Source organism: Monodelphis domestica, chromosome 1 (assembly GCF_027887165.1).
Source record: "Monodelphis domestica isolate mMonDom1 chromosome 1, mMonDom1.pri, whole genome shotgun sequence".
NCBI lineage: Eukaryota > Metazoa > Chordata > Mammalia > Didelphimorphia > Didelphidae > Monodelphis > Monodelphis domestica.
The window spans coordinates 238,544,502-238,616,590 of NC_077227.1; positions in this window are offsets into that span (position 1 = coordinate 238,544,502).

The window sequence follows — 72,089 nt, forward strand, 5'->3', positions numbered from 1 at the left end:
TATGGATTGTACTATAAGACATCTTACCTTCTTTCCATCTCTGGGATTCTAGTAAATATTTGCTAAACTTTAAATTGTTGATGGACACTCAAACTATGATGACAAAAATTCAGATTTGCAAGTGACCCAAGCAATCATACAATCTAAATTGTGTCACTAGAAGAATCTCTTAATCAATAGTCCGTTCGCTAAGAATCTGATCTCATATTTCAGGAAAAAAAGTTGAAGCCATTCATCTAGAGCTCTCTCTTTTCCCCTATTTCTCATATCACATGACTCATATATTCTATCCTTTTCTCCTCCTTCATCCTGTTTCAAATGAAAAGGTTAACCATTTTCTTGCCAAGGAAAATTCCTTTTCTACACTATGATTCCATTATATCCTGACTTCTCCAGAAGATTTATTTCTTTATCATCTCTGCTCTGCTCAGCTCAATTACTCCCTGTCTACTGGCTCCTTCCTTGAGATTTATAAATATACCCATGTCTCCCTATCCTCAAAAATGCCTCACTTGATCTATTCAACCAAATTTCTGTTGTGAGAGATGAAGTTCAATAAGATGGTGTACTCCTTTCAATGAATCACTAAGATGGAGTCAGGGAGCCCTTCCATCCAAAAAAGTTAAATTTTGTGTTCCCAATTCAGATGGAGAGGATTGAAACAGTTCTTGTTTTGATTGATTAAAACTGGCTTGAATAATTAGATTAATTGGTTTTATAAATTGCCCACATGGATTAGCTAGCTTTGGAGATATGATTGTAACCTACAAGTGACTAGCCAATGGTGAACAAGGAGAAGGACCATCTTTGTGTTAGGGCAGTGATAGGCAACCTTTTGAGCTTGGTGTGTCAAAATTCATCAAAAAAACAAGCATAACTTGGGTGGTATGTCACTTTGATAAAAAAATAATTTTGCAATATTTATAGTTAAAATAACAAAAATGTATTATTGTAATATATAACTGTATTTAATAAACCCAAAATTAATTATTTAATTTACCTGCTTAATGATTTAATGCTTTGTTCATCTGTCAGTTGTTTCTTTTGTTTGTCTTGATATTATTTAACTTGTGTGGGGTGCCATGAACTAAGATATGTGAGGGGGAGGGGGAATTCTTTAACTAAGCTACCTATTAGTGACTTTTTTGTTGCTGAATTTCATTGGCTAAATCTTCAATTGAAGGTTGGTGTTTTGTACACTTCAAGTCCAAGTAAGCACTACTAACTTCATCTGTCAATCTGTTTCTTTTGTTGGTTTTGATATTATTTAATGCTGAGAATAAGGACTCACAAAAGTATATATAGAGAAAAATTATTAGTAAGCCATTGCTACATTTTTCAGGGTGCTAAAAGTGTCCGGTAATTAGTTCCAGGCACTCCTCCCTTACATATGGGCTGGTGGCCCACCCACTCGCCCTCTGGACCCAGCCCTACCCCAACCTGCCCCTCCCCAGCAGACTGGTCCAGGGGTGAGGCTAGCCTGCCTGCTTGATAGCATTCCTTCCACAAGTGTGCTCCTCCTCCCTGCCCCCGTTGGAGCCACACACACCCCAGCTGCTGCTGCCCCCCCCCACAGCACGTGGAACAACCTTCCCTTCCCCCACTTCCTTCACCACCACCACCACTCCTGCCACACCAGGGCATGACCACAGCCACAGCTGCGGGCATGCAGCTCTCTGGGCAGCTCCTGGACCCTGAGGTGCACTGAGCCTGCATGCAACAGCATATGTCATCTAAAATGGCTAAGCATGTCAGTGATGACACATGTGTCATATGTTTGCCATCACAGTGTTAGGGTCTAGGATTAAAAGGAGTCGGCACCCTTGCATTCTTTGTACTTGCTTGCTGGCTGTAACACTTGCAGCAGGCTCATGAGTACCCATTCTCACCAGACCAAAATAAAAGAACCTTTGACACACTGATGATAAGTTCAAAATTCTTTTGAGTAGGTGGTCATTCCTCTCATCTACCATCCTGAATCTTTCCTTTCTTTTCCTTCTAAACTCCTTGAGAATGGCCTCTATAACTGATATTTTACTTACTTTCCCACATTCTTTACTCATCTCTCTGTGGTCTAGTTTATGACCTCTTCATTCAATTGTTATTTCTCTCTCTAATCTTTGACTGAGTTGATCACTCATATTCTGGACACTCTCTTCTCTCTGGTACTCCTTCCTGTCTGATTGTTCTTTCTCAAATTCCTTGGCTAGATCTTCATCCCAGTCATGCACACTAACCACGGGTGTCACCCCACAGGGCTCTGTGCTGGATCTTCTTTTTTCCTTCCCTCTGAGTATTTTGTTTGGTGATCTTATCAGCTCCCGTGGATTCATTTAACATTCCACTTATTTGAACAAATGATCTCTTTATTGTATACATTCTGGTACTTTTAAAAGTATATATGAGTATTGAGTATTGTACTTTGGCAAATGGTATAATTATGTGATTTTAATGATTTTGTTATCAATATAGTCTGTAATTTTTACAGTTTTCCCATGCTAAAACATTCCTGCCTTCCTTTATATATCTAACAGTACTGTTGAATAATTTTTAAATATGATAACGAGCCATATTTGTTAAGATTTTACTTAATATTTGAATATGAAATATTGATTAGAAATACTGGACTATAGTATATATACTATTATAGTTTTCTCTTCTCATTTTTGGTCATGAGACTATATTTGTTTTTATTGAAGACATTTGATAGAATGATTTTTCTATTTTTTCAAATTATTCATATACTAAAGTAGTTCATTTATTTTTTAATGTTCACATATATATGTTTCTAAATATTTTTTTCTTCAGGAGAGCATTTATGACTTCAAAATTTTTTTTCTGAGATTGGTTCGTTTAAATGATTCCTATGGTGGCAATTCGTTTTATATTTTATAAATATTCATTTATTTCTCTTTATTTTGAATGCATATAATTGGCAAAACAATTTCTCACAATTTCCTTTATTCATTTATGATTTTTACCCTCATTAACACTGATGTTCCTGTTTTTCCTTTCTTTTTTAAAAATTAAATTAACTAATGATTTACCCATTTTATTCTTTTCTCCAAAAACATAACTAGTTTTATTTATTAATTCAATAGATTTTTTCAATTTGTTTTTATCTTCCTTTATTTTTTTGAACTTACATTTTGCACGTATTGGGAGTTTTTGATTTGTTACATTTTTATGTTTTTTTTTTTAATCTTGTGGTTGTCTCTTTTGTTATTGAAGCTGTTTAAAGACAAAATTTCCCCTAAAGACTGTTTAATAACACCTGAAACACACTGTATTTATAACCCAGAATCCAATGGATTGAAACTCTCTCAAATACTCTGTGATTCCATTATGTAAATTATCATCTCTGTGTATATGATTCCAAAATCTATATATCCAGCAATCATTTCTCATCTGAAATTAATTCTTTTTTTCAAAACCATTATTAATATTTTATTTTTTCCAGTGACATGCCAAAACAATTTTTGGCATTTACTTTCTAACATTTTGAGTTCCCCATTATTTCTCTTCTTCCCTCACTTTTCCCCTTCCTGAGATGGTAATAATGTTACTATAAGTTGTGCATGTATTGTGATACAAAACAAATTTTTATATTTTTCATATAAAAATTCTTGAAAAAATGAAGTGAACAATGCTCTGCTTTGATCTGCATATAGACTCCATCAATTCTTTTCCTGGAGGTGGATAGCATTTTTCATCATAAGCCCTTTGTGATTGCCTTGGATTGCATTTCTTAGAGTAGCAAAATTTTTCACAATTTTTCATCATGTATTATTGTTTTGCTGGGCATAATGCTCTTCCGGTTATGCTTTTGCTTTTAGTACTCTGTATCAGTTCATTGAAGTCTTTCCAGGTTTCCCTAAAATCCTTTTCATTTTCTAGCACAATAGTATTCTATTAAAATGACATATAACTTGTTTAGCCATTCTTTATTTAACTGACATTCCTTCAGTTTCCAATTCTTTACCATCACAAAAACTGCTATAAATATTTTTGAACCAATAGGGTTTTTTTCACCTTTCTTTGATCCCTTTGAGATATAGAACTCTTAATTTACTTTGACAATTATGTTTTATAGATAGTAGACATTGAAGCATATAAAGATTAAGTGACTTGTGCAGTCATAAAATTACTATATATCTACGGTAGTTTTTAAGAATTCCAAACAATTCTTTATCCTGGGCTGCCTATGTTTTAAAAAAAAAGCTACAACAATTAGTGGTCTGTTTTTTTTTTTTTAATTTTAAAACCTGTACCTTCCATCTCAGAATCAATACTGTGTATTGGTTCTAAGCAGAAGAATGATAAAGGCTGAGCAATGTAGGTCAAGTGACTTGCCCAGGGTCACAGATCTAGGAAGTGTCTGAATAAAGATTTGAACTCCTGTCATTAGTCTTGACTCCCAATCTACTGAGTTACCAAACTGTTCCCTAATATGGTTTTCTAATAAAGCAGTAACCATGCTCAATTCAATTTTGTTTTCCAGAAAAGGTGAAATTGAGTACACTCAGGGTAATATGGCCATAGTCCATACTATATAGGTTCTCATTGAATCTGGCTCTCTGCGCATTGGTTCATTAATAAATAAATCTAAAGAATTTATACTCTAAGTTTTTTCTTTTGAGTTAGCAAAAATGGAATTCTAATTCATGTTATAAATTGTAATTTGTACTTGAATCTCAGTCCTTGAAAATCACTGAAACTGAATTCAGGACCCATGTTCTTATGAAATTTGGTGATTTTGTATAAGTCTTGATTAGTAGTGAGATAACCTAAAACAGATATCTGTATTTCATTGAGCAATCTCTCATATATGTCTTAAGAGAATTTCTGGGAAAGCCACAAAGCATAGAAATGAATGGAAATTGGAACCTGGCTTCAGCTTGTATAAAGAGTGTGTGGTATCTATTTCAAGAGTTAGACCTTTGTGAATGAATGCAAATTGGAATAGGTCATCTGAGAAGTTCACTTGAAAAGAGGAAAACAATGTGTTATTGTCTCATTTATTTAGAACTATGAAGAGAGAGATATAAATTGAACATGGCATAACAATATTATTTAGGAAAGATTATAGAATGTAACAGAGAAGTTGATCTCATTAGATTTTCACCATGTCATTCTTCAGCTAATGGCTTTCTTCATTAAAGTAATACTCATAATTATATTATAGAGTCCATAATATGTTATCAGATGTTGGTCTCTACATACCCTCTATTCAGAAGCATGCTATGAGAGAAAATCCAAAAATTTATATTCGCTAGGATATATGTGGCCTTTCATAGCTGACCTCAAGCCTCTACTTTGAAAGTTCAAGGCTGCATTTGTTAATAATTTAATCAGATTTGAAACTCGTTTTTGGAAATATATTATGGAAAGCACTCTCCATAGAATATGAAAATTTTTTTAGAATAGAGAACTTTTAGTTCAGGAATTTCTCTCTAGTGAGTGTGCTCTGGTAGAGACGGAAGTCTGATAAGGCGATACCTTGAGAAGTTTGGGAATGTTTTTTTTTTCCAGTTTCACCAAATAAACCTTCCCCCCAACCCCAGACATGTCCCCTTCACTTTTAGGTGCCGTATTGAGTAACTCAGTTCCAATTAATTACTTAATACGAATTAGCTTTTTAAAAGGCAATTTCCCTCAAATATATAGCAATAAAAATGTACAAATATTTTCCCCAAAAATCTTCAAGTGAAGATTTATATTAAGGACCTAGCCTCAATCTCTAGAGAGAATGGGCTTAAACTTAGCTATTATATGAAGCCTTGTTTCCTCCAAGTTCATATCCAGATTTATGTTCTGGACACTGTGCCAAGCCGAGGGAATACAAAGAGAGGTAATAGACAATCCTTGCTTTTAAGGAGCTCACAGTATAGTAATGAAGACAACATGCTAAGAACAATATAAAATTCAGCTATATTTATGGGGAATATATATATGTACATATATATATATATATGTTATAATCAATTTGGAATAATTAACACAGGGAAAGTCCTTGAATTGAAAGGAAATTGGAAAAGTGTACTGAAGAAAGTGGAATTTTAGCTGGTACTTGAGAGAAACCAGTGAAGCTGGGAGGCAGAGAGGAGGGGACTGAACATTCCAGGCATGAAAAACAGCAGGTGAAAATTCTGTCTGGATATGAAATATCTTATTCTAGGGACAAGACAACAAAGAAGGCAGTAGGACAGGACATGAGGATGAGGCATAAGAATATAAGAAAGATAATGGTTGATGGAGGGTTTTGAACGATAACATTCACACCCAGAGCTTTTAGATGAATCTCTTTCACCTAAAGGAATAAATGCTAAGTCCTTCACTCAACTTCCACTAACGTCCACTCAAAGCTTTCCAAGTTAAAGCATTTTCTTGCAGTAGATGCCATCTTTGAGGAAGGGAAAGTAAGAGCAGTGATCAACCAAGATTGAGCAGCTGAGGCTGACTAAAGTCTTTTTAAAGCACTCCCAGTTCTGTTTCCACAATTGCAGCCAATCAAAGAGACTGCTATTCAGTACAAAGTTAGCAGTCTAGAACTAATTACAAAATGTCTGTGCATGTTCCAAAGTGTCTCCAAAGTATTTCAGTTATATTTCATGACTACTGTCTAGGAAGTAGACTCCCCAGCTTCTCATGGATGCTGAATAGCATCCAAAAAAAAAAAAAAACAACTCTCCTTTTGTGCAAGAACCTGTTAAACCTACAATGCAGATCAAAACATATATGGGGTTATCTAAAAAAATCATCATGGAACAATGGAAAGACAGCTAACTTTGGAACTCTGATTCTTGCTACTTAGGTGACCTTTGGCAAATCATTTAAACTTCTGGCCTTAAGTTTCCATATCTTTAAAATTAAAACCTTGAATTAGATGGCTTCTGAGATTTCTTCTCACCCTAAAATCCATGATCCTAGCAAGGGTCAATGATTTGAATGGTTTAGAGACAGAATGCCAGAGTTGGATGGGATTTCATAGGTCATCTAGTTGGAATCCAACTTTTTTTTTTTTTAAAGCCCTAACCTTCTGTAATAGAATCAATACTAAGTAGTGGTTCCAAAGCAGAAAGGTTAAGGGCTAGGCAGTGGGGGTTAAGTGACTTTCCTAGGGTCATGGCTAGGAAGGGTCTGAGGCCATATTTGAGCCCAGGAACTCCCATCTAGGTCTGGTTCTATATCCCATGAGCCACATAACTGCCCCCATTATATCTTTTTGTAGATGACAAAACCGAGTCTAAATTTTCCAAGTGAAAGTAAATCACTTTCTCTGGACCACATAGTTCATAGAGGAAGTTTTGGAACTCAGAAGTTTCATTCTCCAAGGCCAGTATTCTATACACTTTTCTACTTTGCTCCTCTTTGGAAAGTAACATTGCACATAAAAAAGAAGCAAAACAGAAATTTGCAGAATCTGCTGCATGAAAATTGTGTATCTGCTGTCATTCATGTTTTTTGCCTCCCAGCAGCTAGCTTTACAAACAGTAACTGCCAGAAGTGGCAAATGAGATACCTCACACCATGAAAACTGAAAGCCATTTAGTTGGAGATGCCCCTGAAGGTTTCCTTCCAGGAACTGACACATGGCATGTGTTTAGGAAAGAAAAGCACAACCAAAAGCAGACTGTGTGCTTCTGGAAGCCTTCCAAAGAAATTCAAGGAGGGATTCTCATTTCAGCTGCTCATTGTCAGATAAATATTTCATTTATTTTTGTACAGAAGATCAGAGAGGGGATTTTCAGAAGGAAGCATATATTGATGAAATAAATCACATGGAAGAGAAAAGTGTCAAAGAATCTTCATTTTTTAATATTAAAGGGATAAGAGAAATTCGTTCTTCTGTTGTTTTGTGATATTTTCAGGGATTAGTAGCTGTTCTTCAGAAACTCCAATGAGTCCATTTTGCTCATTTCCCCAACCAGTGGAAACCAGATAGAGACAGAGTTTTTTGTTTTTTGTTTTTTTTTTTGTATTTTGAATAAAGAAGAATAACTTTCTAAAGTTAGACAGAAGATCAGATTTTCTGAGAGTTGGAATGGAACTCAGAGATAAACTACTCCAACCAATATCCAAACACAAATCTCTCTAATTGGAGTTCTTCAATAATTGAATGGGTTTTCTAGGAAAGTGGTGAGCTATTCAAATGTTCAATGTGACACTGGCGGGTAAAATTTTAGTAAAATTTTAGTAAAATTGGCTGGTAAAGAAAAATTAAAAACCTATATATTCAGCATATCACTTGCAACTAAGATTCTATAATTCTTTCCCAGAAAAATTAACTGAACAAGTGCTGAATATAGAGAAAATAAATAGTCCTATCTTTGTCTCAGTTTCCTCATTTGTTAAAAAAAATTAGTTTTCTTTAAAAATCAGCTCATCCTACCTTCTGCATCTGAGGTGTCAAACACATAGCCAACCACTCCCTAGGGTGGTATGAACCACATTAAAATGTAATATAGAAATATTTAACAAAATAAATAAAAATATAAGAAAACAAATAATATGACATTTGCAAACTGATATGTAGCTCTTTTTGGAATTCTTATATATAATTTATTGCCTCTCCATTACTATTTGAATTAGATATCATTGTTATAGATGAAGCTTTTCTAGTTCTCTCCATATTATCTGTGCTCTTTCAGCCAAAACTAAATTGTCTTAATTTTGTATATTTTCTTCATTTATTTAGTTTATTATTATATTTTTCTCTTTCAGTTTTATTGATATGCTTGTTTTTGCATTATTTACACTTATAGATTGTTTCTACTTCATGAGAGGTCTTACATAACAAAAGTAAAATAGTTGTTTTCAAAAATTATATAGTGACATTCTGACAGCGCATGAAACATTTCATATCAGTATCCACCCCCTTCATTTTCTATTATAATGATTTTTCCCCTTTTCCAGATTATTATCCATATACTTTTTAATATTTATTTTCTGCTATTTTACAATCCATGTTTTTTCTCTACCTTTAAACCCTCCTTTCTCTCGAAGAAGGCAAGTAATATAGTATAGGTTGTAACTATGTTATCAAATACTATATATTTCCATGAACACCATGTTGTTAAATATCCTTCTGTTTTTTTAAGTGAACAGAAATGTTTCCTTTTTTCCTTCCAATGCACTCAAATAAAAAGAAAAGAAAAATTTACTTATTAATGAGTGTGCATAATCTAGCAAAATAAATTCTAGTAATGGTCATATGTGAATTATGTCTTATTCTACACTATAAATCCAATATATTTCTTTAATAGTGTGTTTCATTATCAGGTCTCTGGAATTATGAATGTTCATCATATTGATTATAATTCTTAGAGTTTTTGAATTTATTTATTTTTACAGTGTTGTTGGCATTGTATTAATTGTTTGTTTGGCATCTGCTCACTTCACTCTGCTTCAGTTCATATGTCTTTTCATGTCTTTTTTGAAATGATCTATTTTCTCATATTTTATAGCACAATACTACTCCATCATAATCACATACCACAACTTTTTTCAATCATTCATCAATTTACTGCACATCCTTTTGGATAAACCCTGATAATGGTATAGTTGAATAAAAGGCCACATATTTCATAACTTTTGGGTTGTTATTCATAATGTTTTCCATACAGACATATATCTCAGAGAAATTCTGAGTTCAGTTCCTGATCATAGCAATAAAGCAAATATCAAAATAAAGAGTCACACAAAGTTTTTTGGTTTTCTAATGCATATAAAGTTATATTTATCCTATACTATAGTCTGGTAAGTATGCAATAACATTGTCTTAAACATGTATGTAACTTAACTTAAAAAAGTTTATTGTTAAAAAATATTAAGCATCACCTGACCTTTAAGTGAGTCATAATCTTTTTTGCTAGTGGAGTGTCTTGCCTCAATGTTGTTGGCCTTTGATTGATAAGAGTGTTTGTTGCTAAAGTTGGGGGTGACTATGGTAATTTCTTAAAATAAGTCAACAATTAAGTTTTGTCCTATAAATTGACTCTTCCCTTTATTTGAACACAAAGAAGCCACTGTAGGGTTACTAATTTGGCTAATTTCAATTTTGTTGTGACTCAGGTATTAGAGAGCCCTAATGAGGAGGGGAGGGGGGAAGACTTTAGAACTATGGGTTGATGGATCAGTCAGAACATATCAAAATGTATCCATTAAATTTATAATCTTATTTGGGCATGGTCATTGGTTCCCTAAAACAATTACAATATTAATATCAAAGACCACTGTTAACAAAACACCAGAACAGATTTATTAATAATAATCATAAAGAAAAGGTTTGAAATATTATGAGAATTAATATGACGCAGAAAAACAATGTGAGAACATGTTGTTACAAAGGTGGTGTTAACATATTTGCTCAATACAGAGTATGACAATCTTTTAATTTGTAAAAAATAAAAAATACAGTATCTGTTAGGCATAATATAGTGAAGTGCTATAGAATGAAATATGTCTCTGAAGTGAAGTATGTCTCTACTATTCATAGCTTTATCAACAGTACATCTAAATGCTTATTTTCCAGCAACCCCTCCAGTGTTTGTAATTTTCCTCTTAAATCATCTTTTCCACTATTGTGAAAGGTGGTAGAACCTAAGAAATGTTTTGAATGGTATTTCTATAATTTGATTTGGAGCTTTTCTTCACATGATTATAACTAACCCTGGGTTTCTTCCTTTGAGAACTGTCTGCCTAATCATATCTTTAGACCATTCATCAATTAGAGAGAGACTTTTTTTCTTTTAAACAAAATCAATTCATTATATATCTTGGAATATACCTTGGAAATGTATATCCTTTATCAAAGTAACTCACTGCAAAGAATTTTTCTTGTTAAAATTGTCCCTTTTAGACTGCTTGTCCTTTGATCCAGCAATACCACTGCTGGATTTGTACCCCAAAGAGATAATAAGGAAAAATACATGTACAAAAATATTCATAGATGTGCTCTTTGTGGTGGCAAAAAAAAAAATGGAAAATGAAGGGATGCCCTTCAATTGGGTAATGGCTGAACAAATGTAGTGCCTTATGGTGGAAGGAATTATAAACTGGAGGAATTCCATGCAAATTGGAAAGACCTCCAGGAGTTGATGCAGAGCAAAATGAGCAAAACCAGGAGAACATTGTACACAGATACTGATACATTGTGGCACAACCAAATGTAATGGACTTCTCTATTAGTAGCAATGCAATGACCCAGGATAATCCAGAGGGATTTATAAGTAATAAAGCTGTCCACATGCAGAGAAAAAAACTGTGGGAGTAGAAATGCAGAAGAAAAAATATGATTGATCTTATGGTTCAATGGGTATATGATTGGGGATTTTTACTTCAAATGATCACTCAAATGCAAATACTAATAATATGGAAATAGGTTTTGAACAATGATACATATAAAACCCAGGGAAATTGCTCATCAGCTCCCAGATGGGGGAGGGAAGAGGGCAGGGAAATAGCATGAATCATGAAACCATGGAAACATAGTCTAAATTAATTAGTTAATAAAAAAAGAAAAAAGAAGAAATGAAAATCTTAAAGAAAAAAATTGTACCTTTTATTATTAGTTTTAATGAGTTTTATGTGTTTAGCACAGTGTCTGGCACATAGTAAGTTCTTAATAAATGTTTAATAATGCTTGATGATTATTATTCAAAAACTCATGCAATCATATCCATTAATTTTATCTGCAATGACCATCTCAATTTTTTGTTTTGTTATGGTAAATGTTTTCCTATCCAAAAATCTTATAAGTATTTCTTGTACCTCACCCTGCATATTTCTCTAATTTGCTTATGGTATGATGTTTTACGTTTAGATCATGTCTCCATTTGGAGATTTGTAGATTTAATGAAGTACTGATCTAAATCTAATTTCTTTCATACTGCTACCAATTTTCCCCCTAATATTTGTCAAATATTGAGCCATTTTTCTAGTAATTGGGGTCTTTTTGATGATAGAATATTAAATTTATACTTTTGAATGTACATTTGTCTGTCAATTTAGAATACAATCTCTATAAGGGTAAGGGCTTTGATTTTTTTTTCTTTATTGCCATAATATTTAGCACATGTCTAACACGGGTAGTACTTAAATAATGTTTCTTGATTAATCAGTTGCAAAAAGTAGAGGGTAATTATAGCATCTACTTCATAAGATTGTTGTAAAGATCAAATGAGATTTAATATATATATATCTATATATAGAGAGAATTCTCTCTATATATAATATATAACACTTCACAAACAAAAATAGTGTGCATAGATGTGTTATTATCTCAGAGATTATCCAATATCCAAAGATTTTATGAAATTTCTCATGAGTGGATTCTTTTTATGTATTATTACCATTGGTCTCAGTACATGGATTTGGTAGGGGAGATGATCATGTTTAGAAATTCCAAATGAGCAGATTTTCCACTTATAAGTGTTATTAGAGGTGCTCTTTGCCCAGGAGTTATTTGAAGTAGTAAAATGTTTGATTTTGTTTATTCCCAGTCATTCATGCTTTTGATATCATTGGCGTAGAAACTTACCTGAAAATTCAAATCACAACTGCATACTGGCAAGCTCAATGCAAATTAACATTAAAGAGAGCTACTTTGGCAAAGTATAAATTATTCATTTATGGCAATACAGACAGAGAGTTAAGTCTTGAACTCAGATCATCTGATTTCAACACCTATTTACAATGTTTCATGCTACCTCTCAAAAGTAGATTAAAATATTGAATTTGCTATAGCTTATAATGTTCTTAAAGATATGCTTCTCATTTCTATTATTTGCTAATTTTCTTACTCTTACATAATGTTTAGCATAATGGCTCAATAAATGTTTTGAGTAAAATGACAATAATGTTAAATGAGGCATTTTCACAAATTCCTTTCTTCATAAACCTGTGAATTATTTATGGAAAATACTATTTTAATTTTACATATGAATACATTGAGAATAAAGGTAATTAGGTGACTTTTCCACAATTACATGCCCAGTAGATTATAAAATCTGAAGTTAACACAGATCTGACTTCAAGTCATAGGGGATATAAAGAATTTTCTTTGTGTACTATAAAGTGATATAAAATGTGAAATATAATTTACTTTTTCAAAAATACTTGAGAAGTAGTGTGGCATAGTGAAGGAAAAGTGATAGATTCAGAATCAAGACACTTGTTTTCAAATCCATAGGATCCTAATTAAACAGGAAGTGACCTTAAAGGCTATGAAGTTCAAGTTCCTCATTTTGCAGGTGGGGAAGCTGAGACAAAGAGAAATTCAGTGATTTTCCCTGAGTCACTATTGAGTGTTTGATGTAGCATTTTAACCCAAGTCCTCCAGATTCCAGTGCCCTTTCCACAACGCAACTGGCTGTGCCACCATCAACAAGTTATTTAACTTCTTAAAATGCCAATTCCTTTATGGGTGAAATGAGGATTAAGTTATTTGCTCTCCCATGCTAAAAGGGATCCTTTGAGTGATATGCTTTGAAAGTCTTAGAACAATATGTAATTAAATCATTAATAATTATTGAATAAGTACAAGTATTAGTAGTAAAAATACTACTACTAGTAGTACTATAGTAATAGTATTGTAGTAGTAGAATATTAGAGTAGAGTTTTGATAAGTTTGATTTGTGTACTTCAATCTCTGGAAAAGTGATTTCTGAAAAAATTAGATATCTGTGATACTTGAAAAGATAAAATAATTAAAATATGCAAGACACATAAAGTACCTAAGATACTTAAGAATTTTATCATTATTAGAGCAATGAAAAAGAGTACACATAGAAAGAAGGAGGTAAACTAAATAAGACAGGCAGATATAAAAAGAGGGGGTGGTAAAGAGGAAAATATGGAGAGAAGAGAAAAGGAAAGATCAAAGGAAATAAACCACCGTTCATTAAGAGGCTCATAAAAGTGATAGTGGAAGAGAATATGGAATGGAGTTGACTATGAATGAACTCTATTCTCATGGGAATAACACCCACCCACAGTCAGCTATAAAAACCCTACATTATTCAGTAGGGAAGTGGCAGATTAAGAAGAATAAGGGAAGGAGGGATGTACAAAAAGGAGGGTGAATGGGAGAGGTGGACATCAAAAACAAAGATTCTATGAATAAGGAAAGACTAAAAAAAGAGGAAGAATAATAATCAAGGGAGAACTAAGATGGAGTAAAACACATAATTAGTCATCATAAATAGGAATGTGAATGTGATTAACTCACTCATAAAAGAAAAGGATATTAGAGTGAATTAAAAACCAGAACCCTACAATGTGCTATCTACAAGAAACATATTTTACAACAGGGAGACATACACAGAGGCTAGAGGAGAATCTACTCCGCAGTTAAAATTTTAAAAAGCAAGAATAGCAATCATGATCTCAGTAAAAGCAAAAGTAAAAATTGATCTAATCCAAAGTGATAAGGAAGGAAATTATATGATGATAAAAGCCACGTTAGATAATGAAATTATTAGTATTAAACACATATACACCAAGTGGCTTGGGCCATATTCTTAAAGGATAAGTTTCTTGAGTTATAGAAGAAAATAGAAAAATGTTACTACTGTGGAAATTCAACTTTCTCCTTTCAGAAGTAGATAAAACCAAGCAAAAATGATCAAGAAAGAAGTTAAGGGGGTAAATAGAACTTTAGAAAAATTATATTGTAAACTTTTGGGAAATACAGGGAATATAAAGAAATATGTTTTTTTTTTCTCAGTAGAACATCACATCTTCACTAAAACTGATCACATAATAAAGCATAAAAACCTCACATTCAAATGTAGGAAAGAAGAAATATTATATGTATAGTTTTCATTGTATTGTTTGGAATCTTGAACCCTGGGTACTACAATCCCCTTTTCCTTTTCTTATATGTGGGTCATTGATTAATTTGGTATTCAGTTTTGATATCCTCCATACTGGCCCTCTTCCCCCAGAAGCTCTCTCTGTCTTGGACCAGCTTGTAGGACATGAGTGGCCTTCTTTCTCTGGTGTTATTTTCTCTTTGATCTAAGTTGATTATAATAAATAGCATTAAAATCAGATATTAATTTTAATCTTTACACCATACCATAAGACAATTAAAATTATGTTCAACAAATGGCAGCAAAGAGACTAAAATTAATTGGAAACTAAATAATCTTATTTTAAAGTATGATTGGGTCAAAGAACAAATCACAGAAATAATCAACACCATTTAATACAATGATGATAAAGAGAAGACAACATATCAAAAATAATGGGATGGAGCAAAAGTGGTACTTACTTAGAGGAAAATTTGTATTTATAAAAGCTTATTATAATAAAATAGGGAAAGAGAAGGTCAAAGATTGTCTATGCAACTAAAAAATAAAACTAGAAAAAGAACAAAATCTCCAGCTAAACACCAACTTGGTAATGCTGAAAATTAAGTGAAAGATTAAAAATATTGGAAATAAGGAAATCATTGAATTAGCAATTTAGCCAAGGAGTTGGGTTCATGAAAAAATAAATAATATAGATAAGCCACTCATCAACTCTAAAAAAAATAAAAAGAAAGAAGAAAACCAAATTACTAGTATCAAAAAAGATGAAATAACTACAAATGAAGAACTTAAAACAATTATTGATTGCTATTTTGCACAAATATATGCCAATAAATTTGAAAATCTAAGGGAAGAAAATAAATATTTATAAAAACATAAATTAACCAGATTTATAAAAGAGGAAATGTAATACTTATACAATCCTATCAAGTAAAAATAATTTGAAGAAGCCATTAAATATCTCCCCAAGAAAAAGGCTCTAGGAACAGATAGATTCACAAAGAAATTCTACCAATAATTCAAAAAGAAGTAATTCTAATACTACATAGCCTATTTAGAAAAATAGGGGAAGAGAGAATCCTACCAAACTCTTTTTATGACCCAAAACCCTTCCCCACCTACTGTGCTGAGACTTGGGTTAGGACTCTGGTTGACTGTGGGATTCTAAGAAGAAGGCTACAACCCTGATGGAGTACCTTGTTACCACCATGTGAAGCTCAGGGCTCTAACTGGGGCTAGAAGGGAATTGGCTAGCAGAGAGAAGCAGAGCAGAGGGCCAGCTGGTTACTTTCAGCCTCTATACCTTCACCTTCAGTCTCTACTGGCAGCTGGGGAAGATTTGGCCTCAGAGCAGATTATCTCAGCAGGACAGCTCAACCAGTCTAATCCAGTATACCAGAAGAGCTGAGAAGCAGAGCAGAAAATCTTAAACTCAAAGATCCAGCAAACAAACAGAGAAGCATATATACAGCCCAGGAGGGGGAAAAAATATGAGTAAACAACAGAAGAAAAAAAGGAAATTATAATTGTAAATTTCTATTCAGATAAATAACAAAGAACAGATAGAACAAAGGAAGAACAAGGAACATCAATTAAAACCTCAAAAAAATTCAGTGAATTTGACTCATGTTCTAGAAAAGCTCAAAAAAGAATTAACAAAAAACAAATAAGACAGGCTAAAAGAAGATTGGGAAAAGGAGAACTTAAAAAGCAAAATAGGTCATCTGGGAAAAGAGGTACATGAACTAAAAAAAGAAAATGGTGTCCTAAAAGCCAAAATTGACCAGCTTGAAAATAAGACAAAAATATTCAAAGATGAAGAGAATGACTTAAAAAGGAAAAAAAAATAGATCAAAAGGAAAAGGACAATCAAAAAGTCCTGGATGAAATTCAGTATTTAAAAATTAGAATTTAACAATTAGAAGCAAATTACTTTATAATATATCAGGAATCTATAAAGCATCAAAAGAATGAAAGAATAGAAGAAAATATGAAATACCTTATTGAAAAAAATTACCTGGAAAATAGAACAAGGATAGATGACTTAAAAATTATTGGGATTTTTGGTCAAGATGGCGGCTTAGAGAAAGCTAAAGTTCAGATCTCCAGAAACCCTTCCCTACCGAACTCAAACTATATGCTCCTAGGGCACTGAAATTCAAAAGGAATAACAGCATAGACCCTGGGAATTCTCCTCCTGGACCTGGATCAAAAGGTACGGCCCCCCAAAATCCAGGACCTGAGATCACTTGGATCTAAGGGACAGGCCAAAGGAAGGTCCTAGAACCCATTCCCCCGCCCAACCCAGAGCTCTGAGTCTGAGGCAGCAGAGGGAACCTCAGAGCCTATGGGCCGACTATTCTGAAGGCCACTTCCTGAAAAGAACCTGACTCAGTCGAAGGGACACCCAACACAAACAACAGGGAAACAGAGAGAGATGGGGGGAGCCTATGACCCCCTGGCTAGATCCTTCCATCCGAGTCTCACAGACGGTCCCTGCCTCAAGGCATACTCAGTTCAACCCAGGGAAAGTTAATCCTATCAGCAGCCCTCTGAGCTCCAGGAAGCCGTGGCCCCTCCCTCCTCAGAGTGTTGGCTCTTCTGGCTGGCACTGAAACCAACACCTCATGGAAACAGCCAAGCAAGGCTCAGAGCGTGGAAGTAAGGCAAAACTATAGACCAATCTCCCTAATGAATATAGATGCAAAAATCTTAAATAGGATACTAGCAAAAAGACTCCAGCAAGTGATCAGAAGGATCATTCACCATGATCAAGTAGGATTCATACCAGGGATGCAGGGCTGGTTCAATATTAGGAAAACCATCCACATAATTGACCACATCAACAAGCAAACCAGCAAGAACCACATGATTATCTCAATAGATGCAGAAAAAGCATTTGATAAAATACAACACCCGTTCCTATTAAAAACACTAGAAAGCATAGGAATAGAAGGGTCATTCCTAAAAATAATAAACAGTATATATCTAAAACCATCAGCTAATATCATCTGCAATGGGGATAAACTAGACGCATTCCCAATAAGATCAAGAGTGAAACAAGGATGCCCATTATCACCTCTACTATTTGACATTGTACTAGAAACACTAGCAGTAGCAATTAGAGAAGATAAAGGAATTGAAGGCATCAAAATAGGCAAGGAGGAGACCAAGTTATCACTCTTTGCGGATGACATGATGGTCTACTTAAAGAATCCTAGAGATTCAACCAAAAAGCTAATTGAAATAATCAACAACTTTAGCAAAGTTGCAGAATACAAAATAAACCCACATAAGTCATCAGCTTTTCTATATATCTCCAACATAGCTCAGCAGCAAAAACTAGAAAGAGAAATCCCATTTAAAATCACCTTAGACAAAATAAAATACCTAGGAATCTATCTCCCGAGACAAACACGGAACTATATGAACATAACTACAAAACACTCGCCACACAACTAAAACTAGACTTGAACAATTGGAAAAACATTAACTGCTCATGGGTTGGACGAGCCAATATAATAAAAATGACCATCCTACCCAAACTTATTCATCTATTTAGTGCCATACCCATGGAACTCCCAAAAAATTTCTTTACTGATTTAGAAAAAAACATAACAAAGTTCATTTGGAATAACAAAAGATCAAGGATATCCAGGGAAATAATGAAAAAAAAAACACAAATGAGGGGGGCCTTGCAGTCCCAGACGTCAAACTATATTACAAATCAGCAGTCATCAAAACAATTTGGTACTGGCTAAGAGACAGAAAGGAAGATCAGTGGAATAGACTGGGGGAAAGTGACCTCAGCAAGACAGTATACGATAAACCCAATGATCCCAGGTTTTGGGACAAAAATCCAGTATTCGATAAAAACTGCTGGGAAAATTGGAAGACAGTGTGGGAGAGATTAGGAATTGATCAACATCTGACACCCTACACCAAGATAAATTCAAAATGGGTGAAAGACTTAAACATAAAGAAGGAAACCATAAGTAAATTGGGTAAACACAGAATAGTATACATGTCAGACCTTTGGGAGGGGAAAGACTTTAAAACCAAGCAAGACATAGAAAGAGTCACAAAATGTAAAATAAATAATTTTGACTACATTAAATTAAAAAGCTTTTGTACAAACAAAACCAATGTAACTAAAATCAGAAGGAAAACAACAAATTGGGAAAAAAAATCTTCATAAGAATCTCTGACGATGGTTTAACTACTCAAATTTATAAAGAGCTAAATCAATTGTACAAAAAATCAAGCCAATTGATAAATGGGCAAGGGACATGGATAGGCAGTTTTCAGATAAAGAAATCAAAACTATTAATAAGCACATGAAGAAGTGTTCTAAATCTCTTATAATCAGAGAGATGCAAATCAAAACAACTCTGAGGTATCACCTCATGCCTAGCAGATTGGCTAACATGACAGTTATGGAAAGTAATGAATGCTGGAGGGGATGTGGCAAAGTAGGGACATTAATTCATTGCTGGTGGAGTTGTGAACTGATCCAGCCATTCTGGAGGGCAATTTGGAACTATGCACAAAGGGCGATAAAAGAATGTCTACCCTTTGATCCAGCCATAGCACTGCTGGGTCTGTACCCCAAGGAGATAATGGACAAAAAGACTTGTACAAAAATATTCATAGCTGCGCTCTTTGTGGTGGCCAAAAATTGGAAAATGAGGGGATGCCCATCAATTGGGGAATGGCTGAACAAATTGTGGTATATGTTGGTGATGGAATATTATTGTGCAAAAAGGAATAATAAAGTGGAGGAATTCCATGGAGACTGGAACAACCTCCAGGAAGTGATGCAGAGCGAGAGGAGCAGAACCAGGAGAACATTGTACACAGAGACAAACACACTGTGGTATAATCGAACGTAATGGACTTCTCCATTAGTGGCAGTGTAATGTCCCTGAACAATCTGCAGGGATCTAGGAGAAAAAACACTATCCATAAGCAGAGGACAAACTGTGGGAGTAGAAACACCGAGGAAAAGCAACTGCCTGACTACAGCAGTTGAGGGGACATGACAGAGAGACTCTAAATGAACACTAATGCAAATATTAACAACATGGCAATGGGTTCGAATCAAGAACACATGTGATATCCAGTGGAATCATGCGTCGGCTACGGGGGGGTGGGGGGAGGAAAAGAAAATGATCTATGTCTTTAATGAATAATGCATGGAAATGATCAAATAAAATATTAATAAATTAAAAAAAATCCAATGTGTAAGCATAGATACAATTTGTAGTAATACTATCTCTAGGAAAATATGGTGAATTCAAAAATTAGGAAACTCAAAATCATCCACAGTGAATTAAGAGGGCTTAAATAATCTAAGAGCTCATTCCAACCTCAAGAATTCATCTCTACTTCACAAGAAGCAAGGTAATTTTGGGGTTTAAATTTCAGTCCATAATGATGTGAAGGATTCTGAATATGTATCAAAAGGGAAAGTGGTATAAAGGACATTGAAGTTTTAAACAAACTCATGTCATGTTTTTCTTTTCTGAAAGTGTGTTTTGTAACTTTGAGGAACATCATTCTCTCCATACTAAAAGGTGTTTTTTTTTTGGGGGGGTGGGGGTGAGAGAGGGAGAAGACTAAAGTGTGAAAAAATTACTTTCTTGATAATTTCACTATGTCCCTTTCCTCTAGTGGCAACCTCTAAAAAGGAAATGATGTTTGCCCATTTGGAGTAAACAACTAGGTTCCTGAGTATTCACTGCTCACAAGACCAAAATTTACTGTTTTTCAAACTATGAATTAGATACCACAGCTGTATTTCAAATGTTTCATTTTGCAAAGCTTTTAAAAAAAATCTCTTAGTGGTATTTCTCTCATCTCATTACATTTCCAATAGTATATTTTAACACAGGAAATGATTCTTTAAAATGACTTAATCAACAACTACATCAAGGAAATCTAGTCAACATGGGTTAGGATTTGCATTTATGCTACACAAGTAATTGGAGCAAGAAATAAGAAGTGTGATGGGTTCTTTCTTCTCTATCATATCTTTTCTCTAGTATTTTCATCAGCAATTTGATAATAGATTAGTTTTCTAAAGTTTTTTTTTCTAAAATTTCTCAATAGTCTCTCTTGATAAGTCTTTTGTATTTTTTGTCACTTTGCTAAAGCTTTCATGTTCTTTTCCTCATTATCCAATTTTAAGATTTACATGATCATTCATTTTTGCAACAAAATATGAAGAAAGGCCAAAATGAATTTCAAGTGAACAAACTCTCTCAAAAGTTCTTAAAACAATGTTTTCCTTTTATGATTCAAAGGAAAATGCTGCAGAAAACTACTCATTTCCATGGGAAATTAAATTCTATCTATATTAATATTTAGAGAGAGAATAGACCATTAACTGAGTATAAAGTCTAATTCATACATTTTATTCTTCATCTAATAATTAGATTAAAATTATTAGGGAGCCCGTATCCATTTTTACTATTAATAGAGAGATTTAATTTTACTCTGAAATCTATGAGTTCCATGACAGTTCCTACATACCTTGTGATTGTGAAATTAAAGACATGGAAAATTACTATCAGCTCCAGGAGGGAAGAGAGAAGAGGGGTAGAAAAAAATCATGAATCACTGAATCATGGGGAAATATTCTAAATAAATAAAAAAAAATAAAAAATTGCTACAACTTTGCCTCTTACTCTTCGAGAGATCACTGTTAACTAAAACAGGAGACAGGTATGGAATCTGGTATCTATTTCTCAGTGCAATGCTTATCATTTACTGTTTTGGAGACTGAGGAAGGTTTGTTTGAAAAAATACATCTCCATACTTTCTATTTTATTTTGCAGAAGTTATAATGAGGGTGTATTCTGGAATAATAATCTGTCATTTTCTTAAATAATTGTATTCAAGCAGTTTACTTAAATCTTCAAAATATGTAGATTTTTGTGTCAGTGAATCTGACCAGGAAAATTGCAAGTCCATTTTTTTTGTTGTTATTTATAACATTAACTATGACTTTAGGGCAAATAATAGTGTGAAAGTGACAATTAGTACACAGATTGAGATGAACTATTCCATGATCACAGAATAACAGAAAGTTGAAGGTGAAATAAACCATCTCCCCTCATTGTAATGATAAAGAAATAGACCCAGAGAGTTTGATCAACCTTCCAGAGCTCAAAACAATTGTAGACATTGGAATTTGAAGCCTGGGCCATTGGTTCCAAGCCTATTTCTCTTTTCTCTGTATTAATTCAATTAAAAGAACCAGGCCAATTCAGTTGTTTTTAATGAAATGGGGATCAAACTATTCATTTTAATTAATGATATGCTTTTTGGATGATTCCATTTCAATACAATTTAACATGCATTTATTAGTTGCCTACTTTAGGCCAGGAACTATGATGGATCCTGGGGATACAAAGACTATCCATTTACTTAAGAAGCATATACAGGGCAATGGCTTAGACAGGCCAGCTAAACCTTGTGAGGGTAGCCATCAGGTAGTCGATCCCTGGTGAACCAGGGCTTTGCTCACCCAGCATGTGAAGACTGCTTTGGCTGAACAGATGGAAGAAACCAATAGGAAGGTTCAATGGCTGAGAGGGCGACGCAGCAAAGCACTGTGGAGTGCTTAGGGTGTGTTGGAGCACAAAAGACAACCGGCCATCCAATGCAGCTGTGGAAGCCTCCAGGTGTAACAATTTTTCGTGCCATTGGACCCAGGCTTCCAACGCTGAGAGAGTGGGACTGTCTCTGTGTATCGACTTTTCCATTTAAATCTCCTTCATGCACAAGTGTTTTTGTGCACACTCATCTATCCCCACCCTCTTCAAGCCATATGAGGGTACATCACAGATGAAAGCGCACAAAGACAATTGTCATTCTTGGTTACTGAGAGACTACTACTATACTATACTATACTATATACAGTATACAGAGAAACATATAAAATATAGGTATGTATATATATATATATATATATGTATGCATGTGTTTCCATATATTTATATATCGGTATTTGTAGGTGATCTTCAACATTTACAGCTTTCAGATTTCAAGCATTTATGTAAATTCATTAATAAACTAATTTTTATGTTTGCATTGGCAACCTAGAATGTTTTTGGTTGTGCTCACTAGCGGTGTGATATTCCCAAATTTGTGGAGCTGCTATTATCCTACTAGGTTCTACTTAGGTATTATTTACCCTACCTTGTAGAATAAAGAACACTTCATAAATACTTGCCCCTTTTGGATCAAGTAACTTCTAAGTCATGATCAAGTGTCTTCTTTTACCAATGAGAAGTATGTCCTGATCTATTTTTTTTAGTGCTTATATTTGTTTTATTTTTATTTGTTTTCTTATTTTTGTCTTTAAAATTTATCTAATTAATTAATTTAGAATATTTTTTCCATGGTTATATGATTCATGTTCTTTCTCTCCCCTCCTCCCACCCCACTCTTGCAGCCAATGTGAAATTCCACTGGATTTTACATGTGTCATTGATGAAAACCCATTTCCATATTATTAATATTTGCATTAGGGTCATTATTTAGAGTCTACATTCCCAATCATATCCCCATCAACCCATGTGATCCTGATCTATTTTTAATATGGTATTTTTAACTTGGTATATAAGTTGTGATATTCTCAGGGATATATTTTCTTTTTTCTTTATGGTCTCTCACAGTCCTATGGGTCTTTTGGTCATGACCAGAAGTCCAACTTTATTGGGAGACCAGCCTTCTCCAAATAAAACTATTTCTTTATGACTTGGAGAATTTGTTCTTCATTTGCATTCCTGTGATTAGAAATTTACACAATACTTTTAGTTTTATTAATATCTCCTTTGAGTTTTAGGATTTCCGAATTGATCTTTAACTGAGGGTTTTTATTTTGTTTTTTCCCCCTAGTTTATTTTTTTTAGTTGCATGCCCAATTTGTTAATTTCTTCTTTCTCTTTTTTGTTAATCTGAATACTCAGGGATATACATTTTCCACTGAATACTGTTTTGGCTATATCCCATAAAATTTGATATGTTGTTTCTTCATTATCATTATCTTCAATGAAATCAGCTATTCTTTCCTTGATTTGTTCTTTAACACAAAAGTTTTGGAGAATTAGGTTATTTAATGTCCAATTAATTTTTAATTTGCATCTCCATATACCCTTACTAATTATAATTTCTATTGTCTTTTGTTCTGAAAATTTTGCCTTTATTATTTAATGCTTTTCTGCATTTGTTTCTGATGTTTTTATGCCCTAGTACTAGGCCAATCTTTGTAAACGTACCATGTGATGCTGAAAAGAAGGTATATTCCTTTTATCCCTATTAACTTTTCTATATATACCTATTAACTCTATTTTTTCTAAAACTTCATTACATTTCTTATTTATTTCTTTTTCTTTGGTTCTGTATTGATTTAGAATCTTGAACCCCAGAGACTATATATATATATATCCCACAATACCCTTATCCTTTTCCTATGTGTACCTGTCCTTATGTGGATGGAGTTTGAAGTTTCCATTTTCTGCCCATGCGGCTTGCGGCTTGCTCCAGCTCAGACTAGTGGTAAGGAGGGAGTTTTTTGGGTGTTTGCTGGAGGTTTTTTTTTTATTCCTCTTAGCTCTAAGTGGATTTTAATAAACAGTATTAAAATAATACTTAGAGTATTGAATAATAATTTTAATCTTTACAGTTCAATTTATCTAGATCTGATAGAGAAAGGTTTAGATCTCCCTCTAGCCTAGTTTTACAACTGATTTCCTCCTACAGCTCCAATAGTTTCTCCATTAAAAATCTGAATGCTATACCATTTCGTGCATTTATGTTGAGTACTGATATTATTACTGCATTTTATTAGGATATAGTTACCTTCCTTATCTCCTTTCATCAGATCTGATTTTCATTTAGTTTTGTCAGAGATCATGATTGCTACTCCTGCCTTATTTTTCTCAGTTGATGCCTAATAAATTCTGCTGCAGCATCTTATGTTTATTCTGTGTGTATCTACCTGCCTGAGTATTTTTCTTGTGTATAATATATGTTTTGATTCTGATTTTTTTAATCTACTCTGATATCCATTTCATTTCTATTTGGTGAGATCATCCCATTCATGTTCAGTGTTATGATTACCATCTGTGTATTCCCCATCATTTAGATTTACTCCTTTAACTCTGCCCTTTCTACTTTCACTATTTCTCTCCAAAACAGTGTTTTGCTTTTATTCATTTCCCCTTTTTTCCACCCATATTTTACTCTCCTTCCTACCCCCTCCATTCTTATCCCCCTCCTATTTCTCTGTAGGATCTTTTAATCACTCCACCCAACTTTTCCCTCACTTTTAATAATCCCCTCCACACAAGCCCCTTCCTTATTCCCTTTTTACTTCTCTATAGCATAAGATAGAATTCTCTTCCCTAATAAATCTGGCTGTTCTTCCTTCTCAGATATGATTCCACTGAGAGTAAAGTTTAAGTATTGCCTGTCACCACTCTCTTCCTTTTTTAAAATAGTATTCTCTGTGTCCCCCATACACCTATTTATGTGGTATAATTTACCCTATTTTACCACTTCCTTCTTATTTCTTTTAGTATTATCCTCTTTTTTCCCCTAAATTTTTGTTTTACATACCATCCTAAAGAGCTTAATATTACAATCTCTGCCTATGTATATATTTCTTATATGTGCTATGATAATGAAAACAATTTAGGAATTGCAGATATTTTTTTCATATTATATCATATATATAATCGATGTGACTTTATTGAAGTCCTTACATTTATTTTTCTCTTTCTTGTTTACCTCTTCATGTTTCTCTTGAATTTTACATTTAGACATCAAAATTTCCACTTAATTCTGGTCTTTTCTTTAGAAATGCTTGGAAATCTTCCATTTTATTAAATTGCTATACTTTCCCCTGAAAGTATACAGTCAGTTTTGATGGGTAGGTGATTCTTGGTTGTAAACCCAGTTCTTTTGCCTTCCTTAATATCATATTCCAAGCCTTGTTTTCCTTTAGTGTAGAAGCTGCCAGATCCTGTGTAATCCTGACTGAGGATCTCTGATATCTTTTTCCTTTTGGCCATTTGGAGTATTTTCTCCTTGGTCTGGAATCTCTTGAACTTGGCTATAATATTCCTGGAAGTTCTCAATCTGGGATTTAATGTCGGAGGTGATCTGTGGATTATTTCAATGTATATTTTGCCCTCTTGTTCAAGAATATCAATTATTTTCTTGAATAATTTTTGTAATATGATATCTAGTTTTTGTTTTGTTTTGTTTTTGTTTTTGGTCAGGGATTTTAGGTAGTCAAATTACTCTCAAATTATCTCTACTGGATCTATTTTCCAAGTCAGTTATTTATTCAGTCATTTAAAAAAAAAAAACCCTTACCTTCTGCATTGGAGCCAATACTGTGTATTAATACCAAGGCAGAAGAGTGGTAAGGGCTAGGCAATGGAGGTTAAGTGACTTGCCCAGGGTCACACAGCTGGGAAGTGTCTGCAGTTATTTTTAATGATATATTTTATGTTTCCTTCTAATTTTTCTTTCCTTGGATTTTGTTTTATTATTTCTTTTTGTCTCATGAAATCATTAGTTTCTATTTGCCCAGTTCTAGTCTTTAAAGACTTATTTTCAACTGTGATCTTTTGATTTTCCTTTTCTATTTGGCCTATCCTGCTTTTTATTGCTCCCAGATGGCCAATTCTGGACTCCAATTTGCTTATTCATTAAAATTTTTCTTTTTTTCCATTTTGCGATTTTGTCTTTTTAACCTTTTGTTTTTGTTACAATTTCTCTTTCCCACTTTTTTTTCTTATTTTCTTCTAGTTTTCTTACATGGTTCTTGATTGAGTTCAAGAACCAAGTAAGAAAGATAGCATGGAACTCTGTCTAAGGAGCAAGGGCAGTAGTATGGTCATAGTGGTGGCAGTAGGGGCTGGAATTTCATCCTTTTTGAGTTCCTCCAGAGCTTGTGACCAATTTCCACTTTTGGGGAGGGAGTTTGCAAATATTTACTTATTTCACACTCTCTTCTGTTGCTTCTGTATTTTGTTCTTTTTCTCCACATAATTTTTCAAGGATCAAGAGCTTTTTTTGCTATTGTTTACTCTTTTCCTTGCTGGACGATTAATATTCCTGCATGTTGGTGGTCATTACTATCTTCACTTCTATCTTTTAGACCTTTTCCTTGGGATTATCTTCCCTTCTCTGTCAGAGGCCTGAGTGAGGGCAAGTAGATTAATAGTGTTTTTTGTGTATCTTGCTTCAAAGGATTTTGCCCTGAAACTATCTGCCTCAGCTGCTGCTGCCTCTACCACCACAACTGCTTCCTGTTGCTGCTCCTGCCTATTGCTGCTGCTACTACAGCAGATCTGAGCCCCACCTAAAGTGTGGCTTATATTTTCAAGTGTGGATCTGTGGTGTAGAAATCTACTTGAGTTTTTTCCCTGAGGCTGTCTTCCCAGCCCCTGTTGTCACCACTGTGACCATGCTACTGCCCCTGCTCCCTGGACAGAGCTTCATGCTATTAAGCCTGGAGTCTCACTTCCCTGACCTGGTATAGGCCTCAGCCAGCCCGTGAGAATTTAGAGAATTCTGAGCAGCTCCAACCCTTTCCTTCTACTATGCTGCCATCTCAGCTCCACCCCCTAGAAAAGATCCAAATTTGTCATTAAAGTATAAAACTTCTTTGGTCAAACTACTTTGAGTGGAAAGATACAGGTTTTTTTTTGCCCCAGTATATGCCTTTTCCCTTCACATAAGTGACCCTGGCCCTATGTGGCCAAATCTCTTTCCATCTATATTGTCATACAATGTATTGTGCTTAGTTTCTGTTTCTTTACTACACCATTCATGTTTGTGCTAGCTTCCCAGGAACCAATTTCCTATAAATCCTGGAATTCAGTGCTTTTTTTTTTCCAATTTTAACATTATTTTATTTGGTCATTTTCAAACAATATTCCTTGGAAACAAAGAACCTTTTCTTTTCCTCCCCCTCCCACCTCCTCTCCCCTAACCAACACATGATTCCACTGGGTAGCACATGTGTCCTTGATTTCCATGTTGTTGGTATTTGTATTAGGGTATTCTTTTGGAGTCTATCCTCATTCATGTCCCCTCAATCCCTGTAATCAAATAGTTGCTTTTCTTCAGTGTTTTTACTCCCACAATTTGTCCTTTGCTTGTGGATAGTGTTTTTTTTTCTCCTAGATCCCTGCAGAATGTTCAGGGACATTGTGTTGATGCTAATAAAGAAGTCCATTAGGTTCTCTTGTACCATGGTGTATCAGTCTCTGTGTACAGTATTTTCCTGGTTCTGCTACTTTCACTCTGCATGACTTCCTGGAGGTTGTTCCAGTCACCATGGAATTCCTCCACTTTATTATTCCTTTTAGCACAATAATATTCCATCACCAACATATACCACAATTTGTTCAGCCATTCCCCAATTGAAGGGCATCCCCTCATTTTCCAATTTTTGACCACCACAAAGAGCCCAGCTATGAATATTCTTCTACGTGTCTTTTTCCTTATTATCTCTTTGGGGTACAAGCCCAGCAGTGCTATGGCTGGATCAAAGGCAGACAGTCTTTTATCGTCCTTTGGGCATAGTTCCAAATTGCCTTCCAGAATGGTTGGATCAATTCACAACTCCACCAGCAATGAATTAATGTCCCCACTTTGCCACATCCCCTCCAGCAATCATTGCTTTCCTTTTCTTTCATGTTAGCCAGTCTGCTAGGTGTGAGGGGATACCTCAGAGTTGTTTTGATTTGCATCTCTCTGATTATAAGAGATTTAGAACACTTCTTCATGTGCTTATTAATAGTTTTGATTTCTTTATTGAAAATTGCCTATTCATGTCCCATTTATCAATCAATTTATTTAGCTCTTTATAAATGAGTAATTAGACCTTTGTCAGAGGATTTTGTTATGAAAATTGTTTCCCAATTTGTTGCTTCCCTTTTCAATTTGGTTATATTGGTTTTCTTTGTACAAAAACTTTTTTAATTTGATGTAATCAAAATTGTTTATTTTACATTTTGTGACTTTCTATGTCTTGCTTGGTTTTAAAGTCTTTCCCTTCCCACAGATCTGACATGTATACTATTCTGTGTTCGCCTAATTTACTTATAGTTTCCTTCTTTATGTTCAAGTCATTCACCCATTCTGAGTTTATCTTGGTATAGGGTGTGAAGTGTTGATCCAAACCTAATCTCTCCCACAATGTCTTCTAGTTTTCCCAGCAGTTTTTGTCAAATAGTGGATTTTTGTCCCAGAAGTTGGGCTCTTTGGGTTTGTCATATACTATCTTACTGGGGGTCACTTACTCCAAGTCTATTCCACTGATCCTCCTTTCTCTCTCTTAGCCAGTACCTAATTGTTTTGATGACCACTGCTTTATAATAGAGTTTGTGATCTGGGACTGCAAGGCCACCTTCCTTTGTATTTTTTTTTCATTATTTCCCTGGATATCCTTGACCTTTTGTTCTTCCAAATGAACTTTGTTATGGTTTTTTTTTTTTAACTCAGTAAAAAAAAATTTTTGGAAGTTCAATAGGTATAGCACTAAATAGATGAATAAGCTTGGGTAGGATGGTCATTTTTATTATATTATATATTATATATTATTTTATTATATTGGCTCATCCTACCCATGAGCAGTTAATATTTTTCCAATTGCTCAAGTCTAGTTTTAGTTGTGTGGAGAGTGTTTTGTAGTTGTGTTCATATAGTTCCTGTGTTTGTCTTGGGAGATAGATTCCTAAGTATTTTATTTTGTTTAAGGCGATTTTGAATGGGATTTCTCTTTCTAATTCTTGCTGCTGAGCTGTGTTGGAAATATATAGAAATGCTGATGACTTATGCAGGTTTATTTTGTAACTTGCAACTTTGTTAAAGTTGTTGATTATTTCGACTAGCTTTTTGGTTGATTCTCTAGGAGTCTTTAAGTAGACCATCATACCATCCACATAGAGCGATAACTTGGTCTCCTCCTTGCCTATTTTGATGCCTTCAATTTCTTTTTCTTCTCTAATTGCTACTGCTAGTGTTTCTAGTACAATGTTAAATAATAGAGGTGATAATGGGCATCCTTGTTTCATTTCTCATCTTATTGGGAATGCATCTAGTTTATCCCCATTGCAGATGATGTTAGCTGATGGTTTTAAATATATACTGTTTATTATTTTTAGGAATGACCCTTTTATTCCTATGCTTTCTAGTATTTTTAATAGGAATAGGTGTTGTATTTCATCAAAGGCTTTTTCTGCGTCTATTGAAATAATCATGTGATTTTTGTGTTTGCTTGTTGTTATGGTCAATTAGGTGGATGGTTTTCCTAATATTGAACCCGCCCTGTATTCCTAGTATAAATCCTACTTAATCATATTGAATGACCCTCCTGATCACTTGCTGGAGTCTTTTTGCTAGTATCCTATTTAAGATTTTTGAGTCTATATTCATTAGGGAGATTGGTCTATAGTTTTCTTTCTCCATTTTTTACTTGCATGGCTTTGGAATCAGTACCATGTTTGTGTCATAAAAGGAATTTGGTACAACTCCCTCTTCGCTCATTATGTCAAAGATTTTGTATAGTATTGGGATGAGCTGTTCTTTGAATGTTTGATAGAATTCACTTGTGAATCCATCAGGACCTGGGGATTTTTTCTTAGGAAGTTCTTTGATGGCCTGTTGGATTTCTTTTTCTTATATGGGATTATTTAAGAATTCTATTTCTTCTTCTGTTAGTCTTGGCAATTTATATTTTTGTAAATATTCATCCATATCACCTAGGTTGGTATATTTATTGTCATATAGTTGGGCAAAGTAGTTTTTAAAGATTGCCTTAATTTCTTCTTCATTGGAGGTGAGGTCTCCCCTTTTCATCTTTGATGCTGTTAATTTGCCTTTCTTATTTCCTTTTTTTAATTAGATTGACCAGCTTTGTCTATTTTGTCTGTTTTTTCAAAATACCAGCTTCTGGTCTTGTTTATTAGTTTAATAGTTCTATCACTTTCAATTTTATTAATTTCTCTCTTAATTTTTAGGATCTCTAGTTTGGTTTTCTTCAGGGGGTTTTTAATTTGTTCGCTTTCAAGTTTTTTGGTTTGCATTTCCAATTCATTGATCTCTGACCTCACTAATTTGTTAATATATGCACTCAAGGATATAAATTTTCCTCTGAGTACTGCTTTGGCTGCATTCCATAAGGTTTGAAAGGATGTCTCACCATTGTCTTTTTCCTCAATAAAATTATTAATTTTTTCTATGATTCGTTCTCTGGAATTCAGTTCTAATCTGAACTGTGAGGTCAAAAAACCCACTGACTTTATATGACCATCATGAACCTTACATGGATTTATAGTTTTGTAAACAGATTAACTTAAATTAACCATTAGTTTCCTGCTAATTTTATCAGATTCTTCCTAATTATGATATGATTTATTATTGTATTTTCATCATTGTATATTTACATGCCACTACATTGATCCATCTGTTCTTCAATTAAAAGTGCCAGATTATAATTATATCTATGCCCTTTAAATATTACTGGGCTAAGGGCATGATTTTTAGGTTCAAAAACTGATAGCTTCCCAGATCATTATCTATTCAACAGTAAAGGCAAATCAGCTTATACTCACCAGTTTGATGACTTCTTACTAAATGCTGTTTATACAAAAGTACATCACAAATAGTGAATAGAAAGTAAATCCATTTATCCTAGCAAATAATGGAATTGGAGAAGTTATATAGATTAGAATATCTCAAAATTCACAAGCAAATAATCTCTTTAGATGAGATCATAGTTCAATAAAGAGGGTAGACCTTAATCTCACTCCTGTGGAATTTTCCTGAAGTAAAAGTTTAAAGGCAAATTGGAAATTAGAGATATGTTAAGATGCTGGCTGCCCCTATATAAATGCCTTTCAAAGTCTGTCTCTCTGTGTATATCTCTAGTCAGTTCCCTGTCTGAATCTTAATATTCTTTAGAATAAAAAAGAGTATTCTTTAGAATCAAGAATAGGGAATATCTCTCTTTTCTCAAACTCTCTTACAATTCCAGTCCTCATGAATTTACTTTGTTTCATATCCATATTGTCTCCACCAATTCTGAAATAAAAAATTCTGCAGGCAATATATAAGAAAAAGTTATGCTTTACCTACCCAGGAAAGAGAGAGAGTAGGTTAAGGCTGCATTATTAGGAGGTCCTAAGTTTTCAAACTTCATCCCTCATAGCCAACCCCTGATTATGCAATTTCCTCCATTGTCTAGGCTACTTCTAATATGATAGCCATACAGTTCAAACCTGAGTCTGTATTCAATGTTTTTCTAACTTAGAACTGACAGTTAACAACTATCATTTATTAAATATCTACTATGTGGAGATTATGCTATCCCCAGAGCTACAAAGAAGGGAAAAAAGAAAAAAAGCAGTCTATGCTCCCTATGATCTATTTCTATTAGAGACAACATATAAAGTTCTAGGCACAAAAAAGAGAAATTGTGTTTCTGTTCATATATTTTTGGGGGGAGGTATTTAGGTAATCCTGTGAGGTGGTTGTTGGGAGCAGTAGCAAGTCTGAACTTTGTCTCAGTTGTCAGTGTTTGAAAACAAGACCCTCATCCACACCATGTTGAGGTATAGAAGAAAAACTCTTAATGAAGGTTATATTTTGTTGATGTGTTTTAGAGTTGATAAGAATTTTAGCTTTTGGCCATAGAATTGTAATTTTGAGATTACTACCTAATACTCAGGACTAACAAAAACTGTTATCACTGAAATCTTAGCTGACATGTAATCTATTCAATATAGCAGTAGGATCTCACAGTATTAATCAAGCAAATCTCTGTTACTAAGATAGCAATGAGATTTGGTAAAGAAAGGCAAAACTTGACATTGTCTGCTGTGAGTAGTCCTGGGGAGATATAAAGGAGTTTTCTTTCCTCATACACAGTGCCTAGAATCCATTAATTTAAAAGATTCAGATGTGTGAGATATTTGGCTTTCAAGAAATTTTTAGAAACCATTTTCTTTGAATTGAAGCCACCAAAGATGCCTCATTTCTCCAGTTGCTTTGAAAATATAGGGTTTTTTTCACTACAGATTTTTCTTCTCCTTGGTTAAGAATGGTAGTGAGACTCCAAGTTCACCTTTTCATCCCCCTCCATATATCTCTAAAAAGTTGATAGATTTCTAATGGTATGGACGTATTTCATCTTCACTAATAGGCCCTACATGGACCTATCATAGACTATAAATTAACCAAGGTTCTGTAATGTACAACCAACAGAACATCAAGGTAGGACTTGGGTTGGATTTCTTAGCAGTATAGAATTCAGGTTCAGTTTAATATCAGGTCATAGATTTAGAGCTGGAAGGTAACTTACAGGTTATTAAATTCCCTTCCCTTCTTCATATAATTGAGAAAACCCTGACTCAAGAAGGTTAAATAACTTGTCTAGTGTCATACCATAGGTATATCTATGTGGGTTTTGGATCTAGGGCTTTTCCTGATTGTATATCTAGTACTTTATCACAATAAACTTGTTACATCTCTTACTTAGTTCTCCTGTTTTCTTACCCACTTAGCACATTTTCGGGGAACTTTGCACATTTTGTTTATCTGAAATTAAGCCAAAGAACTTGACAAACTGGCAGACAGAAAGAAGAAATATACAGTTGCTTTCATTAAAAAACTAACATGCATTATTTTGCAGTTAAGTTCCTGAATTGTTAAAGGAATAAGAAAGTATGATTATTCACTAGAATAGGGTAAATATTGTGATAAGATAAATGTTAATTCCTTAATGAAAAGAACTATGCAGTCACTCTTTATTTAACTAGAAAAGAAAACAAATCGGGTGATTTTTTCATGCTTATTAAAAAAATCATTGTTACAAGGCCAGTTTTTAAGATCATTTTTACTTGAACAACTCTCAAGTAGAAATTCTATCATTCAAAATTCCAAGGTGCCCTGGATCCATTGCCTTTAGGTAAGGAATAAAAATCATACCATTTAAGCAGAACATCTGTTTTTAGGGGAATATACTGAAAGGCTCCAGATAGATTTCTTTTTTTCTGTTGCTTGAACTTTTCTTAAAACACACACACACACACACACACACACACACACACACACACACACACCTTTAAAATCTCTAGGATGGTTTGATGAAATAAGTATAAGAAATTTATATATACATATATGCATAAATGTGTATGTATGGGAATGTGTACATGTATGTATTTATATATAAATAATAGATGATATTGGAATCAGGAAAACCTGGATTCAAGCCTTGGTTTTGATACATATTATTTGTGTTTCCCTGAGCAAGTCATTTAACTTCTCAGTGTACCAGTCTACTAACTCTTTAAGATTGTAAGTTGCTAATGAAGTTAATGTCTACTTTTGGAGATAGACTATTTTCAGCCTGATATTTAATTCATTATCATGTTCTTATTATCTGAGGTTCTTTGATAATGCAGAGATATGTTCCTTCCTTCCTCCCTTCCTTCCTTCCTTCCTTTGTTCCTTCGTTCCTTTGTTCCTTCGTTCCTTCGTTCCTTCCTTCGTTCCTTCGTTCCTTCCTTCCTTCCTTCGTTCCTTCCTTCCTTCCTTCCTTCCTTCCTTCCTTCCTTCCTTCCTTCCTTCCTTCCTTCCTTCCTTCCTCCCTCTATGTGTGTCTTTCTTTCTCTCTTTTTTTCTCTCTTTCTTTCTTCCTTCCTCTCTCTTTTTCTTTCCCTTCCTTCCTTCCTTCCTTCCTTCCTTCCTTCCTTCCTTCCTTCCTTCCTTCCTTCCTTCCTTCCTTTCTTCCTTCCTCCCTCTATGTGTGTCTTTCTTTCTCTCTTTTTTTCTCTCTTTCTTCTTTCCTCTCTCTTTTTCTTTCCCTTCCTTCCTTCCTTCCTTCCTTCCTTCCTTCCTTCCTTCCTTCCTTCCTTCCTTCCTTCCTTCCTTCCTTCCTTCCTTCCTTCCTTCCTTCCTTCCTTCCTTCCTTCCTTCCTTCCTTCCTTCCTTCCTCCCTTGATGGGTATTGTCCATCATTTTGATTTCCTTTCCAAGTCCTGCCCTTTCTTCTTTCACTATTTGCTTTTACACCAGTGTTTTGCTTTTAATCAGTCCCCCTAATCTCCTCTCTTATTTTACTTCCCTTCCCATCCCCTTCCTCCTTATTCCCCTCATATTTTTCTGTAGGATATATTTAATTCCTTCCCCCCTCTCTTTCCCTTCCTTTTGGTTTTCCCCTCCCCACTCCCCCCACCTTTGATTTTTCCCTCTCAACTTCCCTATATAGTAAGATAGAATACTATACCTCAATGAATCTAGCTGCTCTTCCCCCTCAGAATTGACTACACTGAGAGTAATGTTAAATGTTGACTATTACCATTCACTTCTCATCCTCCCTATAATAATATTCTCCCCCCTCCCCTTCCCATGTGCCTCTTTATGTGGTATAAATTATTCTATTGGGGGCAGCTGGGTAGCTCAGTGAATTAAGAACCAGGCCTAGAGACAGGAGGTCCTAGGTTCAAAATCTTGCCTCAGCCACTTCCTAACTGTGTGACCCTGGGCAAGTCACTTGACCCCCATTGCCTAGCCTTTACCACTCTTCTGCCTTGGAGCCAATACACAGTATTGACTCCAAGACTGAAGATAAGTGTTATTAAAAAACAAATAAATAAATAAACAAATAAATACATAATTCTATTTTTCTTCCTTCAAATTTCTCTTGGTATTATCTTCTATTCCTATCCCCTCCTTTTTTTACATATCATCTTAAACCACTTAGTACCCCAACCTTTGCCTTTGAATAAATCTTCTATCTACTATGGTAGTGAAAACAATTTTGAGAGTTACAAATATCATTTTTTTCACATAGGAATAGAAACAATTTCACTTTACTGAAGCCCTTAAAAATAAATTTCCCCTCTTTCATGTTTCTCTTGAATTTTGGATTTGGACATCAAGTTTTCCATTTAGTTCTGGTCTTTCTTTAGGAATACTTGGAAATCCTCTATTTTGTTAAATTCTTATACTTCCCCCTGGAAATATATGGGTAGGTAATTCTTGGTTGTAGACTCAATTCTCCTTTCCTTCTGAATATCATATTCCAAGCCTTGGAGTCCTTTAGTGTTGAAGCTGCCAGATTCCATGTAATACTGATTTGTGCTCCTTGATATCTGAACTGTCTCTTTCTGGCTTCTTGCTATATTTTCTCCTAAGCATGGAAACTCTTAAATTTGGCTATAACATTCCTGTGATTTGTCATTTGGGGATTTAAGGTAGGGGGTAATCTGGGGATTCTTTTGATGTCTATTTTTGCCCTCTTTTTCAAAAATATCAGGGCAGTTGTGGGGAGCCATCCTACCCCTGCTGTCTGACAGAGTATCAGTCTGGGGAAATGGAGATTGCAAAGCAGCCCCCAGAAAATAAGGCACCTACAGAACCCCCCCCTGTATATGATTTCTCTCTTTAACTTCCCTTACTAATGTAGTCATTATGATTATTGTTCTCTCCTCAATACTGGAGAAATAATATGAGAGCAAATACTTATAAGGTTAATACATATATATCCTACTTTAACTTCCTTAGACTACTACCATAAAAAAATTACATTCGCATAATTAAAACCCAAAGATCACTATCCATTACCCCCTCCTTTCTTCCTCTTAGCAGAGGTACATTCAGAGGCCCCACACTCATTGCAGGCCAAGCATGACAGATACATCAATCATTTCTCTGAAACACAAATTATAGACATCCTTCAGTGGTTTGTTATGTTTACCAAAACTAGGCAACTTTGTTAGGTATTTGAATCAAACGCAAGAAAAATTCAACTTGGAAATTGAGGAACATTCCAATTCTAGTCTACTTTAAGTTACCCTCTAACCCTGTACCTAGCTATGAAATGTTTTGTTATCCATCTCCTAAGTAATTGTGATTGAATGTGAAAGCTGATCAAAAGCAACAATGATTCTCCTAGCTGGTCATCCCATAGGTCAGGTGGAACTAACCTTCAGATCACCCTGTTTATGTCATTCATCTATTTCTGTTATAGCAACAATGTTTCATTAATTATCTACTTAGGCTTCACGTCTGTTGTTGAGTTCTATGGAAACATGTATTTTGAGAAATGAGTGTGTGCCAGAAATGTATATACTCACTGAACTTATAAAATAAACACAAACCCTGTGCATGGCAGAACACAGAACATAGATGCCTAAACACAGGATTGAGCATACAGTGTCCCTCACCACTTATTCAAGTGACTGCCACACCTAGATAGAAGACCTTGAACCATGAGAGATCACAGGCTTGGCTCTCTAAGGGCAGTTTTATTGGATAAATTCTTGTAATATGTTGTCAAGGCCTCTATTTTTTTTTGCCAAGTTTTCCAGTACACCAGAGATTCTCAAATTGTCTCTCCTATATCTATTTGCCAGGTCATTTTCTCAATGAGATATTTCATGTTTCCTTCTATTTTGACATTCATTAACTTTGCTTTATTAATTATTGCTGTCTTTTGATCTCATTAGCTTCTACTTGCTCAATTCTAGTTTTTAAAGACTGGTTTTAAGCTCTGATCTCATGATTTTCCTTTTCATGACTTCCAGCAGGTCAATTCTGGTCTCAAATTTATTTGTTACTTCATATGATTTCTGTGCTACTATTTCCAAGTGGGAGATACTGTCTTTTGAACTGTTATTTTCTTTTAACTATTTCCTACTTTTCTTCCCTTTTTCTTCTTTCTTACTTGGTTCTTGAATTCTTTTTTGAGTTCCTTGAGAGTTTGTGACCAATTTCCTTTTTTCCCCCGTAAAGTTTGGATGTGTTTGCTTGTTTGTCACTTTCTGCTGTCATGTCTATACTCTGATATTTTTCTCCATAGAAATTATCCAGAGTCAGATACAATTACTTATTTTATTTTATTTTTTGGTAATTGTAGATTGTAGTTGTTGGTTGTTGGTGGCCATTGTTGTGTTATTTTTATTTTCCCTTCTCAGCTAGAAGTCTAAGTGAAGAGGTCAAGCAGCTCTCTGGGTAAAGAGCTAAAGAGAGGTAGAAAATTCTTTACTCTATTGTTTATCCTGAGTTAACACTAACTTAAGTACTTCACTAGATTTGTAAAGACAGGATTAACTTCCTTTGTCTACCTTTTGATTGAATCAACAAAAGCTTGAACTCAGTGGAGAAGCCCCAAAACCACTTAGTGTATTCCTACCCTCAGAAACATAACCTCTCCAGAAGGTGAATTTTAGAAAATCCATACCCTTAGATGAGAACTTAACCTTCAGAACCTGAGAACTTAAGATTCAGAAGGTGAGAAGTCAGACTTCCAGTCAAGATGGCAGCTTAGAGAAAGATAAAGTTCAGACCTCCAGGAAAGCCTTCCCTATCGAACTCCAACTATATTAGGTGCTCCTAGGGCACCGAAATTCAAAACGAACAACAGCATAGACCCTGGGAATCCTCCTCCTGGACCTGGACCTGGATCAAAAGGTACAGCCCCCCCCCCAAAAGCCAGAACCTGAGATCACTCGGATCTAAGTGGTAGGCAGAAGAAAGGTCCCAGGACCCATCCCTCCAACCCAGATCTCTGAGTCTGAGGCAGTGGAGGGAACCTCAGAGCCTCAGGGCCGGCTATCCTGAAGGCTGCTTTGTGAAAACAACTTGTCCCAGTCACGGGGGCACCCAGACAGCAGGGAAACAGAGAGAGACGGGGGAGCCTGCAGCCCCCTGACCAGATCCTTCCATCTGTGTCTCACCGAAGGTCCCTGCCTCAGGGCATACTCAGTCCAAGGTTAATCCTCTCACCAGCCCTCAGAGCTCCTGGAAGCCATGGCCCTTCCCCCCTCAAAGAGCAGGGTCTTCTGAAACAACAGTAACCTCAGGGCTGTCAAAAGGGCCTCAAGAGCCGACTATTCTGAAGGCCACATCCTGAAAACAACCCGACCCAGTCGTGGGGGCACCCAAAGAGCAGGGAAACAGAGAAAGACATGGGAGCTTGTAGCCCCTTGGATGGATCCTTCCCTCCAAGTCTCACAGAAGGTCCCTACCTCAAGGCATACTCAGTTCAACCCAGGGAAAGTTAATCCTTTCAGGAGCCCTCTGAGTTCTGGGAAGCTGCGGCCCCTACCCCCTTAATGTGTAGGCTCTTCTAGCCAGCTAAGGCACTGAAACAAACACCTCACGGAAAGGGCTGAGCCAGGCTCAGAGCGTGGAAGTAGGGCAGTGGAGAAGCATCGGGAAGGAACTGAGGAGAGCAGTAACACAGAAACACCAGCAATTCCTGGTCTCCCCAGGAAGACAGAACAGCTAAGGAGAAAAGACAATCTGCCTAGGGCTAAAACCTCTGAACACCAGACAGAGATAAGAAAAGCTAGTCCTCCCCAATCAGATAGAGAAGTCAAACTCCACAGAAGCAAAAAAGCCTCAAAATTCCAAGAAAAACAAGAAGAAGGGGGCGACTTTGGACACATTTTATGGAGCAAAAATACAAAATACAGATGAGATAGAAGAGGAAACACAAGCAAATGCCACAAAACCTTCCAAAGGAAATGGAAACTCTCCACAAACACATGAAGAAGTTGAATGGGAAAGGATCAAAAAGATGGAAGCCTTATGGGAGGAAAAGTGGGAAATATTGCAAAAGAAATTCACGCCTCTATAAAACCAGTTTGACCAAAGTGAAAAGGAAACCCAGGCTTTAAAGGTCAGAATTAGGCAACTCGAAGACAACAAGCAAGAACTTATAAAGCAAAGCCAAAAGACCAAGAAATTAGAAGAGAACATAAAATATCTCACTGACAAGGTCATAGACATGGAAAATAGAGGGAGAAGAGACAATTTAAGAAAAATTGGACTACAAGAAAAGCCAGAAATAAACAGCAAACTCGACAGCTTAATACAAGATAAAATAAAAGAAAATTGCCCAGATATTCTAGAACAAGGGAGCAATACAGGCACTGAAAGAGTTCACAGAACACACTCAACACTAAATCCCCAAAAGACAACTCCCAGGAATGTAATTGCCAAAATCCAAAGCTTTCAAGCAAAAGAAAAAATCTTATAAGAAGCCAGAAAAAGACAATTTAGATATAAAGGAATGCCAATCAGGGTCACACAAGACCTTGCAAGTTCCAATCTGAATGACGGTAAGGCATGGAACATGATTTTCAGAAAGGCAAGAGAGCTGAGCCTCCAACCAAGAATCAGCTACCCATCAAAACTGACTATATACTTCCAAGGGAAAGTATAGGCATTCAACAAAATAGAAGATTTCCAAGTTTTTGCAAAGAAAATACCAGAGCTCTATGGAAAGATCGATATCGAAAAACAAAGAGCATGGAACACCTGAAAAGGTAAATATGAAGGAAAGGGAAAAGGAGAAAAATGTTATCTTTTTCTTTTACTCAAACTCTCTTCTATAAGGACTACATTTATAACAATCTATGTATATTAACATGTGGGGAAAACATAATGTGTAAGTAGGGAGAAAAGAAAGACCAAATAGAATAATCGTTCTCACCCAAAGATTCACATGGGAAGGTGAAGGGAAGAAAACTCCTATAAGAAGGAGAGGAAGAGAGTTTTAACTTAAACCTTACTCTCAAGGAAATCAACTCTGAGAGGTAAGAACATCCAGATCCATTGGGATCTTGAATTCTATTTTACCCAACAAGGGAAGGGAGAAGGGAAAACCAAGGGGGCTAGGGTGGAGGGAACACAAAAAAGGGAGGGAAGAAGAGGGGGGAGGGGGAGGGTACAAAAATGAAGGGACTAGAAAGGGAAACATATCAAGGGAGGGGACAAGGGGTACTGATTTAAAGTAAATCACTGGACTAAAAGGTAGAGCTGAAAAAGAAAGGTTAGAATTAGGGAAGGATATCAAAATGCCAGGGAGTCCACCAGTGACAGTCATAACTCTGAACTTGAATGGGATGAACTCACCCATAAAACATAGACGAATAGCAGAAAGGATTAGAATCCAAAATCCTACCATATGTTGTGTTCAAGAAACACACATGAGGCGGGGAGACACCCACAAGGTCAGAATTAAAGGATGGAGTAAGACCTTCTGGGCCTCAACTGACAGAAAGAAGGCAGGAGTGGCAATCATGATATCTTTCAAAGTCAAAGCAAAAATAGACCTTATCAAAAGAGATAGGGAAGTTAATTATATTTTGTTAAAAGGGACTTTAGATAATGAGGAAATATCACTAATCAACATGTATGCACCAAATAATATAGCACCCAAATTTCTAATGGAGAATCTAGGAAAATTGAAGGAAGAAAAAGATAGCAAAACCATACTAGTGGGAGACTTGAACCAACCATTATCAAATTTAGATAAATCAAATTAAAAAATAAATAAGAAAGAGGTAAAAGAAGTGAATGAAATCATAGAAAAATTAGAGTTAATAGACATAATGAGAAAAATAAATAGGGACAAAAAGGAATACACCTTCTTCTCAGCACCACATGGCATATTCACAAAGATTGACCATACACTAGGTCACAGAAACATAGCATACAAATGCAGAAAAGGAGAAAAAATAAATGCAGCCTTTTCAGATCACAAGGCAATTAAAGCAATGATCAGTAATGGTAGATGAAAAACCAAATAAAAAACTAATTGGAAATTAAACAATATGATACTCCAAAATCGTTTAGTTAGAGAAGAAATTATAGAAACAATTAATAATTTCACCGAGGAAAATAACAATGGGGAGACATCCTTTCAAAACTTTTGGGATGCAGCCAAAGTGGTAATAAGAGGTAAATTCATATCCCTGAGTGCATATATTAACAAACTAGGGAGAGCAGAGATCAATCAATTGGAAATTCAAATAAAAAAAAACTCAAAAGTGATCAAATTAAAAACCCCCAGCAGAAAACCAAACTAGAAATCCTAAAAATTAAGGGAGAAATCAATAAAATTGAAAGCGATAGAACTATTGATTTAATAAATAAGACAAGAAGCTGGTAGTTTGAAAAAACAAACAAAATAGACAAAGTACTGGTCAATCTAATTAAAAAAAGGAAAGTAGAAAAGCAAATTAACAGCATCAAAGATGAAAAGGGGGACATCACCTCCGATGAAGTGGAAATTAAGGCAGTCATTAAAAATTACTTTGCCCAATTATATGGCAATAAATACACCAATTTAGGTGATATGGATGAATATATACAAAAATACAAACTGCCTAGACTAAAAGAAGAAGAAATAGAATTAAATAATCCTATATCAGAAAATGAAATCCAACAAGCCATCAAGGAAATCCCTAAGAAAAAATCCCCAGGGACCAATGGATTCACAAGTGAATTTTATCAAACATTCAGAGAACAGTTAATCCCAATACTATACAAACTATTTGACATAAAAAGCAAAGAGGGAGTTCTACCAAACTCCTTTTATGACACAAACATGGTACTGATTCCAAAACCAGGCAGGTCAAAAACAGAGAAAGAAAACTATAGACCAAACTCCCTAATGAATATAGATGCAAAAATCTTAAATAGGATAGTAGCAAAAAGACTCCAGCAAGTGATCAGAAGGGTCATCCACCATGATCAAGTGGGATTTATACCAGGGATGCAGGGCTGGTTCAATATTAGGAAAACCATCCACATAATTGCCCACATCAACAAGCAAACCAACAAGAACCAAATGATTATCTCAATAGACGCAGAAAAAGCATTTGATAAAATACAACACCCATTCCTATTAAAAACACTACAAATCATAGGAATAGAAGGGTCGTTCTTAAAAATAATAAACAGTATATATCTGAAACCATCAGCTAACATCATCTGCAATGGGGATAAACTAGATGCATTCCTAATAAGATGAGGAGTGAAACAAGGATGCCCATTATCACCTCTACTATTTGACATTGTACTAGAAACAGTAGCAGTAGCAATTAGAGAAGAAAAAGAAATTGAAGGCATCAAAATAGGCAAGGAGGAGACCAAGTTATCGCTCCATGTGGATGGTATGATGGTCTACTTAAAGACTCCTAGCGATTCAACCAAAAAGCTAATTGAAATAATCAACAACTTTAGCAAAGTTGCAGGATACAAAATAAACCCACATATGTCATCAGCTTTTCTATATATCTCCAACACATCTCAGCAGCAAAAACTAGAAAGAGAAATCCCATTCAAAATCACCTTAGACAAAATAAAATACCTAGGAATCTATCTCCTGAGACAAAAACATGGAACTATATGAACACAACTACAAAATACTCTCCACACAACTAAAACTAGATTTGAGCAATTGGAAAAACATTAATTGCTAATGGGTAGGACGAGCCAATATAATAAAAATGACCATCCTACCCAAACTTATTTATCTATTTAGTGCCATACCCATTGACCTCCCAAATAATTTCTTTACTGATTTAGAAAAAAACATAACAAAGTTTATTTGGAATAACAAAAGATCAAGGATATCCAGGGAAATAATGAAAAAAAAAAACACAAATGTTGGGGGCCTTGCAGTCCCAGACCTCAAACTATATTACAAAGCCGCAGTCATCAAAACAATTTGGTACTGGCTAAGAGACAGAAAGGAGGATCAGTGGAATAGCCTGGGGGCAAGCGACCTCAGCAAGACAGAATACGATAAACCCAAAGATCCTAGTTTTTGGGACAAAAATCCACTATTCGATTAAAACTGCTGGGAAAATTGGAAGACATTGTGGGAGAGATTAGGAATTGATCAACACCTCACACCCTACACCAAGATAAATTCAAAATGGGTGAATGACTTAAACATAAAGAAGGAAACCATAAGTAAATTGGGTAAACACAGAATAGTATACATGTCAGACCTTTGGGAGGGGAAAGGCTTTAAAACCAAGCAAGACATAGAAAGAGTCACAAAATGTAAAATAAATAATTTTGACTACATCAAATTAAAAAGCTTTTGTACAAACAAAACAAATGTAACTAATATCAGAATGGAAACAACAAATTGGGAAAAAATCTTCATAGAAACCTCTGACAAAGGTTTAATTACTCAAATTTATAAAGAGCTAAATAAATTGTACTAAAAACCAAGCCATTCTCCAATTGATAAATGGGCAAGGGACATGGATAGGAAGATTTCAGATAAAGAAATCAAAACTATTAATAAGCACATGAAGAAGTGTTCTAAATCTCTTATAATCAGAGAGATGCAAATCAAAACAACTCTGAGGTATCACCTCACACCTAACAGATTGGCTAACATGACAATTATGGAAAGTAATGAATGCTGGAGGGGATGTAGCAAAGTGGGGACATTAATTTATTGCTGGTGGAGTTGTGAATTGATCCAACTATTCTGGAAGGCAATTTGGAACTATGCCCAAAGGACGATAAAAGACTGGTTGCCCTTTGATCCCGCCATAGCACTGCTGGGCTTGTACCCCAAAGAGATAATAAGGAAAAAGACACATACAAGAACATTCATAGCTGCGCTCTTTGTGGTGGCAAAAAAAATTGGAAAATCAGGGGATGCCCTTCAATTGGGGAATAGCTGAACAAGTTGTGGTATATATTGGTGATGGAATACTATTGTGCTAAAACGAATAATAAAGTGGAGGAATTCCAAGGAGACTGGAATGACCTCCACGAAGTGATGTAGAGTGAGAGGAGCAGAACCAGGAGAACATTGTACACAGAGACTGATACACTGTGGTATAATCGAACATAATGGACTTCTCCATTAGTGGAGGTGTAATGTCCCTGAACAATCTGCAGGGATCTAAGAGAAAAACACTATCTGTAAGCAGAGGACAAACTGTGGGAGTAGAAACACCGAGGAAAAGCAACTGCCTGGCCATAGTGGTTGAGGGAACATGACAGAAGAGAGACTCTAAATGAACACTCTAATGCAAATACTAACAACATGGCAATGTGTTCGAATCAAGAACACATGTGATACCCAGTGGAACCACGCGTCGGCTATGGGGGTGGGGGAAGGAAAAGAAAATGATCTTTGTCTTTAATGAATAATGCTTGGAAATGATCGAATAAACTATTATAAAATTTAAAAAAAAGAAGGTGAGAAGTCAAGACCACAGACATTGCCCCCCTGGTCAGCGTTAGACAATTTGGAAACTGTGACTGGCCCCTGTGAATAGGGGAAGGGAGAAGGAGATACCATAAAAGCCACAAAATCCTTTGGTTTGAGGAGATTGCCTTTGAGAAGATATTCTGAAGATAGTATCTCCTGGAGATAGTCTTTGAGGGAGCTTTGCTAGAAACTATGGCTTAGATCATGGGTTTGTAACTTGCCTTCAACTTGGACTCTGACTCCTGGACTAATTTGTGTGGTGAGTGAAAGACTGACTCCCTTCTTAGTGTTCTAAGAGACTAGCTACCATCTTGGAGGAGGCCTTATGGTTACTCACTACCAGCCTTCCTTGTTGAGAGCTAATTAATCTCTGCCTGGATTAAGATAGAATAGGTAACTTTTCAATCCCCTTCACATTTTTCTACTTTATTGTTTCCTATCTATTTTGAAAATAAATTTGTAACTCAAAATATAATAAATAATGGCAACCACATAATTTCATAAAATTACTTTTCAACCATTAATTTTCACCTTTACACCGTGAGGCTATTTTGGCATCTGCTGTGGCAGGCCAACTCTGCCCTATTTCTGCACCCAAGCTCCATGTTCCTCAGCCTAGGCTCCCAAGTCTTTCTGCACTCAGGAGTAAGTTTGTGATACCCTCAGCCAGCCCCCAAGAACCTAGAGATTGCCCCAGCACTCACTCTAACTCTGGCATGTGTGATATTGAAATCACTTTAAAAGAATGATATATATTAATTCAAGGTCACCAAGGAATTTAGCTATGTAATTCCTAAATGAAACACTCAAGTCAGCTGCCAACCTTTTGATGGTGTTTTAGTTGCAAACAGGAGGAAGAAAGTATGAGAGAGAGAGAGAGAGAGAGAGAGAGAGAGAGAGAGAGAGAGAGAGAGAGAGAGAGAGAGAGTGAGAAGGAAAGGGGAGCGAAGGGAAGAGGATTTAAAAACCTACCTTGCTCAGGCTGAGCCAAAGCGGGCCGCGCATAGGTCTGTCCTTTTTGCACATCTCTGTTGAAGGCCATATTCTGAAATAATTAAATCTTGAATTTGCTGCAGCCCTTTCTAATCTTGTTACACTGAGTAGGGTGGAGATGGTAGTTTCCAAGACCTGATTCTGTTATTCCAAGTATCTCTATTGTTATTGATCAGGAAATAGCTAAATCTGATCTTCTAAAGAATGGTCTGAATAGGGTGGAGTAGTTTTGAAATTCACACATGGTAGGTGGTGTGGGGGAGGGGTAATCAGCTGGCACTTTAATAGGTATACATATACCCCTTATAGTGTGGAAATGCCCAAACCCTGTCACCTGCAAGACTACACCCTAAGATAGAGCCTCTTCACTCGTCTGATTTTGATTTTTGTCCTTTTGAGGCACTTTATATGGATCAGTTATGAGGAGAAGTCCCTTGCTTCTACTCTGCAGTCATCTTATCCTTGAAGTACCTTAAAGCAATGAAGGGGTTAAAATGATTATATTCCTTGCATAGGAAAGTAAAAATTAAAATACTCAAAATACTTACTATTTAAGATACTTGATATATTTTAAAATAATCAAAGGAAACAATAGAGTTAAACAGATTGCATTACTAATGAAAAGGTGATATTTAAAATGCTTAAGGTATCTTTGACACTTGAACTTAAGACACTTGAAATACTTGGAATGCTTAAGATACTGAAGATACTTGAGAATTTAATCACTATTAGAACAGGGAATATATATGTATATAGATATCGATATATATAGATATAGATATATACAGACAGAGAACAGGAAATAATTTGAATATGATTGTATCTTTTTTAAGTGAAGGGATGAGAAAGAGCAATATTCTGTGAAAAGAGAAAAGGAGAAATATATTCATAGGTGCATAGATAGAACCAAACAAAAATTGTACTCTCTCAAATAGTTTACGATCTTTTGTTATAGATAACATATAAACAAGATATATATATATAAAGAATAAATTGAGGGTAATTCCAAAGAGAAGGTACTAAGAATAAGAAGGATTGGTTAATCATACAAATATTCTGGAAAGCAATCTGAAACAAAGTTCAAAGGGCCATAAAACTATACATACTCTTTGACCTAGCAATATCTCTACTAGTTCTGTATCCAAAGAGATTTAATATAGGAGGAAAGGACCTACTTCCACAAATATATTTATAGCATCTCTTATTGTGGTAGCAAAGAACTAGAAGCTCAAGGCATATACATCAGTTGGGGAATGCTGAACAAGTTGTGGTTTATTCTTATAACGGAATATTATTTTGGCATAGGAAATGAACAAAATGATCACCAAAAACTTGGAAAGATTTATAGGAAGTGTTGCAAAGTAAAGTGATTAGAATCATGTGAACATTGTACACAGTAAAAACAACAATATATGATGTTTTTCTGTGAATGACAACTATTTTTAACAAGGCAAAGATTCAAGACAACTCCAAGAGGAAGATGACTAAAAATGTTATCTACCATCATAGAAGGAATTGACAGGTTCTTAATGAATATTGAAAAGTTCTTAACTTTTTTCTTCCATGAGTTTTTCTCTACTGTAAACAATATGTTTGTTGTTTCACATGATGAGCATGGGAATATGTGTGATATGACAATATATGTACAACCTATTACTTTCCTTTCTGGAGAGTGGGTAGAGGTGAGGTAGGGGAAAGAACATAAATTGGAAAATGTCAAAAAATGAATATTAAAAATTGTATCATATTATCTGGAAAAAATTAAAATAAAGATTTGTATATGTATATGCTTTCTAAATGTTCTTTTTAGGATTATAATTAGAATAATATATACATATATATTTTTGAGGGGAAAGAGAAAAGGATTTACCTTGCTAAAAAACATGGAGTAAGTAAAATTTACTTTTAGGTATTTAATTGATAGGAAGGTAGTGTGGTTGCTTTTTCTCTTTATATTAAACTTACTCCTACCGATGAATTTTTCTATTCATTATTCTCCATATCCAAGAAAAATGTGGCAAATCCTTTTGGCATATGATAATTCTTTCAAGTATTTGAAAAAAGGAGAAAAATATTACTTAAGTAGTGATTTTTTCCTTAAACAAGTAGAAAGTAGAGAAGGTTGATGTTGAGTAGTTGTTGAATGAACCAATAAAATCAAAGCTTGAAATTCTCTTTGCTACTAGTTTCCTTTGAGGGTGAGCTCACTGTCCCACACATATAATGAGTGCATTAATTGGAAATTATGATCCAAGTTTATTTATAGATTATGTTGTATATTATTAATTGTGCCTTGACATAATAAATATGATAATATTTTTGCTTTATTCCTAATAGTATTTTTTAAAGATTCAAAGAAGTCATTATTATGAATGACTGGTTTTGTAAATTTTTGGTTAATTGTATGAATGGGAAAGGCATCAATGGAGTCTCAAGAGATACAGTGGTGACCTTGAACAAAGATTCACTCTACAATATACATTACAAGTGCCTCCAGTAGAAGAAATCCACTAACTCTCAAGGAATGTATTCTACTTTGGGATAATTTTAATTAAGTACTTCTCATTACATGAATTCCAAATTTTTACTTCTTTGAAAATTTGTCTACTCTTCCTATTTCTGCCTTGTGGGACTGTATAGAACAAGTCTAATACTTCTCTGACATGACAGAGGCTTTCAATTAATTAAAGACCAATATCATGTCTCTTTTACTTCTTCCCTTCTCAAAGCTAATATTTTCATTTCCTTAACTGACATTCATCTGTCATAAGCTCTAGGGCCATCACCTTCTTGGTCATTCTCTTTAAATATTCTGTGGGTTATTAATAAGCTTGCTAAAATGTGGCATCCATAAATGAACATCATTTTTAACACGTGGCCTGAGGAGAAAGAATATAGTGAGATTGTGACCTTTAAAAATTCAATTATTGTTAGTTGTCCCACTTATTTGCATACCATCTTCAAACTTAATAAGTATGCCATTTATGACTCTATCTAAACAAATAATAAAAATATTTAACAGAACAAAGACCAAGAACAGTATCTGTGATGCACTCCCCCAAACTCTCTTTTCAGGATTACCATTAATCAATAGTTTTAAATTTATCTGACTGTAACTCACATCTCTCTATCTTCTTCATAATCATAGCTTGGCAGTAACAGGCTTGGACAAAATCCAAGTGAGCTGTACCTATGACTTTCTTCTGAACTTCAATAAAGAAACCTTGTCAGAAAGGAAAAAAAAATATGTCAAGCTGAGCAGCTCAATACAAAATAATTCCATTGTGATTTTGATAGACTTTTAAAGACAAAAGGAATCTGAGAGAGTAATTAAAATTCCTTCATTTTATAAATAATACCAAAGAGGTAAATTCCCACAGCCAGTGATGCCATGTGGATTTTGAAATTAATATTCAATACCTAAATATTATATTTTATAAAGTTGTATTAATACTAACTAAAGCAAAAGAATTTCCTTAACTCAGCCTACTCTCAGGTATAAGAGAGTGTGGGAGGAGTTACAGTCCACTTAAATACCATCACATAAATCTCATGGACACAGGAAAAGAGAAAAGAATTCTAGGTAATACAGAAAGGAACTTTGGGTAATGTAGTTTTGGAGGTTCAAAAATTTCTAACTATATAAACCCAAATAGAATATTTGTCCTCTTGGTCTCTCTTAAGTGTTATTTGAACTACACAATATTTTTATTTTATACATGGTCCAGTGCTAATTGTTAATTTCTACTTTCTATATAAAATATTGTTGTTAGAATTGCATCTCAATGAAAACTTTTGGAGTCTAGAAATTGAGCTGTCTATGATGGATGAGAAATAATAAAATGTGATTTTTTTCTTTTTTTTAATCTGCTTGGAATAAAAATACATTTCTTTTGTTTTCTATTGTTGATTTAATTTTTTTCTGCATTGAATAGCTGTACTTTTGTTTCTGTAAGGCAAATTTATTCAAATGAGTTTAATACATATAAGATTGGACTGGTGTGACAGTGAATAATAATACCCATTAGTACATTAGATCCAAGGAAACGCCAATAAAAACGGTTTTGGAGTTGATGAAGAGGACTGTCTAAAGAAGCAATAAAGTCAACATTATATTTATATAGAGAATGTTTCCCATTTAGAGAGACCTCTAAATAGTTGCAGCAATATTACATGGAAGAAAATGTATTCATAGAGATGTGGGATTGCACCTTTTCTACTGAAATAAGAACTACTAAATAAACTATTGAAAGACAGTTCTTTTAAATTAAACAAAAATTAAATGAATTCTATGTACAAGGTAACAATACCAATAAATCCATAATTAGTACAAGATACATATACTAAAATACTATGTAAATTCTAATGAAATATTTACATTGAGTTGGAACCAATGAACATAACTTTAAATAGTATGAATTTGAAGACATATGACCATGGGATTTATTATTTGGACTAATCAGAACCTAGCTGTAGGAGCATTTTGTTGATGAATGTAAATCATTTCAATATCGGTTTTGCTCTTTACATTTAAATAATCTTCCAGGAAAAGTTCACTGACTCATTGTGATGTGAAGGCAATCCTTTAATTTTATTATCCTTTGAAAGTTGTAATAGTGGTGTATATTCTGTTCTAGGAACTGTCTTCAGTTAATTGAAGTACTACTTATGTAGAAGAAGATTTTTATTTGATTTGTTGTCTTTGGTCCTAAAGATTAGAACTAGAAATTAGAAATAGGATTAAAACTAGAAATAATGAGTTAGAATGAATATATATATATATATATATATATATATATATATATATATATATACACATATCTACTCAATAGTCAAGACTCAAATGTATTTGGGATACCATGTGGTTGTTTTTTCTAATCCTGAAGACTGAAACTCATCTACCCTTGCCCATCTTGTGCAACAGAGGATGAAGTCAAGATGGTTGAATGAGTTGAAGCCTATTTGCCTTAAATCCCTAGCTCTTCTCCTCGACAACAACCTAAAAAAATGAACCAGACTAAATACTTAATGGAAAAGCTAAGAAAAGAAATCAGTCATAAAAAATACCTCAAGGCAAATTAGGAAGGCAGAAATAGAGGTCTACTGACACTGGGAAATGAGATGAGCAGCAAGATGCCAACATTATCAAATGTAACACATGGAAAAGAAATTCATCTTACTCAACAGGATATAGGAGGAGAAGTGGTTAAAAGAAAGGAAAGTGGATATGAAGGAAGGTGGATTAAGGGAGGCAGTCATCAGAAGCAAAACAGACCCAAAGAAGAGATGGGGTAAAAAAATGGGTAATTATAACAGAGTAGGATAGAGGGAAATCCATAATTAGCAATAACAAAAATAAATGTGAACTTGTCTATAAAATGAAAGAGAATATGAATTAGAAACTCTAATACAAAAATATGTTGTTTGCAATAAACATACTTGAAATCAGAACATATTTAAGGAAATATATATCAGTGACTGGGGTAGAATCTCATTATGCTACACCCAAGAAAAAAGGCAGAATTGCCTATTATTTTCAAAATAAAAGAAAATATTAACCTAATTAAAGATATGAACAGAGAAATTACATTTTGCTTAAATATACCATCCACAATGACATAAATATATATATGCCAAACAACATAGCATCAAATTATTAAGGGAAAGGTTAAATGGCCCAAAGTAAGAAATATTAAAGCTATATTGGTGGGGAACCACAATTTATCCTTTTCAGACTTAGATAAATCTAACTCAAAACTTAACAAGAAGTTAGAGAACTTAATATAATTTTAGAAAAGTTACTTTTGAGAGACCTCTAGATTACATTGAATTGAAATAGAATGGACTATACCCATTTCTTAGCTATAAAAAATGATCATGTGTTCAGGGATTAAAACCAAACAAACAATTGGAGAAAGAAAGATTAATTGCATCTTTTCAGACAATAATGCAATAAAAATTACATTCAATGAAAGATCATGAAAGTATAGATTAATATTTGGAAACTAAATAACCCAAAAGTATAGTTGAGTGAAAGAATGAATCATAGAAACTATCAATTTCATAAAAGATAATGACGAGGAGACAACATACCAAATTATGTGGGATGCAGCCAACACAGTCCATAAGGGAGAATTTATATCTATAAATGCATATATCAATAAAAGAGAAAGACCACTGAATTGAGCATAGAACAACAACAACAACAAAAACAAATGATTCAATTCTGTGGTTATGAACAAGATCAGAGAGTAGATGAAGCACTCAGTCAAGCTTTCCCAAAATTCCCTTCTAAATAACTTAAAATAATTCCTCAAATCAGATTTTTCAGTGATAACAAAAGATCAAGGTGAGACAGTCTTCCAATCTCATGAAAACTAAAGAGGTCAGAATATTTGTGACATAGGGGTGGAGAATGGCCTGAAGCCCATGTGAATGAAATACCAGTGTGTATGGGGGGAACTAGTCAGTGGCAAGAGAAGAAGCATCAGCTTTAGGAACTCCCAAGCCAGAGATGGTAAAGGTATCTGCGAAATTGTCAGAAAGAGATACAATTTATCCTTATACAAGCAATAGATAGAGGACCAAATATTATTTGGCAACTCCATTGTCCATACCCAATCCTGAGTCACAATTCAAGGTGTTCCTTGTTCCCTAAGGTACACTATCATTTCTAGTCCTAAGGGAGCAGAAAGCTTGTGGATTAGTATCAATTGTAATTCCAAGGGATCAAGTGTATTTCCCAGATAAAGACCAAAGCTCAGGTCAAGAAAACTACACTTCACTCCAAATGACACCAATCTGGAAGTACTGAAATCTTCTAAAACCCAGAACAGGCTATGAAAATAGTAGCTTGAAAAAGCCTGCATCTTGGGATAGTACCCTTCCCCAACTATGATGGGAATAAAGTCTAACTTCAATATAAATTTCAAAATTAAGAAATAGGTTGGAAAAATGAGCAAACCACTATCTCAACAAAAGAATCTGATTATAAAAAGGTATCACAATGAGAAGGAAGATCAAGACACAAGATCAGAAAAATGCAATGATGTTGAAAAAAACTACAGTTATTCCTCACTATATCATGGTTCACTTATCTTGGCTTCGTTGTATATTGTGGGTTTTTAAAAAATCATATCTAATTCTGTATCACAGAGTTGTCACTATATCACAGGATTTGGGGGATTAATCCATACGGAACATAATGGAAATGCAATACTCTACTACTGCTTGTGCAAGTTTGCCAAAATGAGATTGTATATGACACTATTAGCTGATGGAATGAAACGTGACCAATCACAGCAATGTGTTCTAATACCCTGAGTGCTGAATGGCTTAGTGACTATAGCATTGGTCTGTTTGCTCTTCCACTACTTTGCTGATTTTCACCTGATGGGGAAGATGGGGTATGTAACTGCTGGGATAGCTAAGGGATCTCTGTATATGCAAAGTCTCAAAAGGAAAAAAAATGAACTAAACAAAAGGCTGGCAAAAATTTCTAGAGGAGCTAAAATAATTTTAAAAACAAAATAAGAATGGTAGAGGAAAATTTGGTTCAAGGAATATAAACAAAAGAAGAAATTTTTGAAAAGATAATTCACATCTACATAAAAGTTATAAATCATTAAAGAAAATAACAAATTTAAATACAAAAAAAAATTATAACAGAGACTTCCGGGTAAACATGGTGGCAATCTAGAAGTGAATTGCTTCCTCTACCCCAAACTGAACGAAATAGACTATCTCAAAAAAGCATAAAAATCATCTTTGGAAGATTAGAGGGACTCTCCAGCAGCCCACAGCAATGAAGGTACATGGTATTTGAAAATTTCCACACTATAAGAGGGACAGAAAGCTCTCTGCCAAGCATGAGCTGAGCTGAGCAGCCCTCCCCCACTCCAGAGTAGGGACCAGCCCACACTCACCAGAGACAGTGAGTGAGTGAAGAACATCTCTGCAGTGAGTGGGGAGCTCTCCAGGGTTCTTGGGATCTAAAGAGAACTCCCAGAGAACTACCCCTCAGAGCAGTTTCACTGGAGAGCCCGCAGACCATGGAGGCTCCTGCAAACTCCAAACTGCAAACAGAGCGGAGGCTCAAGAAATGCACTGAGGCAAAATCTCTTCCACTCTTCTCTGTAGTGAGGGGAGGGGCACACCATGATCCCTGGGAACTGAAAAGGACTACCAGGGAACTACTCCACAGAGGCTTTACAGGGGAAGCCTGCACACACGGGAGAGAAGAGACCACAGACTGTGTGGGTGGGTGTGCTAACAAACTTCAGAGCCTAGGAAGAATCAGCCTGAGGCAAAAACAAAAAATCAAAATCCACCCATTTCACTCAGATTCCTGACTGAAAAGGAAAGGGAAAACCAGCAAAGGGATGGCTCAGAGTGCCCAAGATCAACCCTCCAAGAAGACAAGGAAAAAAGTGACTATTTTAAAACATTTATGGAGGGAAAAGAGATGAAAAAGAGGATGAAATGCAAACAAAATCAAAACACGCCCCCAAAATTGGAAACTATCCACAAGCTTTGGAAGAACTCAAAATAGAGCTTATCTAAAAGATGGAAACCTTCTGGCTAGAAAAATGGGAACAAATTCAGAAAAAGGTCTTCAGCCTGACAGACAAAATCTCACAATTAGAGAAAGAGCTGGAAGCCACTAATTGAAGGGCAGACCAAACTGAAAAGCAAAACCAGTCCTTAACGACCAGAATTAAGCAACTGGAAGATAGTGATCTTGCAAAACAGCAAGGATTAATAAAGCAAAGACAAAAAAATTAATGAATTAGAAGAAAACATAAAATATCTCACTGACAAGGTGACAGAACAGCAAAACATAGGAAGGAGAGACAATTTGAGAATCATTGGTCTACCTGAAAATCAGAGATTAAAAAAAACCTTGTTGCCATACTATACAAAATCATCGAAGAAGATTGCCCCTATGTTCTCAAACAAGAGGGCAAAATAGAAATAAAAAGAGTTCATAGAACACCCTCTATACTAAATCCCCAAAAGACAACCCCCAGGAATGTAATCGCCAAATGCAAGAGCTTCCAAACTAAGGAGAAAATATTACAAGAAGCAAGGAAGAGAAACTTCAGATACAGAGGAGTGTCAATAAGGATCACACATGACTTAGTGGCTAACACGCTAAGAGACCGTAAAGCCTGGAACATGATATACAGAAAAGCAAGAGAACTGGGTCTTCCACCAAGAATCAGCTACCCATCAAAACTGACTATATATTACCAGGGGAAAGTATAATAATTCGACAAAATAATAGATTTCCAAATATTCATAAAGAAAAGACCAGAACCCCATCCACTGAAATCCAAACAAAAAGAGCAAGAGAAACATGAAAAGGTAAATATGAAAGAAAGGGAAAAGGAGAAAAGTGCTTTATTATTTTTTTTTATTCAAACCCTCTTCTATAAGGGCCACAATTAGATCAAATTATTTTTACTAACATATAGGGGAAATGTTATGTACGACTTTCAAAAATTGTATGCATTAATAGAGTAATCAGAAGAATTACTTATAGGGAAAGATTGGGGCATTAACATGATTTGGAGGGGAGGGAGAAAAAAAAGAAAGAAAAAGGAAAGGGGGAATCAATGAAGGTACTAAGATATACTTGAAGAAATAGAAATAAATAGAACAATATTTGTCACACAAAGATATACACAGGAAGGGGGAGGGGAAGAATTCTCTTCTAATATGGAGAGAAAAAGAGTGCTAAGTGTTAATACTAAAACCTTACTCTCAGTGAAACCAACCCTGAGAGGGAAGAGTATCTAGATCCATTGGGATCTTGAATTCTATCATATCCAATAGGGTAAGGGAGAAGGGAAAAGAAAGGGGGGTGAGGGAGAGGGAACACAAAAAAGAGGGAAGAAGAGGGGGGAGGGGAAGGGAACAGAAAGGGCAGGACTAGTAAGGGAAGCATAACAAGGGAGGGGAGTAGAGGAATTGATTTACAATAAGCCACAGGTTCAAAAGAAGAAAGGTCAGAATTAGGTGAGGATATCAAAATGCTGGGAAAGTCACAAATGACAATCATAACATTGAATGTGAATGGGATGCACTCACCCATAAAACGTAGATGAATAGCAGAGTGTATTAGAATCCAAAACCCTACCATATGTTGTCTTCAGGAAACACACATGAGGCGGGTTGACACCCACAAGGTCAGAATTAAAGGATGGAGTAAGACCTATTGGGCCTCAACTGACAGAAAGAAGGCAGGAGTAGCAATCATGATATCTGACAAAGCCAAAGCAAAAATAGACCTGATTAAAAAGGATATGGAAGGTAAATGCTTCCTGATAAAAGGAAGTATAGACAATGAGGAAATATCATCAATCAACATGTATGCACCAAATGGTATAGCACCCAAATTTCTAATGGAGGAACTAGGAGAATTGAAGGAGGAAATAGATAATAAAACTATACCAGTGGGAGATCTGAACCAACTACTATCAAATTAAGATAAATCAAATAAAAAATAAATGAAAAAGAGGTAAAAGAGGTGAATGAAATCTTAGAAAAATTAGAGTTAATAGACATATGGAGAAAAATAAATAGAGATAAAAAGGAATATACCTTCTTCTCAGCACCACATGGCACATTCACAAAAATTGACCATACATTAGGTCACAGAAACATAGCACACAAATGCAAAAAAGCAGAAATAATGAATGCAGCCTTCTCAGATCACAAGGCAATACAAATAATGATCAGTAAAGGTACATGGAAAACCAAATCAAAAATGAATTGGAAATTAAACAATATGATACTCCAAAATCATTTAGTTAGAGAAGAAATCATAGAAACTATTAATAATTTTATCGAGGAAAATGACAATGGCGAGACATCCTTTCAAACCTTTTGGGATGCAGCCAAAGCAGTAATCAGAGGAAAATTCATATCCCTGAGTAAACAGATTAACAAATTAGGGAGGGCAGAGATCAATGAATTGGAAATTCAAATCAAAAAATTTGAAAGCAAACAAATTAAAAAATCCCAGAAGAAAAGCAAACTAGAGATCCTAAAAATTAAGAGAGTAAATAATAAAATTGAAAGTGATAAAACTATTGAACTAATAAATAAGACTAGAGACTGGTACTTTGAAAAAACAGACAAAATAGACAAAGTACTGGTCAATCTAATTTAAAAAAAGATAGAAGAAAAACAAATTAACAGCATCAAAGATGAAAAGGGGGACAACACCTCCAATGAAGAGGAATTTAAGGCAATCATTAAAAACTACTTTGCCCAATTACATGGCAATAAATACACCAATTTAGGTGATATGGATGAATATATACAAAAATACAAACTGCCTAGACTAACAGAAGATGAAATATAATTCTTAAATAATCCCATATCAGAAAAAGAAATCCAACAGGCCATCAAAGAACTTCCTAAGAAAAAATCCCCAGGGCCTGATGGATTCACAAGTGAATTCTATCAAACATTAAGAGAACTGTTAATCCCAATACTATACAAACTATTTGACATAATAAGCAAAGAGGGAGTTCTACCAAATTCCTTTTATGACACAAACATGGTACTGATTCCAAAGCCATGCAGGTCAAAAATGGAGAAAGAAAACTATAGACCAATCTCCCTAATCAATATAGATGCAAAAATCTTAAATAGGATACTAGCTAAAAGACTCCAGCAAATGATCAGGAAGGTCATTCACTATGATCAAGTAGGATTTATACTAGGAATACAGGGCTGGTTCAATATTAGGAAAACCATCCCCATAATTGACCATATCAACAAGCAAACCAACAAAAATCACATGGTTATCTCAATATATGTAGAAAAAGCCTTTGATAAAATACAACACCCATTCCTATTAAAAACACTAGAAAGCATAGGGATAGAATGGTCGTTCTTAAAAATAATAAAAAGTATATATCTAAAACCTTCAGCTAACATAATCTGCAATGAGGATAAACCAGATGCATTCCCAATAAGATCAGGAGTGAAACAAGGTTGCCCATTATCACCTATATTATATAACATTGTATTAGAAAAAAAAAAACATAACAAAGTTCATTTGGAAGACCAAAGGATCAAGGATATGCAGGGAAATAATGAAAAAAATACAAAGGAAGGTGGCCTTGAAGTCCCATATCAGAAACTCTATTATAAAGCAGTGGTCATCAAAGCAATTGGGTACTGGCTAATAGACAGAAGGGAGGATCAGTGGAATAGACTTGGGGTAAGTGACCTCAGAGAAACAGTATTTGACAAACCCAAAGACCCCAGCTTCTGGAACAAAAATCCACTGTTTGACAAAAACTGCTGGGAAAACTGGAAGACAGTGTGGGAGAGTAATTAGTTTTGGATCAATCTACACCAAAATAAATCAGAATGGGTGAATGACTTGAACAAAAAGAAGGAAACTATAAGAAAATTAGGCGAACACAGAATAGTGTACATGTCAGACCTGTGGGAAGGGAAAAACTTTAAAACCAAGCAAGACATAGAAAGAGTCACAAAATGTAAAATAAACAATTTTGATTACACCAAATTAAAACAGTTTTGTACAAACAAAACCAATATAGTGGAAATGAGAAGGGAAGCAACAAATTGGGAAACAATTTTCAGAACAAAAACCTCTGACAATGGTCTAATTACTCAAATTTATAAAGAGCTAAATCAATTGTACAAAAAATCAAGCCATTCTCCAATTGGTAAATGGGCAAGGGACATGAACAGGCAGCTTTCAGCCAAAGAAATCAAAACTATTAATAAACACATGAAAAAGTGCTCTAAATCTCTTATAATCAGAGAAATGCAAATCAAAACAACTCTGAGGTATCACCTCATACCTAGTAGATTGGCTATTAAGACAGCAAAGGAAAGCAATGAATGCTGGAGGGGATATGGCAAAACTGGGACATTGATTCATTGCTGCAATTGTTGTGAATTGATCCAACCATTCTGGAGGGCAATTTGGAACTATGCCCAAAGGGTGATAAAAGACTGCCTGCCCTTTGATCCAGCCATAGCACTGCTGGGTTTGTACCCCAAAGAGATAATAAGGAAATAGACCTGTACAAGAATATTCCTAGCTGTGCTCTTTGTGGTCGCCAAAAATTGGAAAATGAGGAGATGCCCTTCAATTGGGGAATGGCTGAATAAATTGTGGTATATGTTGGTGATGGAATGCTATTGTGGTCAGTATTATAGCTTGTTAGAATGCCATCTTTTTGAAAGTGCTAACAGGTTCCCCGAAGATAGCACAAAATCCTTAAGCATTTTCAAGGCTTAATAATAAGTAATTTTTCTTCCATTGAAGTTTTATTTTTAATCCTTTGAATGTGACCAGTTTTCTATGGTTATGTCAATCTTGTATAGTTTGTCTTTAAAAAAATATTTCTCATAAAGAAAAAAAATGTATTGTCTAGAGTTCAATGTTGATGTACAAGAAACTTATCAATTAATTTTATTTTATTGGACTTTTCCAGAAGATGAAAAGTCAGATAAGTTAAGTACAAAAATATGTACACTTTTTTATAGTCCTTCCTAATTAGAATGTTAACATTCTAGCCCATTGAAAATATGTAATGTGAATTCAAATAACATGATTACTTCATCATATTCATTATTCAGGACTTAACTGATTAATGATTCATACTAATAAGCAATGTTGCTGATAACTAAAAAGCACCACTATAATCTCTGCATTTCTACTTGGGAGAAAGGATTCTAATGATTCTTTTAAACATTATTGGATAGTTTTCTTCTTCTCTGTACATTTATAAATTCCACAAAAATCATTGCAATGCATGAAAACAATCTCTTATGGTGCTTCCCTTGTTCATTCTTCATTTTTAATATGTTTCAGTCTGCTTTTGTCTATCATGATCTTCTCCACTGCTTTGAATGTACTTCAACTTTAATTCATCATAGACTTTGGTGCTCCATGTATCATAGATATAATACCAGAACAATTTCAGTGTTAAAAATATAGGCCTTTGATTCATGAAGAAGTGTGAGGTCATTGAAAAGACAAAGCAATTTCCCAAAGACAATTTAGTCTTTTTTCTTCTTCCTATTTAATTCTATACCCAACCCATTGCCCTTTTGATGTAGCTTTTCAAAGAAACATGTACTGATGGCATAGCCCTATGGGTTTTCTGATCAGTTTCACTATCATAATCTGGGCAAGACCTTTTACATCCCTTTGATTTTTTTTAATAGTTAGGCTCAATAGTTTTGAGCAAGTTTTATCTTTTAAAATTTTCTGCAATATTCTCGAGCTTGATATAATTAAAACAATATCACCTTCAAATAGAAGTAAAAGGAGAACCTCATTATCTGTAGAGATCTTCTCTTAGCTTTTAATACTCCTTTTAATATCTTTTGTGATGATTGCAAAATTTTTTCATGATTAGATCTACCAATTTAATGCTTCACTTGATATTAATGAGCAGGTCATTGGTAAGAAAATAAATCCTTTGTTGGAACTTTTATGGAATTTTCTGTGATTTTCACACATGTAAGTGAATTAATTTTTTGAAAGATGATCCTAATATGGGATTTGGCTTTGGGTAATCCAGTGACTTTTCATAGTTAACAATCTCTTTACTCTTTCAGTTCATAGTCTGAGTTTATATTCAGATATATGATTCTATAGACTATAATTTCTAAAAGGCTGTTCATTGCTTATAACTTTGTTAAGTATATCCTTGATGTGTGTACATGTATGTATTCTCTCTCTTTAAATGAATACACACAAAACATATAATATGTATAATAAATACATATTTCTATATATATTTGTACAGAAAGAAATAGCTATATTAGGTCTATTGTTACATACATTATTTGGAGAACTTTTTCAGATATTATGGTTTATTTTTTTCTATGCTTTTGGTAATCTTCACTCTTTCAGGAACCTTAACAACTGATGCTTCAGGTACAGGGCAGAAGCATGACAGCAAAAGCAACATAGAGGAAGAGACTCACAACTCGTCTTCCCCAAAGATTTTGAAACAGCAGACACTCTTTAGATTGACAAGTCTATGTGCCTCTAGACCAACAAAAGCAATAGAATTGAAAGTGCAGTGAATAAGCAAGAACTTTCAGAGGGATTCATGAAAACTTTAAATCATACCACATGTTTTAGTCATTTAAAAAAAAAAAAAGGAAAACCATTGCTACTGTTCAGTCTCTTACTCAAAAGAAAAACAAAACCAAAAAACAAAAACTCCATTAAGTTTGAGTTGGCCTGCTTAGTGAACAGAGAGCAGAAGAAGCTAAGGTTCCTGGAGAGTCAGTTTGTGGCAAGGAATTGTGGAACAGATTATTGATGAAATCCAGACCAAGAGGAAATTCCTGACCTTTTGGCAAAGACAGAAAAGTAAGTTTCCGAAAATTGCTTTGTAACTGAGAAGAATTCATATTACCTTTATAGAGAGTATAGAATCTTGGGCACAAAAATTGATGTAGCTTCTTGTGGACAAAGCTGTGCAGATAATTCTGATTGATTCTTTGAATGTTTGAGATGCGGTTAAGGCCAGGAATGCCATTGAATCTTTTTTTGTGGTGTTGTTGTTAAACCTTTACCATCTATCTTTGAATTAATACTGTGTATTGGTTCCAAGGCAGAAGAATAATAAAAGTTAGGCAATGGGAGTTAAGAGTCTTGCCTAGCGTTAAGCTAAGAAGCATCTGAAGCCTGATTTGAACCCAGGACCTTCTCTAGCATTGTCTCTCAAGTTATCCCCAAATGCCACTGAATCTTATAGGGGCTTTGAAATTATATTTTTTAATAAAAGTTTCCAAAGGACATAATGGAATAATATTTAAACGCTTGTATCAATTTCTCCATCCCTCCTCTTAAAGGGAAATGTATAAGGGGAAATAATAAGGTGGGAAATTTAGTCAATGAATATACACCAAATGGCATCAAGTACCTCATGTGACTGAATTTATCACTAGTTTATATTCACATTTTTGATTGGAATTTCAAGCTATTGTGAAATACTATTAATCCCATTGTAATATGCGAATATATCATAAAAAAGAAAATTGTGTTTTGTATAAATGATGGAAGGAAAAATCAAAATGAATGAATCCTTAAATTTTTGAAGTACTTAAGGAAGAGAAAAACTGAACAGCTTAAAATCTTAAAGAGTCATGTTGCTAATTTGACTAAGAAACTAAGAGGGAAGAAGATAGAAAAAATGCTGGCCACCTTAGGGCATCACTTTGTAATCATAAGTTCAAAGTAGCTTTGATTTAGAAGGCTCATGATAACTCCTGGTATATCTTAAAGGCTAAGAGGTTTTGGAGAGGATTTGTGGGATTTAATCTTATCTGATAACTCTTCTGGGACATTGTCCTCTGACTTTAAGTTAGTTCTGGATCCTGATTTTACATGCCATTCAATTCAATAAAGGCTTGGTATATCACAAGAAGATACTGGGGAGGATAAGAGAGAATGAAACTTGGTCTTGGTTCATCACAATAAATGAAGTTTAAGGCAATTTTCTTTTCTAGACTTAAATTTCACTTTGATTCATGAAAGGTCATGTTAATAATTTTTTCAATTCCTTCTCTGATACCCTAAAATCAATTATCATAATTTTATCTAATAATAGAAAGGGGGTGATGGAGGGTTTCTATATTGGACATTTGATTAATTGTACAGTTCCTAAGAAGTAGACTTACTCTAGGAAATGAAATTATTTTTTTAATTTAAAAAATGATGCTTCAATACCATGCAAATTAGTACCTCTACTACATATCTCCTTTGCATGTACTCATGTCCAATACAATTATTCTCATCTTTGATTTTTTAATATCATCTTTACTTTCTTATGCAGCTTTTCCAAGATTGCATGTTATACTCCAAATATAGGGCCTCCCCTGTGCTTGCTGGTGAAAAGAACTTGTTACAATAATCTTTATAGGCATTTTATTAAAGCATATTAAACATTATTGCATTATTAAAGCATTTTAATGATAATTAAACTATTAAAATTAAATATGCTTTCTACCTATTTACATTTAACTACTTTAATTTTGATGTTTTTAATGTCATCATAATTTTTTAATTACATCTAAATGTCCATCAGGATTCTTTGTCAATTTATCCTTCATTTTTATTCTTATTTAGTCATAGACTATTCTGGTCCTGCTTTTTTCACTTTGTTTTAATTCAAAAAAAGGCTTTTCCAGATTTCTTTATATTTCTCATAATTGCTGATTTTAGTTGTATTATAGCATTGCATTAAGTAATATACTACAATGTATTTGACCATTCTTCTATTGTTAGGCATTAATATTTATTCTAGGCTTTTTTTAACTTAATATTATGAAAATATCTGAACAGATAAATTTTTTGGTTTGTTTTTTTCCTTTTTAATGCCAGACCATTCTAAAAAAATCTATAGGTTTTCAATTTTAATATTAATGAATGAGTGTACTAGTTTCTTCAAAATCCTGACGACTTTCAGTTTCATTTCTTTTGATTATAATTTTCCAGTTTGATAGGTATGAAGTGATAGAGCCTTGGCCTCTTGAATTTAAAAGTACTCCAATCTCCGCTCTCTCTCTCTTTCTCTCAATGCTAGTTTTATCCCTTAGGTTTCAGATTGTATGCCCTCACTATCATGTTTATTTTACCCCATTGCTTGGAGATTTTGAGGATTAGTCTTTTTCTGGAAGATCCTTTTACCTTTGGCCTATCTTTTTTATTCTGATTTATTTGAAGCAAATGGTAATTTCTTGCATAGCTAACATTGACTTCTTTTTTCTATGTTCCATCTCCTTCTTTAACCAGAAATAAGTACTTACACTTCCTAGGCCCTGTAGTAGTTTGGATTACAAATCTTGGTTTAAAAACAAAAATATTCTTTTCTCAAGTTTATTTTGTCATAAAACCTGTTAAATCAGGGTACCTTTTTAGACATAACCTGTACTAATTTGAAATTCGCAAGTCATAGATATGTGCCACCAGTTTTACCCCATTTCCATGGATTTTTTCCATCTGACACATTTTTTTATTCTTTTCTATCCCTCAAAATCTAAGCATAGTCAGTCAGGCTCCAACTACCTGGACTACTTCAAGAATCTTCTTACCTTCCTTCCTACATTTGGTCCCATCCCTCTCCAATTCTTCCTTCATTTTACTATCAGTACATTTTTAAAGCATAGATTTTGCCATGTGATTTAAATATATTTAATACTTTCTTGCCTTTTGAGAAAAGCTAAAAATTACTTTGCCTCACACCCAAGATCCCTGATAGCTACAATCTAATTTTCCTAATCTGTATCATATTACTCTCATCAAAGACTATAAACTCCAGATAAACTGGACTTTTGTCACTTCCACAAATCCAAGCTATTTTTCTCTCTTTTATGTTTTTTTCTTCTATTTCCCCTTTACCTAAAAATCCTTTCCTTTGTCTCTTTGCCTACCCATTATTTAAAGTTCAACTTGAATGTTACCTCTTTGATGCCCCTTTTAATATTAATTAAATATCAATTTCCTCACTTCAGACTTCACACAGAAAGTCTGAAAGTGTTAATGGACATTTATGGTACATATCAGTCATTATAGTTATTAGCTATAATAGCAGGTATTATATCTAAACTTTTGATAATTACTAACATTTCCTTGCTCTAAGTGCTTAATAAAATGAATATATTTGATGTTATTTATGAACTTCTTGTACTTGTCATTGGTAGGATGGTGGCAATAAAGATTTCTTTGGCCCATTCAACAAGGTTTACTTTTTTGAATTTTAGTGCTATTTTTCTTCTGTTTCTCTGCAGGATTCTATTTCTACACTCCAAAATAATGATAATAACCAATGCATAATAGGACATGGATCCTAGGAAATTATTCCAGAAACTATTTTGTCTGAGATCATTACATAAAAGTAGTTATGAAATATTTTTACATATGCTCTCAGATCCTGAAAAAGCAAATTTGGTACAAGGAAGCCTTTAAACTATTAGAACTTGGGCAAATAAAAACCCTATTGGATGTTGGGATAAAGATTGGAGAAAGAATGAGCTCAAAATAAAAGCATACATTGGAAAGGACTAAGAATGCTAAACTTCAAGGAGGTAGGAATCAATCCTTGCTTGAAGTAACCTGTCCCATTTAGGAAAATGAAAATTATTAAAATATTTTCCTCCCCTTTTAATCAAGCATAATTTTGCATCTTTGTGACTTCTATTCAATGGTCCTCATTCTTCTTTCTGAAGCAAAATAGTATTATTTAAAGCCATCTTCCAGTAATACGCCTTCAAATGTTTGAAGAAAGCTTAAATAATCCTCTGAAATCTTATTTTTTTCATACTGAACATGATAATTTACTCGTTCAAAACCTCAAATGGCATAAATTAACACTATACTAGTTGCCCTAATATGAATACTCATGAGTTTTAAAAACCTTCCTATGCCATTGTACTCAGAAACATATATGTTTGTGGACTTCCTTTACTTCAGGGTTAAGAATTTGTGTATTCCACTTTTGTTGATTAATTCAAAAGTAGACAAAAGAGAGTTAATCCTGTTTTCAGGCTAGTAAGGTATTAAGTAAGGGTACTTAAGAGAACAAAGGATTCCCTTTTCACAAGTGCAAACTCAGAAGAGACAAAGAGAACCAAGAATTTCCTTTCACTGTGGATTTATGAACTGGATTAAACCATTCTGGAGAAATATCTGGAGCTATGCCCAAAGAACTATTAAACCCTTTGACCCAACAACATCACTATTGTTGAGTTTTTCTCTTCTGTATCTCTTATGTCTAGTAGGTAAGTGAGGAAAATACAACCTTTAATCTTATTGTCTTCTGTTCTTTGTTCAAGACTTTATACTCATTAGATATGCATTTTGCATTATTTTTGAAAATGTCATCTGTGCCTAAACATATCTCCAGTAGATAGTTAGCATTTGTTTTGATAAAGTCTTCAGAGATTCATTATTTTGGCTTGGATAATGCCCTTGAAGATGACATACATTTATTGTTACCAAGTTGGCAAACAGTTGCATTAGTTCACTTGGGAAGGAAATCAATCACTCTTTCCCTGTCTCTCTTCTCCTCCTATCTTCTTCTTTTGTCGATTACTGAATAATTTCTTTTAACTTTTTCTGGTAGCTTCTGTGAGTCTATTTACTTTCCTCCTTATATTCTTCCATTCCCCATCATTCTGACAAAGTTTGAATCTACTTTCTTCTACATCAAATTTTAATTTGTTTTAATAAATCATTTCTTATTTTTCTTTAAGAAATATTCTTCATTGTCTCTAATGACCTACAGTGTGGAGAAGTATTCTTTGAGTGCTTTTACCTTCTTCATCAGGAGGGAGATTAGCTAAAATCAGAACAAAGGTAATCACTTAGCCCTGACAAAGACACAATTATCATACAACGCAGAATAACTTACAGAATAATTTTACTCATTCTACATAATAATTGAGATTTTTCATCCTATTTTCGAGTGACCTTTGGCTGTTTACAATTCAACCCTAAACTACTTGATTAAAGCAATACACAACTTTAATTAATGAAAGACAGAAATGGAATCCATATTATAGTAGCAGATGAAAATCTTCAAGGTAGAAGATTGAGAAATTCAAATTATAGAGAAGCATTAGAATGTATAGATTTTTAAACATATAAATCACCTTTTGTATGAAGGTCTTAAGCTATTGCTAGCTCATATCAACAAGAAAACATTTTGAAGTTACAGTTATAAGGCACTATGCTAGATATTGATCACACACACACAGACACACACACAGACACACACAAACACACACACACACACACACACACACACACACACACACCACAAAAGAAAATCCTGTTCTTGTACTTGAAATAATATGTGGGGGCCATTCCAAAAGAAGTGTTCTGATGCTGACACCAAGGCCAAAGGAGATTTCTGTCTTTCAATTGCCTAAACTCCCAAATGGATAATACAATTTGCACAAGTCTTTATCATCTATACAACTCAGGTTAAGGGATGGGTAAGGTGGTATCATAACAACCTCTCTAAAATTGATTGAAGTTAAATGCAAAGACATTTTTTTCTTGACATCCACTAATATTCCATCACTTTCTTACAGATCTTTTCTCTGAAGAAAAATAAACAGAGGCACAGAGGGAGGCAAAGAAGGAAGTCTCATACTCATTTTGATTTTGCACCCAACAATTTATACACAACCACAGCAGTTAAATGGCCACCAGGGGAGCTACATATTTGGCAATAATTTTCCAGTTTAATTATCTTCTCTGAGAAAGGAGGAATTGTGTTTCTTTATTAACCTCTTAATGTCCAGTGACATTTTTTATATTTTTTAGATCATGTTTTAAAAGGTTTGATTTTAAATTGTTTAAAAAATTCTGACTTCTGACAAAGAAAGTTACTGTACAAAGCTATTTCTCAGAAAAGATGATAGTAGTCATTATAAACACAGAGAAAAAAAATTACACAGAGGCATTTTTGCCAAATATAAAGATTGTTATACTTTCAACAAATCACAGAACAACTGCTTTCTTCCTTTCTCTTTCACTACAGAACCTCTCAAGCTAAATAAAACATCTCTCCCACAGAATGAAGATACCGTAGGACAAATGGCCTTCAGATAGAGTGCTATGTAGTTATGAAAGTCAATCCCCACTGACATTAGGATAACAGTTTGCAGAAATGTAAGGAATAAATCTCCAATGAACTGAGATGCTCAACAGTGCATAATAACAGAATCCTGATTCTTCAAACTATGAATGTTGATGTTGATGACTGATGCTGCCAATTACCTGTGAACATTCCTTGCAACTTCCTTTGGCATAGAATAATATTCATTGTTCCCCCATGCAGGCAATAGTATGGCTCAACAATATAAGGTTGCAAAATCTATCTTGAAATTTTCTCACAAATCTTATAAGTATAAAACCTTTTAGAATTGGAAATTTCCTTAGATATTCCTGAGGATTTTCTAGCTGTGTGATCTTTGATTTTTTATTTTATTTATGAGGAAAATGAAGCCTGGCTGAGTTTTCTAAAGCCATACATGTGTATTACAAAACCAAAACCAGAATCTGTCTCTTGACTCCTAATCACATTTTCTTAATCAATCAGTAGCTAAATATTTGGTAACTGCCAAGCACTTTGGACCACACCTATATACTATTCAATTTAGATGGGATTACAAGGATTGCTAGTCCAAATATCTCATTTTACAAATGAAGAACCAGAGATATAGAGAGATTACTTAACATCCCAAATTACACACATAAATGTCATTGACAGTATTTGAGGGGGCAGCTTGGTAGTGCAATGGATAGCTCTGGCCTTTACATTAAAAAAAAAAAATTCATCTTCCAAAGTTCAAATCTGGCCTCAAATACTTTCTAGTAGTGTGACCATAGGCAAATCATTTGATACTGTTTGCCTCAGTTTCCTTATTTATAAAATGAGCTGAAGAAGGAAATGCAGACCATATCAATATCTCTGCCAAGAAAAACCCAAATGGGATCACAAGGATCACACAGAATATGACTGAAACAACTGAACAACAACAAAGGTAGTATTTGAATCAAGGTCCTTGACTTCTGCTTCAGTATTCTTTCCCCTATTTCATACTAGATCCTCTTTTGATGTAAAGCATATTGTGTATGTGGCAAGAAAAAGACATTGGAAGCTATGGTTGATTCACCTGCTTTCATATATCCTCCAGGATAGGGAACATGCTATTATGGGAAGCCACTTTGTAGGGTTGTCACCACCTGGACTACATTTCTAGCCATGTTCTCTCAACATGATTCTTGTTCTGACATTCCTATTTCATCAAAAATCCCTCAAAAGTAGCAGCTTCTTCAAATTTAATGGAAGTACCACTAGTCTGTGTAGAACAAATTTTCTGTGCCTATCATTGTATTACCTTTGCATGTGTTAAAGGATTTTCTTAATCTCTCTGTCCATCTCTTTAAGAGACAGGAAGAGCTGATCTGACAAGAGTCTGTGTGGGAGAGCTGAAGATTCCATTACCTAGGAAATGAGAAGGTTAAAGAAAGAGACAGTTGGGAGTTTGAAGGCTTTTGGTCTCTGGACCTTGAGGGAACAGATTCTCTGTCTCTTTGGCTCTGACAGTTGGGATAAGAAAAACACATTTAAGGAGTTCATTGGTGATGATGTTTATTTATTAATATAGCTAGGTAGTTAGTGAATCAATGTATAGATAGAGTAGGTTAGATTAAGCCTGGCCTGGCCAGACAGAAGAACCTGTCCTTGAAAACAGTTAGAGTAGGGTCTTTTAGAAATCTTGGTTAGAATTAAGAATTTAGGTCTAATCATAAGGTATTAGAGTAATAATCTCTCTTTCCTCCTTTATATTTTCTATCTATACTTCTCAAATTAAACCAAGTGTTTTTATCAAAATGCTCTCCTCACTTTTGTCAAACTCCTACCAATTAACCCTTAGAGATGGAACTTCTATGGACTAGATGAGCCTTGCAAAATATCTTTGCTTACCAAAATTAAAAAAAAAAACAACTTCAAATTTCTCTTTGCCTTTGGGTGTCCTTCAAGTAAATCAACCATAAGAATATTTCTTGTGCCAGACTATGATTTTTTTTAGGTTTTAAAATCTGAACAAGACTACTAGTGGTCATTTGTCAACACAGATGCCACAGATTTGGGTGGGACAGGTTGAGCAGCTTGTAAAGAATACATATTTCAGTTCTGTTATTTAATGCTAAATGTGACCTACATAAATCATGTTACCTCTCTGGACCTCAATTTCCTCATTCATAAAATAAGAACTTTGTACTAAATGATATATAATGTCATGTTGAAGCAAAAATATATGACTCTGTTGGTCTATTTGCTACCTATAGAATAATGATTAAGTCATTTAATATCAGTCTCTTAGGTTTTCACATCCATAAATAAGAGTGTCAAGGTAGGAAAATAAAAATTGCAAAGTTCCTTTTAGTTCTAAATACTATAAATTCTAATGGAGCACTTTCTGGAATGAGAATGCTGATAGTTCATTTTGCTTTATTAATTGGGTACAATCATAATGCACATGTATATTACAATTTTGTCTATCTATCTATCTATCTATCTATCTATCTATCTATCTATCTATCTATTGCTAGCAAGTCAAACACAGGAGAAAAGATTGTTTCATTTTCTCTTCTCAAGAGAATGCAAAATGAGACTCCCAAAGAAAACAATTTTATTTTATACCACCAACCTCACAAAATTTAATACACAGATGCACAGTTCTTTGATATTATAAAAAAGATATAATTGCTTTTAATTATTAGTTGTTAAACTTTTCTTGGAAGAACTGTTTTCAATTTTATATACTATAAAATTTCTTCCTTTTGTCCTACTTGCTTGGTTGAATCCTAATAGAGGCTCCACAGTGCACTCCATAACATCAAGCTGGTTTGACAAAAGATACATTTTTTTGCTCCTAAAAGCCTACATTTTGAAAACCAAGAGATTAGATTGCTTACAATTCAGAACCAAGTAAAGAAAATTGATATTAATATCTTAGAAAATATATTTGGTGAATTATGTTTACAAACTGTTCTATTCAAGAAAGGGAATTTTTTTTTTAGAGGACATGAACTGCTGAGTATTTTTTTTTTAATGAAGAAAAGGAAGAGATTATGCAGAAGAAAAGTTAGAAAGTTTTTTTTTTTTTTTCTGGTACATAGGTTGATAGGAAAGAAGGAGCCAATATAGGAAGGAAAAAAAAACACTGAAAAAATAATTTGTTAAAGCCAGGCCCGACATATTAACTGAAAATTTTCAGCTTCAGGTTAAGAATACACAGGATAAAATTCTTCTTTTGATACTTAACATATGTGTGACTGATTACCTCATCTATCAAATCTTTATATGACTCAGGCAACTCCATATGATTCATCTATTATACTATCGACAGTTCATAGTTTATGAGTTAGTACAGGAAGTTTCTTATCCTGTAAATAACAAAATTATACATTCATATATATGCACGTAGACGTGTGTATATCATAGAAGCATAACAAAATCTTTTTGTAAAACAATCTAGTAAGAAATAATATTTTTCTTGTTAGAAAACTTTCTAGACAATTCTTCTTAGAAAGGTGATTTAAGTAAAAAAAAACATTGGTCTTTTTTTAAGGCAAGAAGGTAAGGGTGGGAACAAAACTTTTGAAAAATGTTTCTTTTCTTGGCTATATCATTCATTTCTTTCTCTGCCCTCTCCACTTTCTGAAGTGATTGGATTATCAATTTATTTAGACTCTTCTATTCTCAAGAAACTGGTGCTATGATCCATTCTTCTTTGAGAAAGGATTAAGGTATTGATTCCAAAGAGGAAGCCCCTTTGATTCCTCCAAGAGAAAATTTGAGAGGAGTGACCAACAAAGGAACAGAATATTGGTTACTATTATTATTTTTTTTTTATGTTAAGCGAAGCTTCTTTCAACATATCACAATATTTTTTTTTGTCAAGATTCCTAGAAAAGTTACGTCAAATCATTTGAGGTAGACAAACATTCTAAAGGAAATTGGGGGTATTTATGCCTCAATTTGGACTGACTCACTCTCTCTCTCTCTCTCTCTCTCTCACACACACACACACACACACACACACACACACACATACATACACATATAGGATATGAGCTAAGCTATGATTTATTCCATCTATACCACTGAGAAACTGGTGTGGTAAAGGGTATATTATATATGAGAAGAGATGGGGGGTATTCATCTATATTTATTTTTGCTTTACCTTTGCAGTAAATATCTCTTTGTAAAAGTTATAATATTAAATGGTTATAAAGACTTTTAGCACTAATCACAGGGCCCCAGCTTGAAGAAGAGAAAAAAAGCTGGTTGAGATTCACAATGATGTCAGTAGTGAAATACCCTGAAATGCTTCAGAGTGTCTTTCTGAGTTTTTGCCTGGTGTTCTTTGGTCCTCCTCTATTCCATTTGTTCTTTTTTCATTATCTTAATCTAAACTGGCAATTATAATTTCTTTTTTATTTTTTCTGTTGCTTACTCATATATTTTTCCTTCTTTCCCCCTCTTTATTTAAGGCTTTATTCTTGCTCTGTTTATTTGCTAGATCTGTGAGTTTGGGCTTTTCTGCCCTGAAGGAGCTTTGTCTCTGCTACTCTAATTAACTAGATTAAGCTAATGGAG